The following is a 72,089-nucleotide window of genomic DNA, read 5'->3' on the forward strand; positions in this document are numbered from 1 at the left end:
TGCAATATGAACCTTCATAATATTTTCAAAGCATCGAAATTGAAAAGATTTTGCAATAATCAGAAAGTCCAGTTGGTACTTCATTTCATTCTCAACAAAAAAGAGGTCCGAGGCTCTCACCAAAACAAATTTGGATTATCAATGGATTCCTTTTGAATCCGAGAAACACTCTATTCTGGAAACATGGCCTTCTTAGATGTTACGCCCGTAGATCAGGGTTAGTCAATTTTGAGACAATGAGTGTCAAAAATGACTTTTTGATGGAATATTATTTAGAAGGAGTAATCTTAAATAAGTTTTAGTATATGTTACAAGGATTCTGTACATATAAAGAATACCAAAATCCGAGTTATAACGAAGAAGTTATGGCCCGTCGAAGTTTTACGGCAAAACCAACAAGGCACTGGGAGACGTAAATAGTGAATTTTTAATAAAGGAATTTTTAGACTTAGTGATCTAAACGAAAGTTTTAGTATACGTTAAACCGAGAACATACAAACAAAGAACGTCCAAATCTGACTTCGTATGAGGAAGTTATGATTTTTCTAAGATTTGGCATAGCAGTGCAACGCCCGAAACTCGAATTTTAGTTTGAGCGGTTTTTGGCCTACGCGACCTAAATGAGAGTTGAAGATCTCATTAATAGGAACTCAACGATAAAAAGACAAACAAAAACAGAATCCGTATGAAGGAGTTACGAATTCTTCGCGGTCATTTAACAGTCTAATCTCCTCCTACTGTTAAATTTAAGATCGGTCGAGAATTAGCCAACGGAGTCTAAATGAAAGTTGTAGATATTATTTTTACCTAAACTTTCATATAAATAACATCAAAAATGGAGCTCTTATGCGATGGATATGAATTTCTAAAGTTCATGCCGCGAACCCCGACGTTGCGTCAGAGATCACGACGTGAACACGGTGTTCACGACGTGAACTCAGTATTTATAACTTCTGGAGCCTGACAGATGCAAGTTGCGATGATGCACCTGATGACTACTGAATTCACGATGTGAATATTTGAGATTCACGACGTGAATCCAGAAAAATTATAAATAAAACCCGAAGGGCAGCCAACCATGGTTGCTAATTCATTCATCCTCTCACTTCCTACACCCTCTCTAGCCCTCTTGAAGTACCCCCCGAAGCTCCGGTATCATCCAGATACCTGAACCAAGTCCCTAATCCCCAAAGATCCCGAGAGAAAGAGTTTTCGAGCCGAAACTCTGTCCACGAGAAGTCCGGTTTATGAGAAAACATTCTGGTTTCACCGAAGAATACTAGTTGAAGAGCCGTAGTGATGTCCGACAATCATCTTAATAGGTGAGTGTATAGTTACTTTCTTCTAACACATAAATATGAAGTATTTTCTATGAAATACATGCTATGTGTTTATATATTGTTGTTTATTTGAGATGAGTGTGGAATGGATGTTTTATATAGTTTTTAAATGAGTTCAACGGTATATGTATTTTATATCAACAAACATGTTGGTTAGAATATGGGTAGATGCTGTCAATAAGCGAGAGAAAAACTTTGGTAGCTATGGATTAAGGCATACTTAATTGTCCCTAGTCTGAGAGTATGGATTGGGCATAGTTTTAGATCCGAGAGTATGGATTAGATCAAGAGGTTAGTTTTAGATCCGTGAGTAGGGATTAGGTAAAGAGGAAAATTTTAGATATGAGACGTTAGATCGTGTCATTGTGAAGATCGACGGGGTGGGATAAGGGTTGTTCTTATATGGTGAAATTATAAAAGTAATGATTGTAGGTCCCGATGTTTAAGATGATCTAGTCATCCAAGACAACGACTACAGGCTATACTAAATAGTCCATTGGAACGTTAATAGGCTCGTAGCCTTTAGGTGTTTTTGTACTCCTTGTTCATTAGGTGATTGTGTTCACCAGGTGTTTTTGTACTCCATTTTCATTAGGTGATTGGATTCACTAGTTGTTTTTGTACTCTGTGTTCATTAGGTTATCGGGTTCACCAGGTGTTTTTGTACTCTGTGTTCATTAGGTGATTGGGTTCACCAGGTGCTTTTGGACTCCGTGTTCATTAGGAGATCGTATCCATAGAGAAAATTTGGACTCTGTGTTCATTAGGTATTTTTGAACTCTATATGTGCACTTGGTGTATTTGAACTCTATGTGTTCGTTAGGTATTTTTGAACTAGATGTGTTCACTTGGTGTTGTTGAACTGAGTGTGTTCACTAAGTGTTTTAGAACTAAGTATTCACCAGATGTTTTGAATTAAGTGCTCACTAGGAGTGTTAGAACTAGGTGTTCGTTAAGTATGTTGAACTAAGTGTTTACCGGTTCAGATTTAAGGACCTTGGCAGTGGTGGACTTTGTGTCAATTCCTTAGGTAAATCCTTAGGAATAAATGAATAAAGGATAGGTTATTCTAAGGGTAAATCCTTAAGAAATAAAGGAGATAATGGGGATGGGTAATTTGGATTTATTGATTGATTGATTGATGATTAAATGTAATAATTATATTCTTGAGGGTCGAAAACCCTATATGCTCACCAGGCTCCCAAGCCTGACCCACTTAGCTTTCTTTGCATTACAGGTAGTGGCACAAGAGTATAAGTTGGTTGACTTGACGAGAGATTTTGGATTATAGACCAGTAGTTGTAAATAATTGTTGTAAGGTTAAATTGTCTCGTTTATGTTTTTTGGTCTGTATCGTAACATGACATCCCGGGGTTTTATTATTTAATGAAAAGTACATTCTCTTTAAGAAATTTTTTGATAAAGTTTTATCATATTTTGTTTGTGAAAAAATTCCGCAACTGTTTTCTTTAAAAGATTACTCTGATTTTAAAACAAAGCATAAACAAATTGGTCGTTTCTGGCTGTGAAAATGGGGATGTCACAGTCTTAGAAGCAAGAATTTCTTCAAAAAATTTCTTTTTAACATCTTCAGCATCAAACTTTTCTTTGAAAGCATTAAAAGCATCAAGCTCCTCGTCATGCTTATCTTGTTCCTTTAATTCTTTGTCAAACAAGTTTGGATTAAGATCAACATCTTCTTCTGAAACAATATTGACTTTTCCTTTTCCTGATTCAAAAGGTAGATTATCCTTCCATCCAGTCTTCATTTCTTAAAGGTTTTTAAACCTATCTTCCATGGTTTCCTTTTCGAGAACAATTTTTTCAACATTTTCCATCTTACTCGATTTAACAGTTTGATAAGGATTATTCAGATTGACCTTTAGAACTTCTTCTTCATTCACTTCTTTATCTCCCCCTTGTTGCATAGCAGCCATGCTACTCATAACATTCAAAATATCATTAAATTTTGAGAATATGTGGTTCGACTTCGCATGAATAAGATCCAAAATATAATCGGTATACAGGGCATTTTTGTTTTCAGCAATCCGAAAAAGACACTAATTGAGCTCAAAATTATATCCCTTCACCAAAATACGTTCTTCATTCATCTTCCCAAGCTTAATAGTCACATTCTTCAACTTTTCTTTGAGAACTTTCACCTTTTGAGTAGAATCAACAAGTGCATCTATAACTTTGTTCTCATGTGCAAGAGCATTTTGCAACCTCAAAATGGAATTTGAAATAGAAGTTGATGGTCTGCATTGTCCTTTTAAGACCGAATTGTAAACTTGAAAGAGCTTCCTTCTCAGTTTGAAGAGATTGATGAAATCCTTCAATCATCTTGTTGACTTCAGACACATTCTTGTCAGAAGAAGTTTAAAAATCAGACATGAACTTGCTCATGTTAGAATACATTTCCTTTACTTCCCAAACAACCTTATCAACCTTCTCACTTGCCTCTGCAATCTTCTTAAATGAATTTTGAACTAACTTCTTGTGAGCTTCAAAGTGTTTGCACTGTATTTAGTTAATATCTCTATAGTTTCTTGATGAGATGTAACCATATATTGGAAGTTGGTTGTTGAGAAAGAATTAGTATGCAGAACAATCTTATCCAATTTTTTTGTTTAACTCCCGATATTCACCACAAGTCATCGGAGCAGTTAAATCAACATCATCATCACTATCAATATGGAAATTAAAAGTAGGAATTGAGAAATCATCAATCGCGTTAGGTTCATCACCAATAAGAAAATCCTCATAACAACGTAGAGATGTTGGAGGAATAAAAATATATACATGCTCTGATGTGTTCACACCAATTTTGCATTTGATTTCACATGAGTTGTATTCTTAAGAATGCATGGAGTGTTATTGTCCTCCTTTTTGAATTCAAAAGTAGGAACTTTTGGTGTAGATTCAGTGGCTGTCGGAGTTTGAGATACAGAAGGATTTGTCGTAGAATATGTAAAGATTGGACTTTGAAATGGTGAAATGGTTTGTTCTTGAGATATCGATTCAGAACCAGTGACTCTCTACAGTAAACACTTAAATAAATTTGTGAATAAATCATTCGAAATCGAAGGAAAAGAGGATTTCTTAAACTTTGGTAATAGAGAAAGATTAGAATTATACCCTATTTGATGAAAAGAAGAAATAATAGTAGAAATGGCAATTTATTCTAGATGAATTGCATCGTTTGAAGAAGAAAGACCTATCACTTTGCAGAAATTTGCTTTTGATATTGAAGTTCGAGGAGCATGCACCTCAAAATTCATCACCTCTAGAGCGTTGTTGTAAATAGCAGTTTAATACGTCGTGGATAAATGAGAAAGGGGAACATTCTCAAACTGATGGGTTTTAGAGTTTAACATCCTATGTGCTCATACAAACCCTAATGCTTGGATCTAGGTTTCTCTATTGTATATGCAAGTTATCTAAGACTCTAAACCCTAGATCTAATATATGATAATCAATATAACATATAAATTAGGGTTTAGATCATACCTTGATTGTTATGTAGCAATAACAATCTCAATTCTCCTTGTAATGACTTTAGAAATCTTAGAGTCACAAATGTCACTGCTCTAATGGTTCACAAACACCAAGAGCAAGAGGATGAATAAAAGAAGAGAAGGAGGCTGCCCAAAACGTGTGGAAACCCTAATTAACAAGTTCACCACGTTTTTGGGGCATAAGGGTTCTTTAAATAGTGAGGCTATTAGGGTTATCTAACAAGGAAACCCTAATTTGGATGCTTAAGCCCTAAGCAACCCATGGACTCCTTTCCTTAAAGGCCTAGGACGATTTCTAATGGGTTTCCCCATAGAATTCGTCCACCCCTTTAATATGGAGTCCATTAGCTCAATATTCAACTATCATACAATTGACACTTCAAGTCCGTTAAGTTCAATTAATGTCTTTTAGTCACAAACTTAATTACCAATTAATTCTTGACTAATATTAATTAAACAATATGATTTCTCCTTTAATATATTATTCTCATAATATATTAATAAATGATATTTAATCCTTTCTCTCCATAATTCATCCTATCAGGTTGCTTTGGTGAAGGCAACCCAAAAGGACCGTGCACCATCGGGTCAAGTACATACCAAAATAGTTATGGACTTAGACACTAATCCAACAGTCTCCCACTTGGATAAGTCTAATAACTATTCTGCGTATGACCTCAGATCATGATCTGCAATCATAGCTTTCTAAAGACGCTGTCAACTCTGATCTTATCAGATACGTGTGTCCTTTACATAAGGGATCATATATTCCTCCATTCTAGAGATCGTATAGACTGAGACATGGATCTAAATCATTCTCTCTGTCTATGTGTTGTTTCCCGAATTCCAATTTATGATGACTGACAACAGACTACAATTGAACACATCAATTTAGTCTCGGCTTGGCCAAGCACTTAGGTGCCATCACTAAATCACTGAGGGGCCCACAAATATCGCTTTCACCCTACGTTGGACAAAAAGAACGGATGAACTTTGACTCAGTGATCGCTTGCACTCACTTACCGAATTACACACAACAATATGTTTTATAACACCAAGTTACTGGTGCGTTTACATATTATCAATGTGCAACCGACTCGCAAGATACAATACGCATCTCGGTTTTAAGAATATAAGATATTATCGTCTCACCAATCACTCGTGATCAAATCCATGAAGTGATCCAAGTGAGCGTGGGTTTAATCCAATGCTCAAATCATATTCATAAGCACTCATGAACGTTGCAGCAAACATTTGCTTATGTCTAATGTTCCACACACCAATTCACGACAGTCTTCATTCATATCTACTTCCAACATATGAACGACTGTGGCCCGTTCGAATAATTTGATTGTTCTAAACCAATTAAATTATTCAGGAAGTCAAAACATGCAAAGTGAAACACAAGAATAATACTAATCCCATATGGCCTCAAACCTTGAGTATAAATAAAACACATTTTATTTATCACCATATTGATTACTCGTTATTTGTTGTTTCGGGTAATCAACTTCTTACTTGAATTATTACTACACTTGTCCCATGCTCTTAGCATGCACACAATGTTTTACCTACGATTCTTACTTTGTGAAATAGATCAAATGAACACAATTCGAATCATACTCATTTCACAACTCCTAATCCTTTTCACAAGTGAAAGAATATCAAATTCTTGCCACTTATGGAATATGTTAGATTCTAACATTTTATGCAATGATCCTTTCGTAATATCAATGCACTAAAGTCACAATGACTATTGCCAATGAAATTACAAAGTCCTCTATCGGAGATTGTTACAATACAATTCCATAGATGTGATGCCTCTCACTCAAAGTGCATTCCTTTGAACATCCTTTTACATAAAATTTCTAATCTAGATATTGATTCTCAATATCCAACTCCCAATATGGAAACATTTCCATATTTTCCATATGACAACTCATTTTTAAAAAGAATCTTTTCTATTCATAATAATGTCGACATGGTCCATCCAATACTATACTTCCAACTACTCACAAGCGACCAATCCTCGGTGAACTTTGGATTGTCCTTTGATAGTTGTTTAATTATCTTAGTCAAAACCGATTCTTGTCCTTTTCCCTCTAAATGCGCTAGACATTTGGAAAATTTTAGAACGGTCAAACATTATAGCATTTGCAATCGATCCTATTACCCGAAGCGTATGGGACACGATGCATAATGTCTTACATGAAGATTTGATACTTTATCAATCTTCTGCCATAATATTTTATGTGCTACGTTCTCACAATTCGATCTATGAAGAGGAATGCCGTAATCATAATCGAAATTTAAGAATGCACTATGTATCATTGACTAGTTTATTAACATTCCACAACCTAAGCCTTTAGATTCCAAATGAAGCATAATATTCTCTCCCTTAATTATAGCAAAACAACTATTCAACCCTTACAACTTTGCAAAGTATGCCTCCTGTTTTTCTATAATTAATATTGCTAACTTGCAATACTTGCCTTAACAATCATATAATCATAACAGTTATGCTCCCACTATCACGATGATTATTATTATAAACATAACACTTATGCTCCCACTAGCTTTGACATGTATTCAGAAACCAGCTTAACTTTTAGAAAAACAATACTTATTGAATTTCTTAAGTTCATGTTTCTGATACCTAATGCTTTGATAATCTTTTATCAAGGCTTCTTGAACTTATACACCTTTGTCTTAGATAGCTCATATGTGTGTCTAAACAATTCAGACTAACTGCCAAATCTCACAATTTGAATCATGGAAAGGGATACCGTAACCATAATCGAATTCGAGATTCTAATTTTCACAATCACTATCTTCTTAAAATCTCTCTTAGTGAAAACATTTCCTCACAGTCATTTTCATGAAGGAGGGAATCTTATGACACTTAGATTTTAATGGTGTATGTGTTCCTATCCATGTGAATTTGTTAAAACTGAAGTTTATGATAAATTCAAACTCATATGGACCGAACTCTTAATCTTGATTTCTTGCCTTGTGGGAACACGACTGCCCACCATCTCTTCCAAGTAGTTAAGCAACTCAGCCTTTCCTATCAATGTACTTTTCATTGATCATGGTGCTTGTCATTTATGCGTTTAAATGAGAACTCATAGAACTAATATGCATAATTAATTCGATTGGAACGGCACAGAAACAAGATAGTGTCTACACGATTGGTTGTAAACCTTAACTCGTGTGCTAGTGATGATCGATAAGGTTTATTCTTGATTAGTTCTTAAAATTTTCAAGACCATTAAGACTCCCACTGACTCCTTGACATATAAGATTCTCTTGTCAATAAACATTTCTCGACAACCAAATATTCAAGAGTTAGTGTAGCTTTTATCAAGACAAAACATTTCACAAAATTGGTCCTAGTTGGTCTTTGTCTTATCCAAGACATCACAACTTACCAATTCCAAATGTGCGAGAATAAGAAAACCTTTTTCTAAATTCTACATTTGATGAATGTTATAAACCTTATTTAGACTTGTCACTCAAGGTCATAATCTTAACTTTAAGATTTGTTTTTGGAATGAAGTGTGATTGACTTTCTTATTTAACCATTTCTTCAATTCTTGATTCCTCTTCTTAGACATAAAATTGTACTAAGACTCACTTAGAGGATCAATCGAGATATGGTTCTTAATCATTAAGACATATCATTAAACATAAAAGTACTCTCCCTTCTTCTTAGAATAGAGAGACTTTTATCTTTCTGCCTACTTGATTCTTCTTATTTGTTCTGCTATTGATTTAAACTTTGTTAATCAATTCAGAATTACACTTAACCTTGTAAGTATAATCACATTTACTAAACTTTTAGTAAATCATGACGAATATCTTTGTCACTCTTGTGGTGGACTTGATCAACACACAACTTTATGTACTCGATCTCCTAGTCCTTCACTTGACACTTTGTCAACGAATTAGTCCAATTTCCAAATATGAAATTCCTCATTCATCGTGCAAACCAAGTTGCATGATTCCAAGTTTCTGTCCAATTGAACCTTGGGTGATGAGAAACTCTCCTTAATTGGTAAATTCTCGACATTTCCACTATTAACATAATTAAGAATCACATCCATTCCTTGTAGAAATATACGAATATCAATTTTTCATAATGATTTCATTGCAAGGAAATAAATAAATAAATAAATGAGTCAAAACAAAATTTATTTTATTCATAAAAGCAGCGGAAAACATTTGTCCTTACAATGCAAAATCAACTGAAAAACTATGCAGTAAAAAAAATTCTAACAATTCTATCATAACTTTCTAAGCTCAAAGTCTAATCTTTAAATCCATGCGATCGAGATCCATTTCTTCGTGACTAGACTCATCTTGCTCTTCCATCAAGCTTCCTCTCTTTTCACTGATCATGCAAAACATTTAAATGCAATCTTATCACATTATGTATTAAGAATCAATGAATAGGAACTTAATGGAGTTAGATAGTGGATTTTACTTGAAGCACAACCATACTCTTTGACTCTCCCATCTTCTGGGCTCTTCAGAATCTTAGGGCAGACTTGTGTCCAACGCCCTTTCTCTTGGCAGAAAATGCAGGTCGGTTCTCCTAGAACGTCCTCAGAAGCATGGTTGGTTGACTTTCCCAACAAATATGCTCCATCGCTTTGCCAAATCATTTCTGATTCAGCAGCAATGAGCATGTAAGTTAGGTCAATGAGGTTTTCGTCATGATCCATCATATAATACTTTCTTTTGAACTCATTATATGATTCAGGAAGTGACTGCAGAACCCAGTTCACAGCCAACTTATCAGTGAATGACGCACCCAACATTATCAACCTATCGATGTGTGATTTCATTCCTAGAACGTGGGCACGCACGGGTTTACCATCTTCATGTTTCATTTCCAATAGGGCTTTAGTGACATTGAACCTTTCAATTCTTCGATCTTGTGGGTTAAGAAGAATAATTGGAGGAGGTGGAAGAAGTGAAGCATGATATCTTGTTCCTCGATCGAATCGTGGAATATCATCTTCATGTGGAATGCTTGTTCCACGGGATTTGGGAAGACCATAGTTGTCGCACTTTGACATCTACAAAACGGGAGAAAAATAAATTCAAGTTAGTTGATTGATTGAGTCCTTAATAAATCACCCAAATGAGATATTAAGGCTAGGACCCAACACAATATGCTACAACCTAGAAAAGGGATGCCGTAATCTAGTTGCTGAATATCTGAAGGTAAGTGAATGACGATTCACTAATTTTCACCATTAAAAACGAAAAACCGATTAAGTTTTAAATGCTTTGAAAAACTCCTAGATACTTTGAGATTCATTGAACCTTTCAATGGCATGTTTAAATCTCGATATGCCCCTCTAGTTTGCGACTGGGATGCCGAGGATCACAAAGCGGGTGTGAATAACCATGCAAACTTACATGGTGCCCCCACATGTTACAGTCACCTATTAGATGTGCCGGTTAACCACACACGCTCCACCGAACTATGACAAACATTGATTCACCCTTTGCTACCTTTCCTTAGAACCATTTAGTGTGCCGGTAAACCACACACGCTCCACTAACTTCTTCGCAAGGGCACAAAGTGTAATTTCATGGAATTGCATCAATTCACTTTGCCTAAAGTAACTAAGATTGGGAATTTTGTAAAACATTTAGTTACTTATGTACTTCATTATACTTATAATGGAAAGTTTTGTCCTATCCTACCCGTTCGGCTAACGACCCTCCACTAGTCAAGAGTGCGGTGGGTAAGAGTGGATACCCATTCAATCGCCATTTTATAGGCAATTTCCTTAAACACCCCTTATAGACTAGCTTCGTGAATGAGGCCTACTAATGGTAAGACTGACATTTACTCATAAATATATATAATGTTAGACTTTTAATGTTATATATATATATATAGTATATGGTGTATTTTACACTTTTAAAATACTAGGTGGTCAAATTTAACAATTATACTTTTAATTCAATTAAATTGTGAACCAAAAACTATATGGATTTATTAAATCTCTTTTAATTATACACCTTAGTTAATTAACAAAACCATAAGGGTGTGATTTGAACTTTTAAAAATAATATTAGGGTTTTAGAATTTAACATTCCTTAATTAAACTTTTAATCAACTTTTAAATTCCAAAACTCGAGGGCAAGTTTTGAAACATTTCAAAACATTAGGGTTTAGAATTTAAATATACATCAAAATTAATCTTTTAATAAAAATTTAAATTCCAAAACTTGAGGGCAAGTTTTGAAACATTTCAAAACAATAGGGTTTCAACTATTTAAATTTCAAAATAAAACTTTTTGAGTTCAAATTTAAACTATAAAACCTAAAGGGGAAAATTGAAACTTTTCATAACACAAGGATCAAATAACAAATAATATAAATTAAACAATTAATTTCATCATTATCTATATTTGACCTAATTTCAATTTCTTGCAAAATAAGTTACCCAATTAATACAAATAATCAAACTTTATCATATAAGGAAGTTATTATCTAATCAATTGGTAATTATCTTTTGTTTAATCAAGGATATACTCATAAATATGTATAAAATTGGATTTTAATGATCTGAAGCAGATAAGGCAAGTATCCATGAGTAAAACAGCAAGAAATCCCGAAAATAGCTCCATCTGACGCTCGAACTCGCCGAGTACCACACTGGACTCGCCGAGTTGAGGCCTACTCGCCGAGTACACTGTGGTACTCGCCAAGTTCATCAGGCAGGGAGCTCAAAACTCAATTTTGCAACTTAAACAAACATACAAAGCATCAATACAATAGAAACCAATCAAGGCTCTGATACCACTGATGGGTTTTAGAATTTAACATCCTATGTGCTCATACAATCCCTAATGCTTGGATCTAGGTTTCTCTATTGTACATGCAAGTTATCCAAGACTATAAACCCTAGATCTAGTATATGATAATAAATATAACATATAAATTAGGGTTTAGATCATACCTTGATTGTTATGTAGCAATAACAATCTCAATTCTCCTTGTAATGACTTTAGAAAACTTAGAGTCACAAATGTCACTCCTCTAATGGTTCATAAACACCAAGAGTAAGAGGATGAATAAGAGAAGAGAAGGAGGCTGCCCAAAACGTGTGGAAACCCTAATTAACAAGTTCACCACGTTTTTAGGGCATAAGGGTTCTTTAAATAGTGAGGCTATTAGGGTTATCTAACAAGGACAACCTAATTTGGATGCTTAAGCCCTAAGCAACCCATGGACTCCTTTCCTTAAAGGCCTAGGACGATTTCTAATGGGTTTCCCCATAGAATTCGTCCACCCCTTTAATATGGAGTCCATTAGCTCAATATTCAACTATCATACAATTGACAGTTCAAGTCCCTTAAGTTCAATTAATGTCTTTTAGTCACAAACTTAATTACCAATTAATTCTTGACTAATATTAATTAAACAATATGATTTCTCCTTTAATATATTATTCTGATAATATATTAATAAATCATATTTAATCCTTTCTCTCCATAATTCATCCTATCAAGTTGCTTTGGTGAAGGCAACCCAAATGGACCATGCACCATCGGGTCAAGTAGATACCAAAATAGTTATGGACTTAGACACTAATCCAACACAAACATCATCAAAACCCTCATTAATGGTGAATAATTCAGACATTCAATCAAGGGTCGAATCGTAGGGTTATATTTCGAAGCATGCAAATCAGTCGTTAACTTTTTATTCACCATGATTTTTTAACATAGCAGTATATGCAAATTGATCCATGAAATGTATTTGCTCTGAAGATTCCATTTGAAGTAGATGAAAGCTTGAAGAAAATCGATGAACATTAGAGAATTTTGAGAATGTTGTAGAAAATGAACATTAGAGAATTTTGAGAATGAACATTAGAGAATTTTGAGAATTTTGGAACTCTTGAGCTTTATATAGTATTGGATACCCAAGTGGCTTATTTCGATCCATAAATGGAGATACAAAACCGTCGTTCATGCATTAAACGCATATCACCTCTCAAGTCAGCCAAAAATTCCCACATCCATCGTACCAAAAATGATGGTTTAATTAAAACATGTCAGCTCATCGCCATATGAATTTTCAAGAATGATGTTATTAAACTACAAAATATGCACCATGATTTTGAATCTTCATTACAAGAATCATGTCTCTTTGTTGTGCAACAATTTCGGAATCACTAATCTACCCTTTAGATTTGCATAAGCCAAAATACAATCCATTTGAATTACAACCTAGATTGATTTCTTAACCAATATAAGATATTGGAATCAAATCCACAATTTGCAAAATCACAAGGATTTTAGTGCAAGAGTGTACTAATAAAAAGATTAAGAATATATAATTATGAGGAATTAGTGATATCAAACATATTGATATGAAAGCAGTATGATCACGAGAAAAGATTATCATCCTTCATAGTCAAGAGAGACTAAGTGATTGTGTGGTTTCCCGTTGAATTATGATCGTTAACTAATTAAGAAGTTATGAATTGCATCTTTTCTCAGGTTAAATGGGTAAGCTTGTTTCTGATCGTAGATGTAACTTAAAATAAGTGCAAAAATACGAAAAGAAAACCTTAATTGACTAGTGTAGCAAAATTCAAGTAAGAAAAAAGCTTTAGCTAGGGAATAGTAACACCGAGATAAAAAAAAATGTTCAGACTGAAATCTCATCATTTGAAATATGAAAGCTAGATCTATAGGGAAGAAATGATTTAGATTCAATCAATTTCATTAAGATATCTCAAAAGCAAAATTATTATATTTTGAACATTAAATACAAGTTATGTGAATTCATTATTAAAAATCTAGAACAACAAGTTGTTCACTTGCAAATTCTTTAATGGTAATGATGTTTGGGTCTCACTCTTCATCATGATGATAATGACGAAAAGATCATAGACACATATATTTTGCACACCTACATTCTAGTTGTTTTTTAATAAAGATGTCTCGCGATATGCTTTATTGTGTGTGCAAAGTGAAAAACGTATAGGATAAGAGGAGGGAAATGAGTTTTTCACAATCTGAGGGTGATAATCAGAATGATCATAAAAACAAATTTTGAGAAACTATAGCTCTGAGATAGTACAATCTCGAAAGATCAAGTGTTAATCACAAACTATTGTTGAGTAAACCGTCAAATCCTTAAGGCTTAGAAACGGAACCCTATGTTTAGGTTTGTATATACCTAAGACATCATCGGTTTCCAATACTAGTTAAAAGAAACATAGTACCTCTTCTATGAAAAATGACCAAGAAGCAATCTCTAAACTCTGAAATGAATAGAGAAAGGTAGCTCGATGGTATTTTTTACTACAACCTATTGGGAATAAATTTTTAATAGAAAATTCATTAAGGATTTTTTTTCAAAAAAAAAAGAGTCTTCGAGACTTCAGACAACGTGCTGCGTCATTGTCACACCCCAAAACCGGAACGGCGGAAATGTTCGGGGGTGGAGGACGTCATGTCAAGTATCACGAGATATGTATATGGTAAGTAAGTAATAAACAACCATTTCATTTCAAATGAAAGTGTTTACAAAGTGTGTTCGCAAAACATAGAATTCATACACAAATAACAAAATAAGACTTGAAGTTGAAAAGCTTCATCTTCTAAATCCCCAGCACGAGCACCTGTCTAATAGTCTCCTGAGAATACAAGTTATTTGAAAGAGTTGATCAGCAATTAAGCTGGTGAGTTCATAAGATTTTAGTGATGTGAGTAAGCTGTAAAATGTTGTTGAAAATGTATATGTAAAAGTGATGTAAGCTGTAAGTTCTGTTTTGAAAAGTTCGCCTGTTCCTCTAGAAAATCATATATTTCCTACTTTAATGGAAGTTAAGTAAAATGACATTACAAGCCTTTCTATGCGTACTAAGTGGGTACAAGTTATATACTCAGAGTAAATAAACAATCGATTGTGCGCATCTGGCCTAACTCATAACCCAACGGGGAACAGTAAGTAGGGCGGATAGCACACATTCCATTGGTTATTAGATCGTTGTCATATATAACCTTGGTGTATTCACTTGTTACTCATGGAGTTCTTTGTAATTGTTCCTTTATATCCAATGGAGAGTTCTTTTAAGAAAACCTATATTTCTTATATTAAAATAATGACTACGGTGATTACTTTTATAATAGCTTTGTTTATACTGCTATATATAATCTGATATCGGGTAGATAGTTAATTGGGGGAATCTGCCCTAAGCCCACAATCCAACGAGAACAGGACGTCGGGGGAAACACACATTTAACTAGCTATTGGATATTAGTTTTATATATAAACAATGGTGTATAAACTAAGGTATTATAGAGTTAACTGACTTAAAGTCTTTTTAATACTGTACTGCTTAATAAAATGGATTAAGCACTTTCTGGGAAATCCCTAGTTTTATCTATCAAAACACTGACTTTGATAAGTAAGTTCTGTACTAGAAAAACTATGCTTTGACTCTGTGTTATAACCTGATCCATACTTGGTACCCTTATGATGACTTAATGTATACTAAGCATAAATATATATAGATTCGGGTAGATAATAGATTGTGGGAACTCGGTTCAAGACCCCAATCCAACAAGAACTGGGAATGAGGCGGAGAACACACATCCTATTAGCTGTCAGAATCAATTAGCATATATGTATCCTATAGTGTATACATTAAGGAATTATAAGATTAGCATTATGGTCCTAACTTTTAAAAGTAGCCTTCTACCAAGACTCGATTGTTTGAAAGCAGTCTTCTACCAAGACTCTACTGTTCCTTTGTCAACTGAAAAGTACATTCTCCCTAGTTTATAACCCATCTCGATTAGAGAATAGATCAACCTTCAAGTGTTACCGACACTTTATGAAAGTAATGGGAGAAATGATTACCCTGATGTCGTTTATAATGACATACGGAGGTACTAACAACCTAAAAACATATTTGTTTTATTAAGGTCATAATCTGATAAGAAATTCCCATACTAAACGTTCTCGCTACGAGAGATTCTGGGAATCAAGGTTGACTTTCGCAACGAGTTGGTAGGCCATGTTATCCACATTAAAGTTATGTGATCACGTATACCCAATATAACTACCACAATGTGTTGTGATTCATTGGTATAGTTAGATCCTGAAATTTGTTCCATGCTATAGCACCTTATTATGTTCTGTTCTGGTATTGTTCTGTTCTGTTCTGTTCTGTTCTGTGTGTGCTTCATTGTACTAGAATTAATAAATGGCATTCACTTAAACTATACCTATAATAGCTTACTAATGCACTAACTGGACTGTTACTGAAAAGACTCATTTAGCTAACAAGTTATGCTTATACTTTAAAAATGGAGTTTTGTATAACTATAAAGTAACATAACCTTTAAAAGTGTTTTGAAATGTTTTAACAACATATAAATAACATAAGTAACATTTTGAAAGATGTTTATAACAAACATTTACACAATTATCATTGTGTTCAACTTGTATTCCCCCCCCCCCCCCTTAAAATAATTAAAATAGTTAAAAGATTCATTACGGGGTATGAACTCACCTGATGTGGGTGATTCAAACGGGTATGCGTGTAAGGATGAGAAGTTCCACGAATGATGTCCTGAGACACAATAAGTCCTAAATGACATATAAGGATACATATTGACATAAATATAGTGTTTACAACAACTATATGAAAGGAAACACCTTCCGGGACTAGGAAACACCTTAACCAAGTGTTGGAATCACATGTGATTCAACATAGGAAGGTATAAAGGCACTTAAATGAGTTTACTACCATGAGTTCATGGCCCAAGGGAGTTTACGGCCGTAAACTCATGGTTACTCATGGGTTAGTGCAAGTTTGAGGTCTAAGGGGTGATTTAGGGACAATAGCTTTAACCTAGGATGAGAAAGACCACTTCTTTTGGCACTTTTGGGGTGTTCACGGCCTAAATGGGTTTACTACCGTAAACTCATGGCCAAATATTCTTATGAGGGTCCTAAAGGTCATAAAGAAGCATTCTAAATTCATGCCTAAGCCCTTGGAAGTGTTTGTGGCATCAAAACACCCCTAACTTGAGTTTTCAGCCTATAGACCATTTGGTCATGTGTTTGCGGCCGTAAACACTTGTGGGTGATGATATTTTAATTGTTTTGGGTCCTAGACACATCATGGTAAAGGGCTATGCTTGTCTCTTGGCTTATGGAAGGCATTTAGGGCATTTTGGCACCCTAAAATTGAGTTCACGGCCCAAGAACTTCCTTGGCCGTGAACTCACTTTTGATCCTTGATTTTTAATGTTTTGGGGGTCTAAAACAAGTAATGATAGTCCCTAGGTTTAGTCCCAAGACTTGGAGGGACATTGAGCACACTTTGGCCCTTATAGAGGAGTTAACTCTCCAAGCTGTTCTTGGGCGGTAAACTCCCAAATCTTGTTGTTTAGGCTTGATTTTCGTGTTATGAAGGCATATAACACACTTATATACACTCTAGGTTGAAGTACTCATAGTTGGGGGTGATCGGGTGAAGATCCTTGAGAGAGAAAATCGACTTTTCTCTAGCTATAAATGTAACAAATGAATCCAAATTGGCTAAATTTTCTTTATATAGCCTTGAGGGTTTTTTGGTCCGAATACCATTTTTGGACTGTAATATTCCAAACTGTTGAAGGTTTGGGCACTTATTGCAACATATTAAACCCTAGTGTATCCTCTCCCCTGATATCCTTTGGAGCACTAACCTTAAAACACTCAAACTTATCCCAAAAGTTTGATAGTTAGTTGATACAGATTTGACTTCAATTGTAGTGGATGGTTTTACCGAATGGAAATTTTTGGGTTGTCACATCATCCCCCCGTTAGAATGAATTTCGTCCCGAAATTAGCCCTCTTAGCATTACTACTGGGGTTGCGCTCTTCTGATTTGCAGAATACTCACTCGTAGACCTGGCAACTTGCCCTGGTGTTCTTAATAGGATTCATACTTGGTCTATCTATCATTACCTCGTGTATACAAGCCGTATATAATTAGGATTAGTAGGACTGTCGGACGTGTGACTCCGCCCCAGGTCCACAACTCAACGGAGAACAGGAGATCGGGCGGAAACACACATATTAAATCTGCGTAATCATACTCATATACCACCCTCGCGTATACACTAAATAATAATAGGCGGCCTGTATTCGTCCTTAGCCTCTGTGCTAGAACTTGGTCTGCTGGACGAGTGGTATGTCGTGACGGTCTACGGATATCTAGCGATAAGGATTCGGAGGACAAAGTACTCTTCGCACAAGTACTTCGAGGTTTAGAATGCGAAAGATAAAGTTTAGGTTTAGGTCGGACCTTTGATACGAATGACGAAAGTTTTGAGAACTTGCCGATCGAGGCGATAGAAACCTATGAACTCAGTATGGTGAGGACCACGCCAACTCATGACGAAAGGAAAGCAACAGACTCTATACTGAACAAATTTTTGGTTAAATGAAAGAAACGTCTGATAAACGACGATGTACCCCTAGTATGACTTGTATTGTACTCCTAGTATGTTCAACAATGTACTCCTTGTAACTGTTCTCTTGTTTCCTGTTTTCTACTTGAAGTTAACACTCCTATGTATCGTACCGCTATGTGCGCATACATACAAATGAAAGTGCTTTATTAACTGAAGGGATACTTTTATACCGTAATCCCCTGCGGTACCACCACCATCGCCCGTCATATACTAGCTGTGCATTTTTAAGATGTGCTAGACGGTCAATTGAGTATCTCTGCCTCAAATCCTAAACCAATTAACAAACGAGGACCTAAGCGGAGTCACTCACTATAAGTCTGCAACATCTTAGTAGTACACAACCCTAGGGTATACGGTGAGCCATAATAACTTCTCTAAAGGATCTTTTAGTTCTCTAAATATTACGACCTAATTTAACATGTGAGTTTGTTATAGTTACTTTTAAGTGTCATCCCCAATTATTAATCTTATATGAATATAAATTAATTTTAAAAGTAATTACTATTTTGAAAACGTACCAGTACTCGTCGACGACTCCGGGGTAGGTTTTCCTGATCATCAGAATACGTCCATCCGCGCCTGAGTTCCTGATTATTGGGCAGTCCCTCTGACGGTGTCCAGTCTCACCACAGCCATAGCAGGCATGGTTTTCTTCAGTTCCAAGGACTTGGGAGACCGGTTGAGCCGGTGCCCTGCAGTAACGGACTGTGTGTCCCTTTCTATGGCAGTTTAAACACTGCATTTCCCGGCACACTCCTGTGTGGTGAAAGTTGCATTTTCCACACTTCGGAAGGTTTCCAGCATAACGACTGGCAGGTGCTGAAGTAGTAGGCGTCGTTGCGGCGTACATAGTACTCATTTGTTGCTCTTGCGGGGTGTCTTGTGTTGTTCGCTTCTTCTTTCTCTTGTTCGTCGACTTCTGGTTATAGTCCTCTTCCCTCGATGACTCAGGAATAGGGACTTTTACACTGTGGCGGACTCCATGATCAATGAGTCGCCGAGCCAATCGTTTAGCACTATCGAACGTGGCTGGGTTAGAAGAGAGTACATTTCCTTGGGTCGGAGCAGTCAGACCCCAAATGTACCTTTCTATCTTCTTGCTCTCCGAGGTAATCATCTCGGGGCATAGAGCTGCTAGTTCGATGAACCGGTCCGTGTAGGTCACTATGTCTGAGCCGACCATAGTGAGATCCCACAACTCTTGTTCCAGTTTTTGAATCTCGCCTAACGGGGAGTATTCCTCCCGCATTAACTCCTTTAGGTTTTCCCAACCTATGGAGTTAGCCACTGATAAGGTCAGTGACTTAACATGGCTGTTCCACCATGTTAGGGCCTTGCCATCGAAGGTACAGGCAGCAAACTTCACTTTGCTTCCTTCTGGGCATAATCAGATTTCGAAAACCTACTCTGTCTTCTCGAACCATTGCATAAGGGCGATGACTCCTTCAGTCCCTTTAAAGGACAATGGTTGGCATCTGGTGAAATCTTTGTAGCAGCATTCTCCTTGGCGTATAGGAACTTCACCTTGTGTAGAATTGGTAGGCGCTTCGCCTCCACCTGTACTGGTGGAGTGATATTCTGCCAAGGCTATTGCCACAGCCGCGGCCACTGCAGCGTTCAGAGTTGTTGCATCGATTGTGGAGAAGGTATTGGAGTTATCGGAGTGGCATGTCTGGGTGATCTGTGATGAGGCATCTTGGCTAAAAGAAAACAAAGATGAGATGGAATAAGTCTATAGCAACGGACACAAGCCGAAAGCTGAAAAGACAAGGTTATCCTAGTTCTGGATGTATCGGGTCCTGACTTCCACATGGTTCTAGGAAAAATTCATAAATGCGTCTATACCTAATAAACTCTATGAATTTGAAATAACTATCCTCGAATGAATATCTGTTTCCTAAATAACTGTTACCAGCTATATGTATGAAAATAATTCTAACACATGAAAAGTGAGCAGTGTTTCCACTCGCTCGATAAATTAACCTAATTAATATTTATTAGTGTGACGCATAAGACGTTTTGGTTACTTTGGTTGATCTTTCCTTGAAAACTTATCATGGACTTGTCCTTGTTCCTCCTGGACTCTTCTGTTGTCTACTCTGAGGAAGTGGTTACGTTTATCTGGGCTTGTCGTGCGAGAATGAAAGTGACTAAAGAACCTATGAGCTTTAAGGTAATTTTATGGGGTGATCCTTACAGAATCTTCCTATAATTATACTTAGTATACCAGTTGGTATTGTATATATTTGAAGATCAAATAGACCTTCGAACTATTGATCCCACCTCAACACTACTTCCTTAAAAGGAATGGATAGCGAAGCGTCGGTCACAGATTCTATGTCTATGAGATCTTGATTATATATAAAACTTGAAGAATATACTCCGCAAGATTATAGACCTATCCGTAAGGGTCTTTTAAGTTATCACATAAGTTATGTATCTGGACCAAAATACTCCTGTAGTATTCTAACATAATGTACTTGGTATGATCGAAAATCGTTATCGCGTTATAGTATCATAGAATACTCCCATAGTACTCTAATTCTAACTGTACTTGTTCTGACGTTTTCTTGACTGGTGATAAGGTAAGTTTTAACCCTGTTGCAACACCACATCATTCCTAAACACATGTTGGTCACATCTCGAATGAATATATTTGATCAGGCTATATTGATCCTAGCTATGATTACATAACTGTTCGGGTTGACGATAGTGCCCAACCATGAAATACTTTTAGTTATGTTCTCCTCGTGATCCTAGTTCTAGTATGTACATGTATGAGCAAGTAGGTATATTTTTATAACTTGTAGTTATATTCTAAAATATATCATTATCCAGACCACTTAAGCCCCATTGTATTTATAGTTATATATCTTTTATCAGTTGATATACTTAGTTCACTATAAACACTGCTCTAATACCAATCTGTCACACCCCAAAACCGGAACGGCGGAAACATTCGGGGGTGGAGGACGTCATGTCAAGTAACACGAGATATTTATGTGGTAAGTAAGTAATAAACGACCATTTCATTTCAAATGAAAGTGTTTACAAAGTGTGTTCGCAAAACATAGAATTCATACACAAATAACAAAATAAGACTTGAAGTTGAAAAGCTTCATCTTCTAAATCCCCAGCACGAGCACCTGTCTAATAGTCTCCTGAGAATACAAGTTATTTGAAAGAGTTGATCAGCAATTAAGCTGGTGAGTTCATAAGATTTTAGTGATGTGAGTAAGCTGTAAAATGTTGTTGAAAATGTATATGTAAAAGTGATGTAAGCTGTAAGTTCTGTTTTGAAAAGTTCGCCTGTTCCTCTAGAAAATCATATATTTCCTACTTTAATGGAAGTTAAGTAAAATGACATTACAAGCCTTTCTATGCCTACTAAGTGGGTACAAGTTATATACTCAGAGTAAATAAACAATCGATTGTGCGCATCTGGCCTAACTCACAACCCAATGGGGAACAGTAAGTAGGGTGGATAGCACACATTCCATTGGTTATTAGATCGTTGTCATATATAACCTTGGTGTATTCACTTGTTACTCATGGAGTTATTTGTAATTGTTCCTTTATATCTAATGGAGAGTTCTTTTAAGAAAACCTATATTTCTTATATTAAAATAATGACTACGGTGATTACTTTTATAATAGCTTTGTTTATACTGCTATATATAATCTGATATCGGGTAGATAGTTAATTGGGGGAATCTGCCCTAAGCCCACAATCCAACGAGAACAGGACGTCGGGGGAAAACACACATTTAACTAGCTATTGGATATTAGTTTTATATATAAACATGGTGTATAAACTAAGGTATTATAGAGTTAACTCACTTAAAGTCTTTTTAATATTGTACTGCTTAATAAAATGGATTAAGCCCTTTATGGGAAATCCCTAGTTTTATCTATCAAAACACTGACTTTGATAAGTAAGTTCTGTACTAGAAAACCTATGCTTTGACTCTGTGTTATAACCTGATCCATACTTGGTACCCTTATGATGACTTAATGTATACTAAGCATAAATATATATAGATTCGGGTAGATAATAGATTGTGGGAACTCGGTTCAAGACCCCAATCCAACGAGAACTGGCAATGAGGCGGAGAACACACATCCTATTAGCTGTCGGAATCTATTAGCATATATGTATCCTATAGTGTATACATTAAGGAATCCTAAGATTAGCATTATGGTCCTAACTTTTAAAAGTAGCCTTCTACCAAGACTCGATTGTTTGAAAGCAGTCTTCTACCAAGACTCTACTGTTCCTTTGTCAACTGAAAAGTACATTCTCCTTAGTTTATAACCCATCTCGATTAGAGAATAGATCAACCTTCAAGTGTTACCGACACTTTATGAAAGTAATGGGAGAAATGATTACCCTGATGTCGTTTATAATGACATACGGAGGTACTAACAACCTAAAAACATATGTATTTTATTAAGGTCATAATGTGATAAGAAATTCCCATACTAAACGTTCTCCCTACGAGAGATTCTGGGAATCAAGGTTGACTTTCGCAATGAGTTTCTAGGCCACGTTATCCACATCAAATTTATGTGATCACGTATACCCAATATAACTACCACAATGTGTTGTGATTCATTGGTATAGTTAGATCCTGAAATTTGTTCCATGCTATAGCACCTTATTATGTTCTGTTCTGGTATTGTTCTGTTCTGTTCTGTTCTGTGTGTGCTTCATTGTACTAGAATTAATAAATGGCATTCGCTTAAACTATACCTATAATAGCTTACTAATGCTCTAACTGGACTGTTATTGAAAAGACTCATTTATCTAACAAGTTATGCTTATACTTTAAAAATGGAGTTTTGTATAACTATAAAGTAACATAACCTTTAAAAGAGTTTTGAAATGTTTTAACAACATATAAATAACATAAGTAACATTTTGAAAGATGTTTATAACAAACATTTACACAATTATCATTGTGTTCAACTTCTATTCCCCCCTTAAAACAATTAAAATAGTTAAAAGATTCATTACGGGGTATGAACTCACCTGATGTGGGTGATTCAAACGGGTATGCGTGTAAGGATGAGAAGTTCTACGAATGATGTCCCGTGACACAATAAGTCCTAAATGACATATAAGGATACATATTGACATAAATATAGGGTTTACAACAACTATATGAAAGGAAACACCTTCCGGGACTAGGAAACACCTTAACCAAGTGTTGGAATCACATGTGATTCAACATAGGAAGGTATAAAGGCACTTAAATGAGTTTACTACCATGAGCTCACGGCCCAAGGGAGTTTACGGCCGTAAACTCATGGTTACTAATGGGTTAGTGCAAGTTTGAGGACTAAGGAGTGATTTAGGGACATTAGCTTTAACCTAGGATGAGAAAGACCACTTCTTTTGGCACTTTTGGGGTGTTCACGGCCCAAATGGATTTACTACCATAAACTCATGGCCAAATATTCTTATGAGGGTCCTAAAGGTCATAAAGAAGCATTCTAAATTCATGCCTAATCCCTTGGAAGTGTTTGTGGCATCAAAACACCCCTAACTTGAGTTTTCGGTCCATAGACCATTTGGTCATGTGTTTGCGGCCGTAAACACTTGTGGATGATGATATTTTAATTGTTTTGGGTCCTAGACACATCATGGTAAAGGGATATGCTTGTCTCTTGGCTTATGGAAGGCATTTAGGGCATTTTGGCACCCTAAAATGGAGTTCACGGCCCAAGAACTTCCTTGGCCATGAACTCACTTTTGATCCTTGATTTTTAATGTTTTGGGGGTCTAAAACAAGTAATGGTAGTCCCTAGGTTTAGTCCCAACGCTTGGAGGGACATTGAGCACACTTTGGCCCTTATAGAGGAGTTTACTCTCCAAGCTGTTCTTGGGCGGTAACAAATGGATCCTAATTGGCTAAATTTTCTTTATATAGCCTTGAGGGGTTTTTGGTCCGAATACCATTTTTGGACTGTAATATTCCAAACTGTTGAAGGTTTGGGCACTTATTGCAACATATTAAACCCTAGTGTATCCTCTCTCCTGATATCATTTGGAGCACTAACCTTAAAACACTCAAACTTATACCAAAAGTTTGATAGTTAGTTGATACAGATTTGACTTCAATTGTAGTGGATGGTTTTACCGAATGGAAATTTTTGGGTTGTCACAGTCATGCTTCTAGGAACGCTTAGCTAGTTAATGAGTTGTGAATATTAATTGATCCATGTTGATATTTGCTTGTGCACACTTGATATAACATGTGTAACAATAAATAACCAACCATTATACCAGAATAAAGAAAGACAAAAATAAAGAAAATATTCTTGAGTTTTATATTTTTAGAAATTTAAAGAATTTGTTTTTGGTTTTTTTAATATATTAAAATAAATAAATAAAATAGTTACATGGTGCACCGGCCTACGAACAAATGTACCCTCTCGCAACTATGAAGTAACTACAAAGTGAACAGTGAAATTTTGATAAGTTCTGAATATTGGAAGAGTTCATAAGTGAACAGTAACATTCCAACAGCATCCGAAGAGGTGAACTAATCAAAACCGAACAATAATGTTGTTTGCAACTGAAAAGACGATTTCGAAAACGAATCATAAGCCCTTGTAAGAGTTTGTTAAACGTAACTTTCGGTAAGGCTTTTGTGAAAATATCTACCAATTCATCTACTAATCTAATGAAATGAACTTTAATGTTTCCATCTTCAACATTATCTTTGATGAATTGGTATCTAAAAGCAATATGTTTCGTCTTTGAATGATGTACTGGATTGTGACATATTATTATTGCAGTTTCTGAATCATAGTACATTGGAATCTTCTTCATGCTTATCCCATAATATCGCAGTTGACTTTGAGTCTAAATAATTTGCAAAGTGCAAGAAGCAGCAACAATATATTTAGCTTCAACAGTTGATAAAGATACACAAGTTTGTTTCTTCGATTGCCAACTAGCAAGTTTTCAATCAAGATATTGACATCCACTAGTTGTACTTTTCCAATCAAGACCACAACCTCATAAATCAACATCTAAATAAGCTTGCACAAAGAAACTGGAATTAGATGGACACCACAAACCGAGGGAAGTTGTTTTGCAAAGATATCTAAAATATCCTTCAAAGCGATCATATCTAGTTTTCGAGGATTTACTTGAAACCTAGCACAATAACACACAATAAACATTATATCAGGAGGACTAGATGTTAATTACAATAATAAACCAATCACATGATGATATAAAGTGAGATCTAATGTCGGTTTATCTAGTGAAGGTGTAAGCGTTTTTCTGAACGCCATAGGCACCTTGACCTTTGAGTCACCATTCATGCCAAATTTGGTTAATAAAGTCTTCTTGAAAGATTCTTGATTGGTGAATATACCATCCATACTTTGTTTTATATTTAATCCAAGAAATAAATTAATGGGACCCATCGAACTCATTTCAAACTTATTTTCCATCAATTTTTGGAATTCATCACTCAACTGAGGATTTGTGGATCCGAAAATCATATCATCAACGTAAATTTGAACAATCATAAGATTTTCACCTTCCTTCTTTCAAAAGAAAGTGGGTCAACAAAACCTTGTTTAAACTTTGATTATTTAATAAATCGAGTCAGAGTTACAAACCATGCACGAGGTGCTTGTTTTAATCCATAAACTACCTTATCAAGAATATAGCAATGATTTGGATATTTTCATTTATGAAACCTGGTAGTTGTTCTATGTGTACAATATCTTCAAGTTCTCCATTGAGAAATGCACTCTTCAAATCCATTTGAAAAACTTCAAAGTTTTTGTGAGCATCATATGCTAAGAATATTTGAACTGATTCCAAACATGCTACAGGTGCAGTAGCCTTTAACTATGAGAAGTGCTTTCTTACGAACCACGTTTCCTTCTTTATCCATATTTTTTTTGAAATAACCACTTAAGACCAATAACTAATTTGATTTTCGGAGTAGGAATCAATCTCCAAACTTTACTTCTCTCAAACTCACGCAACTTGTCATGCACTGCTTTTACCCAATTTGCATGATCAAGAGCAACTTCAACAGTTTTAGGTTCAATTTTAGAAATTAATTAATTAAACATGTAAAATTACATTTTTCACATATTGTCACACCCCCAAACCTGAACGGCGGAAACGTTCGGGGGCGGATGACTTCATGTGGTAACGTAACAAATGAATACATAGTAAAGAAAGCAATACAATCATCATATATATAATTGAAAGTTTACATTTGTCAAAAGTTACATGTTCAAAACCAATTGCAATATGATGTCAAAATACGAGATTAAACTGGCGCCGCAGCACCCCTTCATCAAAAGCAAAATGAATACCTGAAATTTACTGATTTTCTGGGACATACAAGTAATTTTGAAAGAGTAGATCAGCATTTAAGCTGGTGAGTTTCATAAGTATTTAAATGACAATGTTTGAATGAAATGAAATGTTTTGTCCTTGTTTGTTTGTGTTTAGAAAATCCCATATTTTCTACTAGTATGATAGTAGCCTTCACTCAAGACCAATGTTTGTTTCTAAAATGTATGTAAGTGTAAAATAACCAATGAGTTTGAAAACCTTGTAAATCAATGCATTTTTAATACCCCTTGTGAGTTTTATAACCATACTATCGACTCGGAATGCCTATACACAACGTTCTTCAGGCGTTGGAATGTTATGACGTTTGTCACCCCAAACGGTGGACTGCAGCTAACAGTCAGGGTGCGGGTTTTCAAGCCCGTATAGATCTATACACAAACACCACGCTCCCCCTCCAACGGATTCTGGTATATAATACAGGACTTGAAATGTGTACTCGAACGTACATGAAGTTAGTGTCTCACGAAACCGTGGTATAAAAACAGATCTACTTGTTAAAATGTTACGTTTGTTCTTGTATACGAAAGTAAACTTCTTGAAATTCATGTTTCTAGTACATAAGAGTTAGAAATTTGTTCGTAAAACCATACCTATTATAGTTTTCTAAAAGTGTGTCTTGTTTGTTTAGAAATACCTAGAAAAGGAATCACTTGTTTATGAAAGCATAGATTTTTGGTGTAGAGTCCAAGATAGACAAGAATAATCTAAGAAAAGTTTAGTTCATTCATGCATTTCAACAAATTTATATTTCAAAAGATAGAATGCCATTTTAACATATGTTATATATATGAAAGTTCCTTAAAGGTTTATAAATCGCATGTGATTTGGATATATAATAGCATATAAAAGAGTTTCTTTATGTAACACACGATAATACTCGTGTGTTTTAATTGTAATCCCCCCCTTGAAAGCATATAAAAGAATTTATAAAATATTTAAAAGGTAAATTAAGGGGTATGAACTCACTTGAAAGTTTGAAGATAGCGAGATGGAAAACCGGGCAGAGTTTCGTCTCGGGAAACGGATTTTCCTCGGGATTCTCGGGAATCTCGGGAGTAAAATCGACCCTCGGGACTTGAGCAAAAAGACCAGAGCTTCGGGTTTGAACGGGCACGGAAAACGAGGCAAGATTGTGAGAGAGAGGAGAGAAATGAGCCCTTTTCCCGGAAGCCCTCGCATCCTATTTATAGGAAGGCTGAACTGCCTCGGTACGCGGGGCGTACGCTCGTACGCAGCGCGTACGCGTACGTCATGCATGACCGAAGCCTCGACTGCCTCGGCTTCGGATGGGACGGGTTGCTAGGGAGGCGGGTCGGATGGGACGGTGGGTTGGACGGGTCGGACGCTTCGGACGGGTCGGACGCCTCGGATAGGGCGACGTGGACGATCAGAGGCCAAGTCTCTCGGGTACGCAGGGCGTACAGGGGTACGCAGCGCGTACCTCGGATGAGGACGCTGACTCCTCTTCGGATAAGGTCCGATTTTGAATTAAATAAATATATAATTTATTTAATAAACTTCAAAAATTCATATCTTCTTCATACGAACTCCGTTTTCGATGGTCTTTATATCCACGCGTAAGTGAGACTACGCTCTACAACTTTCGTTTAGACTCCGTCGGCAAATTCCAAAATTATTTTTTTATTATTTATTTTAAACTCATCGTGTTTAAGGAGTTTCTTTGAAAATTCATAACTTCTTTATCTGATGTTGGTTTTTGCCAGACTTTTTACCGCTGGAATACCATTGTCGAGACCTTCGATTCTCGTTTAGGTCATTCCGGCCAAAAGTCGCTCGATCTCCGATTCGAGTTTTTAGATGTCTGTTGCTAAGCCGAATTTGGAAAAATCATAACTTCGCTATATGAAGTCGGATTTGGGCGTTCTTTTCACGTACGATCATGGTTCAAAGACATTTAAACATAGAAGGAAATTAAATAGAACTATTTGTACATTTTATTACTCAAAAGTGGTTACAATACTTGACCCTTTTTGGTCATTACAAAGAGTTGAAATATCGGGTTGTCACATCATCCCCCCGTTAGAGAGAATTTCGTCCTGAAATTTAAAGTAGTAAAGATACTAGTGAACATGAAAGAGATGAGGGTACTTTTGTTTCATCTGATCTTCGTGTTCCCATGTGAATTCAGGTCCCCGCTTGGCGTTCCAGCGAACCTTCACGATGGGTATGCGACTTTGTTTTGTTTGTTTGACCTCTCGGTCCATGATTTCTACTGGTTCTTCCATAAAGTTGAGGCTCTCGTTGATCGCGATCTCGTCGAGTGGAATAACAAGAGTCTCGTCGGACAGACACTTTTTCAAGTTTGACACGTGGAAGGTTGGATGGATGTTACTAAGTTCACGCGGTAGGTTAAGTTAGTAAGCCATAGGGCCGATTCTGGCAAGGATCTCGAAAGGCCCTATGTATCTTGGATTTAGTTTCCCATGCTTTCCAAATCATATTAAACCCTTCCACGGTGAGACCTTTAATAAGACGTGGTCTCCTACATGGAATTCCAAAGGTTTCCTCCTTTGGTCAGCGTAGCTTTTCTGTCGGTCTCTAGAGGCTTTCAATCATTCACGAATCTGAACGATCTTCTCTGTCGTTTCTCGTATGATTTCCAGACCGGTGAGAGTGCTTTCAGGAACTCTTCCTCTAGCTAACTGGGTATCGCCAACTTCAGTCCAGCACAGAGGGGATCTGCACTTTCGACCATAGAGGGCTTCAAACGGAGCAGCCTTTATGCTTGTATGATAACTATTGATGTATGAAAATTCGACAAGGGGTAAATGAATATCCCATGCCTTTCCAAAGTCAATCACACATGCTCTCAGCATATCTTCTAAAGTTTGTATTGTTCTCTCACTTTGTCCGTCTGTTTGCGGGTGGTAGGCTGTACTCATGTCTAGCCTAGTTCCCAGGGAACTTTGTAGTGACTGCCAGAATCTTGAAGTGAATCTACTATCTCGATCGGAGATAATGGATATCGGAACACCATGCAGTCGCACTACTTCCCTTAAGTAAGTTCTTGTAAGCTTCTCCATTTTGTCAGTCTCCTTGATGGGTAGGAAATGCGCGGATTTGGTCAATCTGTCGACAATGACCCATATGGTATCGAGTCCACTTTTCGTCTTGGGTAACTTGGTTATGAAGTCCATAGTAATCCGCTCCCACTTCCATTCTGGTATCTCTGGTTGTTGTAGTAATTCTGACGGTTTCTGATACTCGACCTTAACCTTAGCGCAAGTAAGACATTTACTCACGAAGGTAGCAATTTCTGCTTTCATGTTAGGCCACCAGTACGGCTTCTTAAGATCCAGATACATTTTATCTGAACCTAGGTGAACGGAATATCTTGAGTTGTGAGCCTCGGTCATGACTACGTTTTTGAAACCACCATGTTTCGGGGTCCAGATTCGGTCCATGAGATAGTAGGCTCCGCCACCCTTGACTTCTAGATTCTTCTCCATTCCTCGCAGGGATTCACCTGCCACATTTTCAGGTTGCAAAGCTTCCATTTGTGCCTCCTTAATTTGTGTGGATAAGTAGGAATGGATAGTCATGGTCAGAGATTTGACCCTCCGACCAGTGTATTCCTTTCGACTGAGGGCGTCAGCTACTACGTTGGCCTTGCCAGGATGATAACGAATTTCGCATTCGTAGTCATTCAGTAACACAACCCATCGTCGTTGTCGCATGTTGAGTTCCTTTTGATCGAAAATGTGTTGAAGGCTCTTGTGATCGGTGAAAATAGTACTCTTTGTCCCGTATAAGTAGTGCCTCCAGATCTTCAGAGCAAATACCACTGCTCCTAACTCGAGATCGTGTGTCGTATAGTTCACTTCGTGTGTCTTAAGCTGTCGGGAGGCATAAGCAATAACCTTCCCTCTCTGCATAAGAACACAACCAAGTCCTTGATTTGACGCATCGCAATACACTACGAAGTCTTCTATCCCTTCGGGGAGGGATAGTATCGGTGCGGTGCACAAGGCCTGCTTTAGTGTCTGGAATGCCTTCTCTTGGTTCGCTTCCCAGTCAAAGGCCACACCTTTCTGGGTTAATGTAGTAAGAGGTTTCGCAATGCTCGAAAAGTTCTTTATGAATCTGTGATAGTAGCCAGCTAGACCTAGAAATTGACGAATTTCTGTAGGTGTCTTTGGTGCCGACCAGTTCTCAATAGCCTTAATTTTGGAGGGGTCCACGTGTATACCTTTCTCGCTAACAAAGTGGCCTCAAAATTCGACTCTTCGAATCCAAAATTCGCATTTAGAGAACTTCGCATAGAGTTTCTCCGTTCGTAGTGTTTCTAGGACTTTTCGTAGGTGCTGACTATGCTCTCCCTCACTTCGAGAGTAGATAAGTATATCATCGATAAAGACGATGACGAACTGATCCAAGTAAGGGCGTCATACCCTATTCATTAGGTCCATAAATACCGCTGGTGCATTGGTTAATCCGAACGCCATCACTACAAATTCGTAGTGTCCATAACGAGTTCGGAAAGCTGTCTTTGGAATGTCCCCCTCTAGAACTCGTAATTGGTGATATCCGGATCGTAGGTCTATCTTTGAGAAGTAGTTCGCTCCTTGAAGTTGATCGAATAGGTCGTCAATGCGGGGTAGAGGATAGCGGTTCTTGACAGTAAGTTTGTTCAGCTCTCTGTAGTCGATGCACATACGGAACGATCCGTCTTTCTTCTTTACAAACAAGACCGGTGCTCCCCAAGGTGAGAAACTTGGTCTTATGAATCCTTTTTGAAGGAGTTCATTAAGTTGACTGGAAAGTTCCTGCATCTCTGCTGGTGCGAGACGGTAAGGCGACTTCGCTACTGGGGTAGCTCCTGGAACTAAGTCGATTCTGAACTCGACTTGGCGTTGCGGTGGTAATCCTGGTAGTTCTTCTGGAAAGATATCGGGAAAGTCGCGTACTATCGAGAAGCTCTTAATGTCCTTCAGTTCTTGACTTGTATCCACGATGTGTGCTAAGAATGCTCGACAATCCTTCCGCAAGCACTTTCGAGCTTGGATGCACGAAACGATGCGAAGATTTGTACTAGATTTGTCGCCGTAGATAACTAAGGTTTCGTTGTTAGGGAGATTAAGACGGACTGCTTTCTCAAAGCACATGATGTCGGCGCGAAGAAGACTCAACCAATCCATGCCGACTATGACGTCGAAACTTTTAATTTGGACCGGCATGAGATTGATTGGGAAAGAATGGCCGTCCAAAGTTAACGTACAGCCCATGTATATGCAACTAGTGTTTTCAGTTTTTCCATTGGCCATCTCTACAGTGAATGATTTTTCTAACTTGCTAGGTTTAGGTTTAAGTAAATGAATAAAGTTTTGACTCACGAAGCTTCTCTCCGCCCCACTATCGAATAATATGCATGCGTATGAATTATCGAGAAGGAACGTACCAGCAACTATAGTTGGGTCAGCTACAGCTTCGTCGTGGCCTATTGCCAAAACTCGTCCCACACCTCCGGTGCCTGCTGCCTTAGGATAGTTCCTCTTGTAGTGGCCCACCTCGCCACAACCGTAGCAAGTCTGCCATACACCCGCACCGGGAACTTGAGTGATAGGTTTTGCAGGGTCTTTGCAGAAACGGGCTGTGTGTCCCTTCCTGTTGCAGTTGGCGCATTGCATTTCCCAACAAGGTCCATGGTGGTGGTAATTGCATTTGGTACACTTTGGGAGGTTACCTACATAAGGCTTTGTTGGGTAGGTATTTGTAGGAGCTGCAGTAGGTACAGTGGCAGCATTCACTGAAACCAGTTGTTTCTTTGCGGATTCTTGGGAAGACCCACCCTTCCCTTTATTCCACACTCTCTTTCTGCCATTGTTGTTGTTGTTGTTGTTGTTGTTGTAGTTGTTGTTGTTGTTGTTGTTGTTGTTGTTTCCTTTCTGTGGTGCTGGTGTAGAAGTGGTTGAGTTCTGATGACCTCCGTAGTCAATCAGAGATTGTGCCAGTTCTTTAGCACTTTCAAAGGTGTCAGGTTTAGAAGCTAACACGCTTGATCGCATTTGGGGCGTCAGTCCCCAGATGTACCTTTCTATTTTCTTGCTCTCGGGAGCAATCATATCTTGACAAAGGATTGCCAGCTCGCAGAATCTGTTGGTATAAGTAGCGATGTCGGTACCAACCATTCTGAGAGTCCATAGCTCGTGTTCAAGCTTTTGAATCTCTCCCTGTGGGCAGTATTCTCTCATCATCATGGCCTTCAGGCTCTCCCAGCTTATGGAGTTTGCCACGATTAGGGTAAGTACTTTAACGTGGCCATTCCACCATGTTAAAGCTTTATCAATAAGGGTGAAAGTTGCAAATTTGACTTTGCTGTGCTCGGGACAGGAGCAGATTTCAAAGACTGCCTCCGTCCTTTCAATCCACTGCCTCAGGGCCATCACACCACCAGTTCCATAAAACATCCGGGGCTTGGCATTGGTGAAGTCCTTATAGGTGCATTCTCGAGGTGGTCCATGACTCTCGCCATGGTTGGATGGGTGTGTGCCAGATCCCGAGCCATTAGTACTCGAGTTATTGATCTGTGACATGGCATGTGCCACCGCTGTGGTGACTGCTGCTTGGAACATAACAGCATCAAATTGAGGTGGTGGAGGTGGTGGTGGTACAGGTGCTTCCTCACCGTTGTTTCGCCTTGGATTCCTACGTGGAGGCATCCTTCAACTATAGGTTGAAAAGACAAGGATAAGAATTTTATAGAATAGAAAATGTATGTGTCTCATGAACTAAATCGCTATAGATCAACAACAGATGATAGTATGAGTCTTAAAATAGAAGAATGAAAGTTATTTGTAAGACTGAAGGTATGCAACAAGTATTTGGCTTCCCAAAGGCCATTCAAGGTTTGAACGAAATACTTAACATAGTAGTAATAGTGTCACTTATATTAATATAAAAGTTGTTACAACGATCATGCAAATTTGACCCCTATAAGGGTCTCCGGTTACAAAGTTCGAGAAATTTAAAGACTTTTAGCCGAGGTCCTAAACTATAACAAAATTTGAGTCCTTGACAAGCACTACTTGCATCGTAGGTTGCGCTTGGAGCTTGACTCCGCATCTGATTGCTTCGACTCCATTAGACGCCTATCAAAAGCGGCTTGTTGTTCCCTCAGTTCAGCGAGGGCTGCAATCATTTGCGCTTGAAATGCATCGGTTTGGAGTTGAGCATTGTCTTGTATCTTGTCCAGCCTACGGATGTCAGAAGTGTGAACCTGCACTTCCACGTTGACATCCCGGAGTCGACTAGCTTGAACTCCAGAATGATAGGACTGATTGGCTAACTTACCCACCATTACCGGGGGTGCTCGATCAGCTGAACCTCCGCCTCGGACATCGTAGAAGTCCCGGCACATGCCGTAGGGAGGGCGTAGGTTTTGCTGTTGGCTCCAATGGTGGAGGTGACTTCCCCAGACGGGAGTCGATCCTTGAAAGTTCCTTACGAAGACGGGAGGTTGAATGGGTGGTGGATCGATAACTTCCGGCTCTGAGTCGGTACCGGAGTCATCACCCACTTCTATGGGTTCCTCGTCCTCTTCGGGATCATCTTCGATCCATCCTCCGTTGCCTTGGTTGGGAAAGTAGGGGTCTCCAGGGTGGTGAAATCCAGCCATTTGACTGTACGAGAAATAGGGTTATAAGAATGGAATAAAGTTGAAATGTGCAAAACATGTAAGTTAAACTAGTTTAGATAGCAAATACTCCTATAGTATTTAAATTCTTGTGTTTGATTCTAGTAGTGGTTTGGTAAGGTTTGACTTGTTGCTTACTACGATCATTCCTCGATATACGTTGGTCCAATCTAGGGCAAATATAGTTGATCACGCTATATTTGTCCAAAATCTGATTACATATATCGAGTCTTAATCGTAGTATCAAATTGTCTATATACTTGTATAGTTTTATAACATGAAAATAATTTGTGGTATGCATGTAATTGTACTTAAATGAACTATCAATTTAAGTTGAACGCAAAGCTGCTTACGCGTAAAAAGAAAATTTGTTTTGTCAGAGAGTATTAGTCCCTTAAGCATTTATAGTTTGTATATCTTATGTGGTTCGATATACTTAGTTCACTATAAACATTGCTCTGATACCAATCTGTCACACCCCCAAACCTGAACGGCGGAAACGTTCGGGGGCGGATGACTTCATGTGGTAACGTAACAAATGAATACATAGTAAAGAAAGCAATACAACCATCATATATATAATTGAAAGTTTACATTTGTCAAAAGTTACATGTTCAAAACCAATTGCAATATGATGTCAAAATACGAGATTAAACTGGCGCCGCAGCACCCCTTCATCAAAAGCAAAATGAATACCTGAAATTTACTGATTTTCTGGGACATACAAGTAATTTTGAAAGAGTAGATCAGCATTTAAGCTGGTGAGTTTCATAAGTATTTAAATGACAATGTTTGAATGAAATGAAATGTTTTTTCCTTGTTTGTTTGTGTTTAGAAAATCCCATATTTTCTACTAGTATAATAGTAGCCTTCACTCAAGACCAATGTTTGTTTCTAAAATGTATGTAAGTGTAAAATAACCAATGAGTTTGAAAACCTTGTAAATCAATGCATTTTTAATACCCCTTGTGAGTTTTATAACCATACTATCGACTCGGAATGCCTATACACAACGTTCTTCAGGCGTTGGAATGTTATGACGTTAGTCACCCCAAACGGTGGACTGCAGCTAACAGTCAGGGCGCGGGTTGTCAAGCCCGTATAGATCTATACACAAACACCATGCTCCCCCTCCAAGGGATTCTGGTATATAATACAGGACTTGAAATGTGTACTGGAACGTACATGAAGTTAGTGTCTCACGAAACCGTGGTATAAAAACAGATCTACTTGTTAAAATGTTACGTTTGTTCTTGTATACGAAAGTAAACTTCTTGAAATTCATGTTTCTAGTACATAAGAGTTAGAAATTTGTTCGTAAAACCATACCTATTATAGTTTTCTAAAAGTGTGTCTTGTTTGTTTAGAAATACCTAGAAAAGGAATCACTTGTTTATGAAAGCATAGATTTTTGGTGTAGAGTCCAAGATAGACAAGAATAATCTAAGAAAAGTTTAGTTTATACATGCATTACAACAAATTTATATTTCAAAAGATAGAATGCCATTTTAACATATGTTATATATATGAAAGTTCCTTAAAGGTTTAAAAATCGCATGTGATTTGGATATATAACAACATATAAAAGAGTTTCTTTATGTAACACACTATAATACTCGTGTGTTTTACTTGTAATCCCCCCCTTGAAAGCATATAAAAGAATTTATAAAATATTTAAAAGGTAAATTAAGGGGTATGAACTCACTTGAAAGTTTGAAGATAGCGAGATGGAAAACCGGGCAGAGTTTCGTCTCGGGAAACGGATTTTCCTCGGGATTCTCGGGAATCTCGGGAGTAAAATCGACCCTCGGGACTTGAGCAAAAAGACCAGAGCTTCGGGTTTGAACGGGCACGGAAAATGAGGCAAGATTGTGAGAGAGAGGAGAGAAATGAGCCCTTTTTTCGGAAGCCCTCGCATCCTATTTATAGGAAGGCTGAACTGCCTCGGTACGCGGGGCGTACGCTCGTACACAGCGCGTACGTGTACGTCATGCATGACCGAAGCCTCGACTGCCTCGGCTTCGGATGGGACGGGTTGCTGGGGAGGCGGGTCGGATGGGACGGCGGGTCGGACGGGTCGGACGCTTCGGACGGGTCGGACGGGTTGGACGCCTCAGATAGGGCGACGTGGACGATCAGAGGCCAAGTCTCTCGGGTACGCAGGGCGTACAGGGGTACGCAGCGCGTACCTCGGATGAGGACGCTGACTCCTCTTCGGATAAGGTCCGATTTTGAATTAAATAAATATATAATTTATTTAATAAACTTCAAAAATTCATATCTTCTTCATATGAACTCCGTTTTCGAAGATCTTTATATCCACGCGTAGGTGAGACTACGCTCTACAACTTTCGTTTAGACTCCGTCGGCAAATTTCAAAATTATTTTTTTATTATTTATTTTAAACTCATCGTGTTTAAGGAATTTCTTTGAAAATTCATAACTTCTTTATCTGATGTCGGTTTTTGCCAGACTTTTTACCGCTGGAATACCATTGTCGAGACCTTCGATTCTCGTTTAGGTCATTCCGGCCAAAAGTCGCTCGATCTCCGATTCGAGTTTTTAGATGTCTGTTGCTAAGCCGAATTTGGAAAAATCATAACTTCGCTATATGAAGTCGGATTTGGGCGTTCTTTTCACGTACGATCATGGTTCAAAGACATTTAAACATAGAAGGAAATTAAATAGAACTATTTGTACATTTTATTACTCAAAAGTGGTTACAATACTTGACCCTTTTTGGTCATTACAAAGAGTTGAAATATCGGGTTGTCACACATATAAAGAAGCTTGTTTCTCTTTTTTTAGAACTAGTCAAAACACCAGAGAAAGTATCTCCAATAATTTGAGTTTGTGGATGATCTTTTGTCCATTTTGTCAAAGGTGGATATTTCAGATGAATTCAGGATTAATTTCAACATAGACTACTTCAACTTTCAGTTTCTCATCAATATCTTCTTGTAAAATGCTCTCATCCTAGATATTTGCATTCGAAGTTAAATTATGCACCTGGAAATGATCATGAAGAGTTAAATTCTCCCCTACACAAGATCATTAACATTCGAGTCAAATTCATGAATAATGGAATTCAGAATTTAACTAAAAACTCTATCATTGGATTACACAACAAAATTTTCTTCATTCTTCCCTGAATTGGATTAGATGGAGAACTTGATGTGTTAAGAATTTCCATGAATCTCAACATTCTCAATTGCTTCGTTGATCAATTTTAGCAATTCCTCAGTTTGATTATCAACTGCCCTTGATTTTGAAGATATAACTTTTTCTTGTTCATCAAAGAAATCTAGAAAATCCTCATATAAATATATAAGAGGAATTTTTGTTGTTTTTGTTGATGGAGAGATTTCTTCAGTTGGAGAATATTGTTTCTAATATGATTTAATATATTTGTCATCAAAAGTTACATAGTAACTTTCTTCTATTTTATTTGATTTCTTGTTGAGAACACGATAATCTCTTGAAGTAAATGAGTATCCCGAAGAGATTGATTCATCAACTTTTGCATCAAACTTGTTACGACGCTCTTTGGAATTATAGATAAAACACCTGGAACCAAAAAACATGAAAAAATTTAACGTTAGGTTTTCGATTGCTCAACATTTTATAATGTATAATAAGAAAACACTTATTAATATATTATCAGTTTTGAGTAAAAGAAGCACCCACAATAGCATCAACCTAGAAATATAGTGGTAGGTTTGCGAATGAAAACATGGTCCTCACATCTTCATAGAGAGAGGGATTTCATCTTTCAACTACACCATTTTGCTGTGGAGTGTAAGACAATGAGAAATTATGAGCGATTCTTTTGTTTGTCATAAACTCCTCAAAAAAATGATTTTTGAACTCCGTTCGATTAAAATTCCTGATATTCCGTTCGATTAAGTTGTTTTTTGATTTCTATTTAAGAAAGAACACCTAAGTAAATCGTGAAATATCATTAACAATAACCAAAATATATTTGTTACTACTAATTCTTTCAATAGATGAAGTACCACAAAGAACAATATGAACTAATTAAAGTGGATCGATTATCTTGGTATTCATTATTGAAGAATGGCTCTTCCTGCTTTGTTTCCCCCACTCACATGCAAAAAACAAATCATCCTTTTCAAATTTGAGAATCCGAAGACCTCACACAAGATCACCAAGAATAAGCTTGTTGATATCCTTGAAATTAAGATGTGAGAACATCCTGTACCAACTATCATCTGAAGAAGCTTTTGTAAGCAAACAAAAAGAAGGTTTTCTCTCAATAAGATTTACGTTGAGTGGATACATTTCTCCTTTTCTCTTTGACTTCAGAATGACTTTCTCAAATTCCTTGTGAATGATTTCTGATCCTTCTGCATTAAATGACACTTTAAAACCAGTACCTAGAACAAGTTGAGAAACACATATTATATTATGTTGCAATCCTTCCACATATGATAACTTCCGAGTTGTGAATTCGCCATTTGTGATCATGCCATAGCCTTTGATTTTGCTAGTTACATTGTTTCCATAATTCACTCTCTCGCCATCTTTTAAACTCTGACACTCTCTTAATTTTGATTTCATTTCAGTCATATGACGAGAACAACAACTATCAATGTACCATTTCAAATCAAACTGCTTGTCACACATCACCTATAAAATTTAGACCAATTTAGGAACCCAATCCATTTTGGGACCTCAAAAGATTTTTTTATTTTGAAATTAAAACTAGAAACATCTTAGTTTTCAGAATTCAAAATGATTTCTTAATCAAAGTATTATCCACCCCTTTTTCCATTTTGACAACTTGAGTTTTTTCATCACAAAGATTATTTTCAACAAATTGAGATTTTCGTTGAATAGATTCTTTCATCTTTGGTGCCATCTTTTTTAAAAATTCTTTTTCTGCTTGTTTGAAATTTTTTCATATGCTTTAAGAATAACATCTTGATCCAAAACTTTCTTCTTTGACACTTCAGCATGTATTGAATTTACACCTTTGGATTTACCTCTTTTTGAGTAGTAAGAATTTGGTGAAAATTTTGATTTTCATTTTATATAAGGTGATGAATTAATATTTTTATTAAAAGACCATGATGTATCAATAAACTTTTGATTAGTATTATATGATTGAAAATCAATTTTCTTATCATGAGACTTATTTTCCTTTTTCTTCCAAAATTGTTTCCTTTTCAATCAAATTCTTTTTATATCTAATATTCATTGCCCTTTTATTTGCTTTGATTTCTTCAATTGGCTTTTGATTATTTTCCTTTGATTTTCCTTTGATTTTCCTTTGGAGTTGTTTCTCACACTATTGTTCTTTAAAACAAAATTTGGAACATATTTTATGTCACTTGGTCTAGCACCATTATGTGTACCATTCACATTGTTCGGAGGTATATTTTCCTTTTATTTTCCATGTAGTATTTTCCGAAAGACCTTTTGTTTCATCACCATTGTCAATTGGTACATACCAAAAATGATCTTCACAAGCTTTTACATTATCAAGATTAACAATTGATGTTAATATCGATGTATCATTCTTGTCCAGTCCCTTTTTCACAAAAGTTTGATTAGGTGTTTTCTGAACTTTTAGAAAAACAATTGCTTCCTCTTTAGATTTGCAAAACTGTGATTCACAACACGATGTTCAAATTCGATTGAATCTTCAAAAATCAAATTCTTATTCGGTTCATCAATATTTTTACAAAAGAAGAACAATCGATTTCATCTTCAACTGATATTTTACTCATTTCTCTTTCATCAAAATCGGAATCATTCTGAGAATTGTGTTTTTCTTTCGATTTCAATTTCTGACATGAATACTTATATCTCTCAATTGAATTTTGTTTGATTTGTTTTTTGTCTTCTTCTGTTAAAATACTATTTATCATGATTTTATTTTCTTTTGACTTAAAAAATTCATCAGTTGTTTCCATTCCAACTTTTTATGATTCACTTAAAGATTCATCTTATGAAATCATAGATTCGCATTTATAACATTCAACATCAATTTCTTCTTCTTCTTTCAATTCTAAGAAAGGAAATATCATCTTATGTAAGCTTTTACCTATTTCACAATCAAGATGAAGCTGAGTTATATTATAGTACAAATGTTTTTCAATTAAACAAAAAATATTTTGTTGTTTCTAAATTACTCTAATATCTCTCTTCAGCACAATAACATCATCTCTACTCCTAACCAATTCTACTTCCAATTACTCTATCCTCATTTGTCTTTCTTCATTCTTAAAAGTTATCCTTCTAAGTTTATCATCAAGATCAGAATTTCTAATACAAGTACTATTTAAACTATCGCTAAAATCGGTAATCATATAATGCAAATCAGTTAATTAAGAATCATAATGAGAAACACAAATATTAAGAGATTTAAGGATAGAATGTACCTTGTCGATTACATTTTCACTCTCAGCAATGTGCTCCTTCACAATTTTTGTTGAGAAGCCGACATCGAAAACTATGCCTTCATCAGTGAAGTAACCCTAACTCTCCATGTGTAGGCTTCCGAACTTCATCGTCTTCAGAATCAGTTGACCAAACATGGACATTTCCATCATCGTTGTCATCTTCTTCGACCATTGATGTGTGTTTTTATGTATATATTTTATTGCTCAAGTTTTAAATTTATAAATTTGATTTTATCATAACCTGACAAATAAACATACTATGAAATGTACATAATCGTGCAACAATATACTTGTGGTAAGATCAGGTATCGAACACAAGGAAAATGGTGGTGAATTAATTTGGAGATTTTGATTATAGGTTACGCTAAACACTCAAAAACAGTAAATAAGGGTTTTATGGAATTAAATCTCAAATAAATAGCAAACATCAATAAACTGACTAAAGACAAATATCTTTAGGTACTTTGGTTCAGACTGGACAACATCTCAAAATATCGGAGCGGAAAGAATCGAGACCAGACCCGGACTAAACCGGATATTCATATTATTGGTTCGGTTTTCGAGTTTTGTTTTTACTAATAATCATGTTTCGGGTTTGGACCATACAATACCCGAAATTCGGGGTTAATCCGGACCGGGCCGGAAAACATTTTCGCCATAATTACTTCTATAGATATCAACATAAATTTAAAATATATATAGATAATGATATTGAATTATTAAAATATGCGTTTTTCGAATATGAAATGAAAGGTACAAATATTTTTTTGTTGTTTTTTTATACATAAAAGTATATTTTTCTTATTAATAGTCTTTTTTTTTGTTTAAAAACTACAGTTTAAAATAAATAAAATAAAATAAAAAACCCTATAGTTTTTGTTATAAATGGGTGCAGTTTTTTATAAATAAAAACAGTCTAATGCAGTTTTTTTTATTAATAGTGCTGTTTTTTTATAAAAACATGTAGTTTTTAGAAAAATTATAGTTTTCTTTTAAATGGTGCATTTTTTTGTTGTTTTTTACAAATAAAAGTTGTTAAAGTGCACTTTTGTATTAATAGTGTTGTTTGTTTATTTAAAAATGCATTTTTATTATAAAATGTTCAGTTTTTTTTTTGTTATAAAGTGCATTTTTTATGTTTTCTAAATGTTAATTCTGTCCAAAACTCTAAACCCGGTTTTGTACCCGTAACCGGACTGGACCGAAACCAGATTCTATACACAAAAAAACGGTCCGATTTTCAGGTAAGGTCAGTCTTTGGCTTTTCGGTCTTCGGGTTAGTCCAGTCGAGGTTCGGCCCGTTGCTCATCCCCAGTTTTATGTAATTGAGTGCATGATTTATGATTAGGTTCAGATTATGTATCTGTAATCACATTGTTTATTAACTTGTCCAAGCTGAAAAACTTAGTCAAGAGCGTAGGTAGTAGTGACTAGTGGAAAGCTATGTCTTAGGTTAAATATAAAAAAATTTAAGATTATTATTTGTGATTGATCTAATAATTAGGAGAATTTGAGAAGTTTCCACTAACCTTGGGAATGATTATACCAATTGAGTTTTCAAATTATGAATTAATAGAATGAGTCTAGAATAGTTATCCTTGCAGGTAGATAGCTTAGATATAAGATTAATGTAATCAGCATGGAGTTAATCAATTTCAAAATGAGTGGGTAACTTATCAATACCATTTAAAGCATATTAATTAATTGAACTCGGATGGATTGAATACAAGTATGAGTACCTTCAGGTAGTGTTATATAAGCAGTTATTTATTGTTGATAAGATTAGTTGTTATTAAATTATTTTTTTTCTTATTTGTTTGCTAGTTTATCAGAGTGATAATTATTCCCCTTTTATTGATTTTCTTTGGAGATTGATTAATAAGTTTAACATCTTGGTTTTCAGGTATTTTTCAATTCATCCCTTGGGTTTTAATTACGACATTTTAGTCCCTAAGTCCATGAGAATGAGCCTGTAACATCCGGATTTTCAGGTACATTATTTAATTATTATTTTTGGAGATTTTGCGGGAGACTCGGCAAGTTGGTGCTTAGACTCGCCGAGTAGGGTAGCGGATTCTCATCCGGGTTCATGACTGGACTCGGTGAGTCCATGCTGTTTAATGAAACCCTAATTTCCCGGGTTTGGGACCTATTTAAATGCCCTTAGGGCCGTCATTTGTGGCTACCAAACCCCAGAGAGAAACCCTAAAAGATCTAGAGCGATTGTGAGAGGAAAGGAGCCATTTCTTGATCTTTGTGGTTGATTCATGCAAGAAGGAAATGTTTCCAGCTTAGAGGAGACCAAGGAGGTGGTGCATCTGTGGATTTCGAGCAAAAGACTTCATCTTTGAGGTACTATATCTCCCCTTTATCTGTTTTGTTGAAGGAATCCATAGATGTAGAGTTTTCATGTCCTTTAATGGAAGAAATTGTGAGAATATGGCCCCTATTCGTTTTGGGACTTCGGATCTGGACCCATAGTGGTCTAAAGAGCTTATCTCAGCTTTCTTTATGTTGAGCTATGGAGGTGTTGAGCTTAGGATGTTATTTTTAGGGCTAAATCACCAAGTGAAACCTCCTAGACATCCCATGAGTGTCAAGATTTGAGCTTTACGTGTTTATCAGGCTTGGGAAGGTCAGATCTATGGATCAAAGGAACATATCTGACCTCAGGAGGTCAATTGAGTTTGTGCATGGCATGAACTCGTCGAGTCCAAGGGCAGACTTGGTGAGTAGGGCTAGGGTTTCTCGTAAATCACTCAGTGAGTAGACTTGCCGAGTTGGGGGAATAACTCAGTGAGTCAGAGAGGGATTAGAGGACTGGAGTTCAAGGTAGAACTCGTCGAGTTGATTTGAGACTTAGAGAGTTGAGTCGGGGTGGCCCCACGATTCATGCCAAGTGTGTATCGTCGAGAAAGGGGAAGGGATCGACGTGCCAAATGAGACTAGAGAGTTAGTGGACACGTTTAGACTCGCCGAGTAGCCTAAGTGCACTCGATGAGTCGGGTCAAAGCTTGACCGTTGACTTTGTTGACTTTTAGGGTTTAGTCAACAATGGGGTCTTTGTGTCAAGAGAGGGGTAAAACGGTCTTTTACCCTTCTGAGGATGCCAAGAGAGAGTTGAGTCTAGTCTCGAGAGTTATATTTATGAGAGTATTTACTTTATGTGATCAGGCGGAGGCTAGGCCATATTTCTACCGAGTCAGAGATTTACTGAAATATGTGAGGTGAGTCTTCTCACTATACCTTAACTTGAGTGGTAACAGAGTTATGTGACGGAGTTATTGTAAGCTATTTATGTGATGTGTTGCACTGCATTATTTCTATGTGATTTATGTCGTTTGTATATCAGAGTATATCAGAGTTAGAACCGGAAGGTTCACAGAGCTAGGACCAGAGGGTCCACAGAGTTAGATGTGCCAGTGTATTTGTATGCTATTTATGTGTTGGGATTTATTATTTCTATGTGATTTATGCCATGTGTATATCAGAGTATATCAGAGTTAGAACCGGAAGGTTCACAGAGCTAGGACCAGAGGGTCTACAGAGTTAGGGCTCAAGGGCCCGTAGAGTTATAGCCTCGAGTGGCTAGTACGTGTTATGCGTGGTATTTTGGGGAACTCACTAAGCTTCGTGCTTACAGTGTTTTGTGTTATATGTTTCAGGTTTTCTCAAGATCACGGGACGACACCGACTCGATTGTACACACCAGAGGAAGAGTTTGTTTTGAGGATCCTGGTTTATTATTTGATTGAACAAAAGAGTCATGTACTGTAGTTAAAAAAAAGGATATTTTTATGAAAAGTGTTAAAGAGATAAACTATTTTAAATGAAAATTTTGTTTTGAAAATTTCAGTGTTACAAGTTGGTATCAGAGCCTTGGTTTGAGGGATTCGGATGCACCTTCGGGTAATCTGGACTCAAACTGAGGAAGTAAGAAGAGTTTTCAAGGAAATGATTTTCTAAAAGTGAATAAGAGTTCAAAGAGAAAGCAAGAAAGAGCAATGTGTACAATCAGCCAGACCCCGAACGGTGATTTCCCAAAATACCCCTACCTTTGTGTTATGAGATATTTATGGTACATTTTAAGAGATATTATGCATGCTAGAGACAGGCTAGGTATTTCATATCTTTACGACTAGAGTGGCCTGATTTGTGATGCCTTAGCCTAGGAGTTGCTGTTATAAGTGATGCGCTTTTGAGTATGAGTGAGAGTATTCAGTTGGAATCCTTCTAGGGGATTTGAGTAGAGGAGTAATCTAGGAGAGATGCCTAGATGAGTATTGTGGTGCTTATCGAGAGAATAGTTAGAACCCGCAAGGGGTAGAGTTTCAGAGTTCGGTGGTACTTTGGGTGAATGAGCAGAGCAAGCGGAGCTATCACCCAGAGTGAGTTCTATGTATTCTTCGATGCCCGAATGCTGCTTGCTTCGTGCTTTGTGGAACTCTCGATGATGGGAGTCAGCTAGCGAGTGAATATGACGATATTCAGGAGGTAGATGGCTGGCATCATTAGGAGCTCTTCAGCAGCTGATGGCAGAGAAGTGGGAGGACCAAGGAAGAGCCTAGGGAGTAACCTTAGCCAGATGAGTACGTTGGCAGAGTAGAGCATTTCGCTGAGGAGCGAGCACGCGTGACGGAATTGGTGAATGAGAAGGTTGAGCAGCTACTTAGGAGCTCTAGGATGGTCTGTGTGGAAAGTATGGGTAGATGTGGCAGGTAGTATGGGCCCGTACTACCGAAAGCAGAGGACCCATACTCGATACAGGGAGTATTCTGAAGGTTCTAAGTAGCATATTAAGGAGTGATGTTATGGTTTGAGTACCATACATCGGAGCAGATTGAGGAGTGATGTTATGGTTCAAGTACCATATATCGGAACATATTGAGGAGTGATGTTATGGTTCGGGTACCATACATCACGGTAGATTGAGGAATAATGTTATGGTTCGAGAGCAGATTGAGTAGTGATGTTAAGGTTCGAGTACCATACATCGGAGCAGATTGGGAAGTGATGCCATGGTTCGAGTACCATGCATCTTAGCAGATCGTGGGGAGATCATTGGGCGTTGTGTGGCACCTTCCAAGCGTAGGTGCAATGTTTCTGACGTAAACCGTCTGTGGGGTAGATTGTTGATGCGTCAATTGGTGATGGTTCGAACCCTAAGTAGGGGAGAACCTGGTATTTTATTGGGGAAACCTGAGATTTGTGCAAGAGCGGTTAGGGGTTGGATATAGAGTCGAGAGGCTCGAATTCATGGGACCAGGGTCACTGTGATCAAGGAGAGGTGCAGAGCGAGATAATGCATGTGGTGCGTGTCTGAAAAAGGATGAGTGTCTCCACGGCAGGTGGCCGATGGTCAGGAATCTGGTGGTGGTCAGGGCCGTTTCGAGTGGAAGGCTCGTAATGATGGTATGGGCAGTTGAGAACTTCTGGGTCGAAGAATGGATAGAAGATTATCGAGCAGCCAACTCCCGGACCGGTATGTGTATTTTTGCTTGGATTTTGAGTAGTAGGGAAAAGGGTTTCGGTGGATCATCAGCGTGTTCTGAAGCATTAGCGCTTTCTTTGTATTCCAATTGAGTGTTTGGATACACTGAAGTTGCGCATTGGGTAAAATGAAGAATTATTTATGGGGTTCAGAGGAAATGTATTATTGTTTCTGTATGGTGCTGGGAGCAGGAGATCAGTGGTTGAGGCAGGACATTGTGATGTTCTGTAATGGTGATCCGTAATACCCAGGTATAATGTTCTGATTTCGGAGTTATTTGGAATCTTGAGTTTGAGACGACTAGTGGTGTATCATGTATCTACTGTTCCAGTAGGAGCCCTTCGAGTATTGGCATCAAGAGGGATTAATTAAGAAAGTGGATCTCCGCAGAGGTGGATATTTTGTTATAGCGGTTACCGCCAGAGTGTGTGATGCATATATGGGACAAGGGTGTGTAGCTATCTATGATAGTCTACGGAGCATGGGTTAGTGGACGTAGAGTGGCGTTGTGATGAGAATGAGAGTATGGGGTGAAGCTACGGGGAGCCGTAGTATTCACTAGTCAGAGGGTGTTGTAATGCTACGGTGAGCTGTAGTACTCACAAGTCAGAGAGAGGGAGTCGTGGTACTGCGAGGAGCCGTAGTACTCACTAGTCAGTTGGTGTTGTGGTGCTACGGGGAGCCGTAGTACTCACTAGTCAGAGGCTGTCGTGGTGCTGCGGGGAGCCATAGTACTCACTGGACGGCAAGAGAGTGTGATGATGGAGTGTTCTCCGATCAGTGTATGGTGCAGAAGAGTTTTAGGCTTGAGTAGCCCTAGTATTGTGTTTTTGGAGCCTGGTGGTTGAACTAGGGGTGAGACTGGGGTCTCCGTCTCTGTCGGGAATCATTATATTTTGTTTTGAGTTGTGATTGTCGCAACATGAGGAAGTTGGAAAAGTGGTATTGCACGAGGCACAGGCCGAGTTATGAGAAGAGTATCTTATTGGGTAGCGAGGTTCCAACTTTGGGTCGGACCAAACTCTCGAGTTGAGTTTGGCATTGATGATGCATGGGTAAACGAGATGAAATTCTGGAAATATAAGGTGAATTCTTGGATGAGGGTATTGTTGTCGTCCGATGTCTAAAACCTGTATAGGTCAGTAATCGGGTACGGGAGATACCTCGAGATGCACATGAGATGTGCGCAGCATACATCAGAGGTCGGGGTTGAGTCGATCTTCGGTTGGATTGTAGTTTTCGTATGAGGTAAAGAGAATTTTGTGACTTGTGTTTCACTGGGCCGAGATAGTTGACACGAGAAGGAAGTTAGTGAGACATTCTGAATCATGTCATGGGTAACCATGGAAGTTCAACTATGGGGTTGAGGTTCTATGAGTATTCCTATTACAACAGCCATCATTCGAGCATCAGTATGCCACCCATTGAGCTGTTGTATGGGAGGTGGTGTCGGACCCTCATTTGCTGGGCAGAGGTAGGGCAATGTGTGATGGGTAGTACAAAGATTGCGCTTCTCACCACTGAGCAGATTCAGCAGGTCAAACAGAGGTTTTTGACCGCTCTTAGTTGCCAGAAGAGTTATGCGGACAGGCACCGGTCCAAGCTCGAATTTTAGGACGGCAATTTCGTGCTCCTGAAGGTCTCTCCTTGGAAAGGAGTGATCCGATTCGGGAAGAGGGGCAAGCTGGGGCCCCGATATATTGGGCCTTTCCGGGTGATTGCAAGAGTAGGCAAGGTAGCCTACCGTTTGGAGCTACCTGCAGAGTTGGGTCAGATACATGACACCTTCCACATGTCGTAGCTGAGAAAGTTGATAGCCGACGAGTCAGCAGTGGTACCATTAGAGGATATTCAGGTGGATGCGAGCCTGAACTATGTTGAGAGACCGATTGCGATTAGGGATTGGAAGATCAAGGTTCTGAGAAACAAGGAAGTGCCTCTGGTGCAGGTCCAATGGCAGCATCGGAAAGGGTTCGAGCTGGCTTGGGAGCCGGAGCGTGAGATGCGTGAGCAGTACCCAGATCTATTTACAGAGTAAGACTTCGAGGACGAAGTCTGATTCTAGTGGGGGAGAATTTTAACATCCAGATTTTCAGGTACATTATTTAATTATTATTTTTGGAGATTTTGTGGGAGACTCGGCGAGTTGGTGCTTAGACTCGCCGAGTAGGGTCGCGGATTCTCATCCGGGTTCATGACTGGACTCGGCGAGTCCATGCTATTTAATGAAACCCTAATTTCCCGAGTTTGGGACCTATTTAAAGGCCCTTAGGGCCGTCATTTGCGGCTACCAAACCCCAGAGAGAAACCCTAAAAGAGCTAGAGCGATTGTGAGAGGAAAGGAGCCATTTCTTGATCTTTGTGGTTGATCCTTGCAAGAAGGAAGTGTTTCCAGCATAGAGGATACCAAGGAGGTGGTGCATCTATGGATTTCGAGAAAAGACTTCATCTTTGAGGTATTATATCGCCCCTTTATCTGTTTTGTTGAAGGAATCCATAGATGTACAGTTTTCATGTCCTTTAATGGAAGAAATTGTGAGAATATGGCCCCTATTCGTTTTGGGACTTCGGATCTGGACCCATAGTGGTCTAAAGAGCTTATCTCAGCTTTCTTTATGTTGAGCTATGGAGGTGTTGAGCTTAGGATGTTATTTTTGGGGCTAAATCACCAAGTGAAACCTCCTAGACGTCCCATGAGTGTTAAGATTCGAGCTTTACGTGTTTATCAGGCTTGGGAAGGTCAGATCTATGGATCAAAGGAATAGATCTGACCTCAGGAGGTCAATTGAGTTTGTGCATGTGTCACACCCAAAAACTAGAACGGCAGAAACGTTCTGGGGTGGATGACGTCATATTAAGTATCACAACACATGCATTATAGTAATCGAAGTACAACAAAACATTGCATTAATAGTAATAGTTTTACATGGTTTACTTTAGAATACATAAAGGTAATACAGGTGAATATAATAAATACAACATAGTACTAAGCTATCTTCATCAACAGCTCCGGGGATGTACCTGTCTAATGCTGACCTGAGAATACAAGTTATTTGAAAAGTGAGTATCAGCATTTTTACAAATGCTGGTGAGTTCATAAGCATTTAGTGGCATTTTATTCAAATAACTTTCATAAAAGTGGTAGTTTTCAAGTATACAGTGAAATAGAGTCCTTTCCAGAAAATCCTATATTTTCTATTTAAAAAGCAGTCTTCTACCAAGACTGGTCAGAGTTATGTGGTAAAAAGGTAGTTTTTCCCTTAATCGCTATCATTATCAAAATATAGAATTTGATTATTAAGAAAGCAGGAGAATTCAGGGATATAACTGATAAGATTAAAACTTAATCTTGAAGATCGATTAGATCTTAAACAGGTAAAATAAAGATTAGACAGCAAGAACACGAAAACAATAAACAACTCAAGAATGAATCAAACGTGTCGAATGATTATAAAACAACCCTTAGAAGAGCTCGATCAAGAACATCAACTGTAGAGGGTTAAAAGGTTTACAGGAACGATGAAGAAAATCAAAGCTATCGTAATTCTCTCTATTGTATTCTAGATCGTTAACCTAATATGCATGCAAGCATATTGTTATAAAGTAAACCTAACAGGCTCACGGTTGCACAGGCCCAAACCGGAGTACAAAATAATTGGACTTTTAACTGAGCCCAATGACGCAATACTAAACGAATCTGCAACCCAACAATAACGTATGCCTCAGCAGTGAGGACTGCTGACTAAGGCAAAGGAATCATAGACTCCATGAGAGTATCAAATGAATGACACGCCTGGCTCAGTCTAACAGGAAGAGACACAGACCCCAGACAGTACCAAATGAAAGGTACATCTAGTAAGGTCTAAAACAGTGAACGCAGACCCCAGACAATATCAACTGAATGATTACGTCTGGTAAGGTCTAAAACAGAGAAATACAGACCGCACATAGTATCAAATGAAAGATACAACTTGCAAGGTCAAAAACAGTGTGACTCTGTGAATGGGTTTCCAGCATACATTGTAAATTGCTGGTGAAATACCATTACCTTAAGGCCATGAATTATAAGGTAACCTGGGATACTCGTAACAATACTAACCGACACTAGAGTACCAGACGCCCTACAAGCGTCTGTAAAATATGACATTTGTCACCCCTTGGCTTGGTGGGCCGTGGACTGTAGCTAGCAGTCAGGGTGCGGGGGTGTCAACCCCGTATAGATCTATACACACAATGTCCGCTCTCCCTACAGGAGACTCTGGTTACCAACTAGACGACGGAGAAGGCCGTGTCCCGAAGATGCATCCCAATTAGTGGGCAGTGGGTTTCATATGTAAGTACTGAACTAGAGGTAGAGATGATGGGTTTTGGTCCTAAGAACATCCTATGTGCTCATACAAACCCTAATGCTTGAATCTAGGTTTCTCTATTGTACATGCAAGTTATCCAAGACTATAAACCCTAGATCTAGAATATGATAACCAATATAACATATAATTAGGGTTTAAGATATTACCTTGATTGTTATGTAGCAATAACAATCCCAAATATCCTTGTATTGACTTTGGAAGGCTTAGAGTCACAAGTGTCACTCCTCTAATGGTTCACAAACACCATAAGCAAGAGGATGAAGAGGAGAGAGTATGGAGGCTACCCAAAAACGTCTACAAACCCTAGAGAAGTCTTAGCCACGTTTTTAGGTCATAAGGGATCTATATATATAGGAGGCTATTAGGGTTATCTAACAAGGAAACCCTAATTTGGATGCTTAAGCCCTAAGCAACCCATGGAGCCCTTTCCTTAAGGCCTTGGACGATTTCATATAGGCTTCCCCATAGAATTCGTCCACCTTATAATAAAAGGCAATCCATGGCCCAAATTGCAATTATCTTATAATTACAATTCCAGTCCCTTAAGTTTAATTAATCTCTTTTAGTCACAAAACCAGTTACCAATTAATTATTGACTAATATTAATTAAACAATATGATTTCTCCTTTAATATATTATTCTCATAATATATTAATAAATCATATTTAATCCTTTCTATCCATAATTCATCCTATCAAGTTGCTTTGGTGAAGGAAACACAAAAGGACCATGCACCATCGGGTCAAGTACATACCAAAATAGTTATGGACTTAGACACTAATCCAACAGTCTCCCACTTGGATAAGTCAAATAACTATTATGCGTATGACTTCAGATCCTGATCTGCAAACGTAGCTTTCCAAAGCCGCTGTCAACTCTGATCCTATTAGATACGCATGTCCTTAGATAAGGGATCATATATTCCTCCATTCTAGATATCATATGAGATATGATTTCAAATCATTCTCTTTGTACTATATCTCGATTCCCGATTTATGACGACTGACTAATTGAACAAATCAAATTAGCCCCAGCCCGGCCGAGCATTTACGTTTGTCATCACTAAATCATCGAGGGGCCCAAAGATATCGCTTTTATCCTGCTTTGGATAAGAGGAACAGATAAACTTTGATTCAATGCTCGCTTGCACTCACTCACCAAATCACACACAACAATATGTTTTATAACACCAAGTTACTAGTGCATTTACATATTATCAATGTACAACCTATTTGCAAGATACAACTCACACATCTCGGTTTCAAGAATATAAGATGTTATCGTCTCGCCAATCACCCGTGACACAATTCATGGAGTGATCCAAGTGAGCGTGTGTTTAATCCAATGCTCTAATCATATTCATAAGCACTCATGAACGTTGTAGCAAACATTTGCTTATGTCTAATACTTTTTTAGACAATCCACACACCAATTCACGACAGTCTTCATTCACATCTACTTCCAACATATGAACGACTGTGGTCCGTTTAAATAATTCGATTATTCTTAATAAATTCAATTATTAATGTGAAACACAAGAATAATACTAATCACATATGGCCTCAAACCTTTGAGTATAAATAAAACTCCTTTTATTTATCACCATATTGATTACTCATTATTTGTCGTTTCAGGTAATCAACTTCTTACTTGAATTACAACACTTGTCCCATGCTCCTAGCATACACACAATGTTTACCTATGGTACTTACTTTGTGAAATAGATCAAATTGAACACATTTCCAATCTTTCTCATTTCACAACTCCAAATCCTTTTTCATAAGTGTAAGAATAGCAAATTCTTGCTACTTATAGAATATGCTAGATTCTAACATTCTATGCAATGATCCTTTTGTAATGTCACTGCACCAAAGTCACAAAGACTATTGCCAATAATATTACAAAGTCCTCTGTCGGAGATTGTTACAAGACAATTCCTTAGATATGATGTCTCTCACTCAAAGTACTTTCCTTTGAACATCCTTTTGCATAAAAGTTTCTAATCTAGTCATAGATTTTCAATATTCAATTCCCAATATGGAAACGTTTCCATAATTTCCATATGACAACTCACTCTTGATAGAATCTTATCTATTCATAATAATGTCGATATGGTCCATCCAATACCTTGCTTCCAACTACTCACAACCAACCAATCCTCGTCGAACTTTGGATTGTCCTTTGATAGTTGTTTAATTATTTTAGTCAAAACCAATTCTTGTCCTTTTTCCCTCTAAATGCGCTAGACATTTAGAAAATTTTAGAATGGTCAAATATTATAGCATTTGCAATCGATCCTATACCCGAAGTGTATGAGACACAATGCATAATGTCTTACATAAATATTTTATTTGCTATGTTCTCAAAATTCGAATTGTGAATAGAAATTCCGTAATCATAATCGAAATTTTAAGAACACACTATGTACCCTTGACTAAATTTATTAACATTTCTCAACCTAATCCTTTAGATTTGAAATGAAGCATAATATTTTCTCCCTTAATTATAGCAAAACAACTTTACAACCCTTACGACTTTGCAAGGTATAACTCTTGTTTTCTATAATTAATATTGTCAACTTGCAATATGTGCCTTAATAATCATACAATCATAACTTTTATGCTCCCACTATCATGATGATTATTATAAACATAACACTTATGCTCCCACTAGCTTTGACATGTGTTCAGAAACCAGCTTAACTTCTAGAAAATCAATACTTATTGAATTTCTTAAATTCATGTTTCTAATACTTACTGCTTTGATAATCTTTTATCAAGGCTTCTTGAACTTATACACCTTTGCCTTAGATAGTTCATATGTGTGTGTAAACAATTGCCAAACCTCACAATTTAAATTATGGAAAGGGATACCATAACCATAATCGAATTCGAGAATGCAATTTTACAATCACTATCTTCTTAAAATCTTTCTTATTGAAAACATTTCCTCACAATCATTTTCATGAAGGAGGAAATCTTATGACACTTAGATTTAAATGGCGTATTTGTTCCTCTCCATGTGAATTTGTTAAAACCAAAGTTTACGACAAATTCAAACTCATATGGATCGAACTTTCTTGATCTCGATTTCTTGCGTTTATGGTAGCACAGCTGCCCACCATGTCTTCCAAGTAGTTAAGCAGCTCACCTTTTCTTATCAATGTACTTTCCATTGATCAAGGTCCTTGCCTTTTATGCATTCAAATGAGAACTCATAGGACTCATATGCATAATTAACTGTCACACCCCCAAACCAGACGGCGGAAACGTCCGGGGGTGGTGGACTTCATTTGTAGTATCATAACACATGTATCATAGTAATCAAAGCACAAACAACCATTGTATTTAAAAGTATAATATTTACATGTGCTCAGTCATTGTATATTGAAACCAAAATAGTTATACAAAAAGAAGAAGATAAGACTCCTAATGTCTCCATCTTCTCAAAAAGCTCGGGGAGTACCTATTATTATTTCCCTAATAATACAAGTAATTTGAAAAGAGAGTATCAACAATAAGTTGAGTGAGTACATAAGTCTTTATGTTTGAAAGGGTGTATTTGTATTTTGAATATGAAAACACTTTTAGAAAATCCCATATTTTCTCTGGTATGTGAAAAGTAGTTTTATTCCCATAAAACCGTCTTATTTGTAAACCATTGTATTTGTAGAACTTGTATTTGAGAGTGTGCTTAGCTTCGCCAGCTGTTATTGAAAACTATAGTATAGCATTGTACTTTGCTTTTTGTAAACTGGTACTTTGAAGATATACTTACGTTTAGTTGTTTATACACTAACGTGTTGTTAATATCTTTTTAATGAGTTATTATAACCATACTAAGACATGAACGCCTAAAACAAACGCCTAATGAGCGCTTAAACTGTTGATAACAATTGCCACTCATTGGCGTGTATGCCTGACTGTAGCTAGCAGCCTGAGTGCGGGGTTGTCAATCCCGATATAGATCTACACACAACTTGTTTCGATCCCTGGACTGGAGATTCTGGTTATAATGTCAGGGCTTTACTTTGGTTGTCTAAACTGAATTAAACAACCTGAATTGAATGTCTCATAAAAAGCATATAAACGTTACATGTATATTAGTTATGAAAACCCAATCATTTTGAAATAAATGATTGACAGTATGTTCTTGACTTAGTATCCCGAACATGTATTTGATAAGTGTAATCCCTTGATTTGTTTTGAATTAAAACTCTTGTAGCATGTAAAACAGTGTATTTATATGAATTATAGCTCTATGTATCATAAATTATACCTATTATAATTTATAAGTACTTTAGGAACTGGTAAATAACTATTTTTGCATGTAATCCTTTGCTCAACGTATTACAAAGGTTAATTAAATTGATGAAATAACTTTTACATTTATATATACAATTTTATATAAAGGTAAAATTTAAACAACCTTCGGACAAATAATCGGTACTATAAGTCCACATCCAAACGAGGAAAAGGACCTAGAATGAATTATTAGTCCTAAGCCTTTTAAATCTTATTTATATTAAATTATATACACAAGTATGTATATTTGCGAAAAATATAAGTTTATAAAAGAGTTCAAAATTTGAAGTATTTTTGATGCTTTAAAATCATTTTATCGTGATTTGAAATCATTTATTTATAACACAAAGTTGTTGTGTTATACTTGTATTTCCCCCCTTAAAACAGTAAAAATTATGAAATTACGGGGGTATGAACTCACTTGATAGGCGGTAATTCGGACAGGGTTTCATTTCACGAAAAGGAGTTTATTTGTCGAGAAACCGGCTCAAATCGGGCAGAGTTTTTACAGGAGAGAGGATGAATTCTCGAGAATTTCGGGGCTTCACGGCTTACTTCGGGCTCGAGTCTTGATACCGGGGCTTTAGGGGTTGTGTATGAGCTTAAGGGAGTGGAAAATGTGAAAGATTGTGAAATTTAGGGTGAAAAAGTGTAATTTCTTCGGAAACCTCGCATGCCTTATATAGGCCGAAGCCTCGGATCCGAAGCATATACGAGGCTATGCGAGGCTGACACTCTGCGAAGGGAAGCAGCTTCGGTTCAGAGGTGGTAGGCTCGGATTGGTCTAGCCCTCGGTCCAATGAAAAGAAGCCACGTGCGAAGGGGGTGTCCGAGGATGGTGCGAGGGGCGTGCGAGGAGTGTCTCCGGTGTGTCTCATGCGAGGCTGTCCGGTTCTAAGTGGACCTCGGACCTGGACAAATCAGAAGGTGACACGCGAGGCTACGGTCCAATCAGAAGATGCCACGTGGAGGCTCGCATGCGAGGGTGACGTGGCAATCACTGTTCATGCGCATTTTCCCGGTTTTTCTATTTTTCTTTATTTTTTTGCCAAAACTTGTAAAATTCATAACTTTTGCATACAAACTCCGTTTTTGACGTTCTTTATATGCACGCGTACCTAAAATTATACTCTACGACTTTCGTTTAGACTTCGTCGACTAACTTTGACTTTATTTTTAATATTATTATTTTAAACAGACCGGGACGTGAATCCGTTATAAATTCATAACTTCTTCATACGGCGTCCGTTTTTGTCTGTCTTTTTACCGTTGTACTACTAATGACGAGACCTTCAATTCTCGTCTAGGTTGTGTCGGCTAAAAACCATTCGATCTTTATTTTGAGTTTTTAGCTGTACACTGCTATACTGAAACTTAGAAAAATCATAACTTCCTCATACGAAGTCAGATTTTGGCGTTCTTTGTCGCGGATTTTCGATTGGTCATAACTTCTTCGTTATAACTCGGATTTTAGTGTTCTTTATATTTTTGGAAACCTTGTTACAATCTCTATCACTTGGTTCAACCCAATTGAGATTATTTAATAATTTATTTTTGAGGGTCAATTATGTAAATATATATTGTATGCCAAAATTTCTCTTTATTTAATTAAAAAGAAGAACAATTTGACCTACACTATTACATAAGTTTAAAATAACGGTTTGTTATATTATCTCCCCGTTAGAGAGAATTTCGTCCCGAAATTTACTTTACAGATAGACTTGGGAAAAAGATGTGGGTATTTTTGTTGCATTTGATCCTCCCGCTCCCAAGTGAATTCAGGTCCCCGTCTTGCATTCCAGCGAACCTTCACTATTGGGATGCGGCTTTGTTTGGTTTTCTTAACTTCCCTGTCTAGTATCTCTACGAGTTCTTCCACAAAATTGAGGCTCTCGTTTAACTCGATTTCCTCGAGTGGTATCACAAGAGTCTCGTCGGAAAGACACTTTTTCAAGTTCGAAACGTGGAAGGTAGAATGAATGTTACTTAGTTCTTCGGGTAATCGAAGTTTGTAAGCTACAGGGCCGATTCGGTCAAGAATATCGAATGGTCCTATATACCTTAGGTTCAGTTTGTCACGCTTTCCAAAGCGTATCATGCCTTTCCAGGGTGAGACCTTTAGCAAAACTCGGTCGCCAACCTAGAATTCCAAGGGTTTTCTCCTTTTGTCTGCGTAGCTTTTCTGTCTATCTCTGGAAGCTTTAAGTCGTTCCCGAATTTGTATGATCTTTTCGGTAGTTTCTCGAATAATTTATGGACCAGTGAGAGCACTGTCAGGAGTTTGACCTCTAGCTAGCTACGTGTCACCCACTTCAGCCCAGCACAGAAGGGATCTGCACTTGCGGCCATAGAGGGCTTCGAATGGAGTAGCTTTTATGCTAGTGTGATAGCTGTTGTTATAAGAGAACTCAACAAGGGGTAAGTGAATATCCCATGCCTTTCCAAAGTCTATCACGCAAGCTCGTAACATATCTTCTAACGTTTGAATCGTCCTCTGACTTTGTCCATCGGTTTGCGGATGGTAGGTTGTACTCATGTCTAGCTTAGTTCCGAGAGAGTGTTGTAAAGACTGCCAAAAACGAGAGGTGAGTCTACTATCTTAGTCTGAAATAATAGATATTGGTACACTGTGTAGTCTAACAATCTCCTTGAGGTATGTTCTGGTTAGCTTTTCCATCTTGTCAGTCTCCTTGATTGGTAAGAAGTGTGCGGATTTGATTAATCTATCGACGATTACCCAAATAGTATCATAACCACTTGAAGTCTTGGGTAACTTGGTTATGCAATCCATTGTAATCTGCTCCCACTTCCATTCAGGGATTTCAGGTTGTTGTAATGAGCCTGAAGGTAGGGATGAGCGTAGGCGGGTACCCGCCTCATTTGGCGAGAACCGGAACCGGAACCGGCGGTTCCTAGAAAGTTAGAATCGGAACCGGAACCGCTCTAGTCGGTTCTTAAATGTTTGGAACCAGTCCCGGAACCGGCGGTTCCGGTTCCGGGAGCGGGTAACCCGGTCACATTAATTTTGTTAACTTTTTTCGACAAAACCGTAATTTAGTTCGATACAAATTAAATCAATTCGGACCAAAGACAGACAAAACCGGTCTAAGTAACACACCTTTATATATATATATATATATATATATATATATATATATATATATATATATATATATATATAAACCGGTTCCGGCGGGTACCCAGCGGGTAGCGGTTCCGAAAAAAAGAGAACCGGAACCGGAACCCCCTAAAGCGGTTCCAGTTCCAAAACCGCCAGTTCCGAGGCGGTTCCGGTTCCAAAAGCGGGTACCCGGTTCCGATGCTTATCCCTACCTGAAGGTTTCTGGTATTGTACGTTAAGTTTGGCGCAAGTAAGGCACTTGCCCACAAAGGTAGCGATCTCGGCCTTCATGTTAGGCCACCAATATAACTTCTTAAGGTCCAGATACATCTTGGCTGAACCTGGGTGGATGGAGTATCGGGTTTTGTGTGCTTCATTCATAACCACATATCTGTAACCACCGAACTTTGGTGTCCAGATCCGGTTCATATAACTTTACGAATCGGAACCGGAACCGCCTAAAGCGGTTCCAGTTCCAAAACCGGCAGTTCCGAGGCGGTTCCGGTTCCAAAAGCGGGTACCTGGTTCCGATGCTCATCCCTACCTGAAGGTTTCTGGTAATCTACCTTAATTTTGGCGCAAGTAAGGCACTTGCCAACAAAGGTAGCGATCTCGGCCTTCATGTTAGGCCACCAATATAGCTTCTTAAGGTCCAGATACATCTTGTCTGAACCTGGGTGGATGGAGTATCGGGTTTTGTGAGCTTCATTCATAACCACATCTCTGTAACCACCGAACTTTGGTGTCCAGATCCGGTTCATGAAGTAATAGACTCCATCATCCCTGACTTCGAAGTTCTTATCCATTCCTCTTAGAGTTTCACCTGCTATGTTTTCAGGTTTCAAGGCTTCAAGTTGAGCTTCCTTGATCTGCGTGGATAGATGCGAATGGATTGTCATGGTCAACGACTTTACCCGTAGTCCCGAGTATTCTTTTCTACTAAGGGCTTCAGCTACTACGTTTGCTTTACCAGGGTGATAAAGAATTTCACACTCGTAATCGTTCAGTAGCTCCACCCATCGTCGTTGTCTCATATTTAGCTCGGCGTTGTCTCATATTTAGCTCTTTCTGATCGAAGATGTGTTGGAGACTTTTATGGTCCGTGAATATTGTGCATTTCGTGCCATATAAGTAATGTCTCCAGATCTTCAGAGCAAACACCACTTCTCCTAGTTCAAGGTCACGTGTTGTATAATTGACTTCATGTGTCTTTAGCTGTCTTGAGGCATAGGATATAACCTTTCCTCTTTGCATAAGAACACATCCAAGCGCTTGATTAGAAGCATCACAGTACACTACGAAATCCTCTGTCCCTTCAGGGAGAGACATGATCGGTGCACTACACAAGGCTGGCTTTAGCATTTGAAATGTTGTTTCTTGCTTTTCTCCCCAGCTAAAAGTTACACACTTTTGGGTCAGAGTAGTAAGAGGCTTAGCTATTTGAGAGAAATTTTGAATGAATATGCGATAATAGCCAACAAGACCTAAGAATTGATGGATTTCTGTAGGTGTTTTAGGTGCTGACCAGTTTTTAATTGCCTTTATTTTGGAAGGGTCGACGTGTATTCCTTCTGAACTGACCATGTGACCTAGGAAATCTACCTTCCTGATCCAAAATTCACACTTTGAAAACTTCGTATAGAGCTTCTCTGATCTAAGAGTTTGTAATATTTGATGAAGATGTTGGCCATGTTCCTCTTTGCTCTTTGAGTAGATAAGGATATCGTCAATGAAGACTATAACGAATTTGTCCAAGAATGGACAACACACTCTATTCATTAGGTCCATGAACACTACAGGTGCATTCGTCAATCTGAATGGCATCACTATAAACTCGTAATGACCATAACGAGTTCTGAACGCGGTTTTGGGAACGTCTTCCTCCAAAATTCGTAACTGGTAATACCCGGATCTTAAGTCTATCTTCGAGAAGTAGTTCGCCCCTTGAAGTTGGTCGAACAGATCGTCAATGCGAGGCAGAGGGTATCGATTCTTAATGGTAAGTTTATTCAGCTCGCGGTAGTCTATACACATGCGGAATGATCCATCCTTCTTCTTTACGAACAAAATCAGTGCTCCCCAAGGTGAAAAGCTCGGTCTTATGAAACCTTTGCTTAGGAGTTCGTTAAGTTGGCTGGATAATTCCTGCATTTCAGAAGGTTCAAGACGATAGGGGATTTGGCTACAGGGGTAGCTCCAGGGATTAAGTCGATTCGGAATTCGACTTGTCATTCGGGAGGCACTCCTGGAAGATCATCGAGAAATACATCGGGAAAGTTGCAGACTTCAGGAATGCTTGCGACGTCTTTTACTTCTTGCTTTTTATCTACCACATGAGCTATGAATGCACAATACTCCTTGCGAAGGTATTTCTATGCCTTGATGCATGAAATGATCTGAAGATTCGTTTCGGGTTTGTCGCCATAGATAATAAGAGTTTCGTTAGTTGGTAAGTTCAAACGAATAGCTCTTTCATAGCATAGGATGTCGGCATGGTTGGGGCACAACCAAACCACACCTATTATGATGTCAAAACTTTTGATAGAGACCGGCATAAGGTCTATTGGGAAAGACAAGTCATTTAACGTAAAGGGTACATCCTATGTATATATCATTGGTGGATTCGGATTTCCCGTTAGCCATTTCTACTGTGAAGGTTTTATTTAGTGGTTGGGAGTTCTGATTTAGTAGATGTTTAAAGTTATGGCTCACGAAGCTCCTCTCGGCACCACAATCAAAAAGAATTCATGCAGAAGTATTGTTGAGAAGGAACGTACCCGTGACCACAGCAGGGTCTGCCACCGCTTCTTCGTGACCTAGTGCTAGAATTCTCCCAACCCCACCGACATTTCCAGCTTTTGGACAATCTTTCTTGAAATGCCCCACATCACCGCATTGGTAGCATGCTCGACTTACTCCAGTGGCATGTACTTGGTTAAGGGGTTGAGGTGGTGTTCTACAAAATCGGGCAGTGTGCCCTTTCCTGTTGCAGTTACGACACTGCATTTCAGGGCAATTTCTGGTGTGGTGAAAATTGCACTTGTTGCATTTAGGGAGGCTACCGACATAGGTCTTAGTTGGTGCTGAGTAGTTAGGGGTAACAGCAGGTGCAGTAGTAGGTATGGTAGCAGGCACAGTAGTAGCATGGACTGCCACTATTTGTTGCTTCTTTGAACGTTCCAGAGGAGATTTTCCATTCCTTTTGTTCCAACCCTTCTTCTTGCTGTTGTTGTTGTTCTCCCTAGGTTGTTCTGGGGCAGTAACCACAGAGTTTTGATGTTTTTTGTGGTCAATTAGTGACTGTTCCATTTCCTTGGCACTGTCAAAAGTGGCAGGTTTAGATGCAATGACACTTGCTTGTATCTGGGGCGACAATCCCCAAATATACATTTCAATCTTTTTGCTGTCTGGAGCAATCATCTCCGGACACAGAATCGCCAAGTCACATAACCGATTCGTGTAAGTTGTTATGTCAGCACCGACATAGTAATATCCTAGAGTTCTTGTTCCAATTTCTGAATTTCCCCTCGTGGGCAGTATTCCCGCATCAACATGGTTTTTAGGTTCTCCCAGCTTATAGCATTAGCCACTACCAAAGTTAGTGACTTAACATGGCCATTCCACCATGTTAGGGCCCTATCTAAGAAAGTAAAGGCAGCAAATTTAACTTTGCTACCCTCTGGACAAGAGCAGATTTCAAAGACTACTTCTATCTTCTCAATCCACTGCCTTAAAACCATTACTCCTCCAGTTCCACTAAAGGTCCTGGGTTTGGCATTCGAGAAGTCTTTATAAGTGCACTCTCTCAAGTGCTCATGACCCTCGGCAAGGTTAGAAGGACGTGGAACCGCTCCCGACCCACTAGCACCAGGAGTATTGATATGAGATAAGGCAGCCGCTACAACTGCCGTGACTGCCGCTTGGAGCATGGCAGCATCGAATTGAGGGGGTGGTGGTGGAGGTGGTGGAGGTGCTTCCGTTTCATTGTTACGTCTTGGATTCCTACGAGGAGGCATCTTTTTTTATAAAAGTCAATAGATAAAAAGATAGTGAGATATCAAGAATGAATATGAATTTGATATCTCTGAACTTAAACACTTAACTCAACAAGAATATTGTAAAGAATTGAAAATGGATGTCCATTGCAAGTACAACTTGCAACTGGATAGATTAAAATGAAGTGGTTATTTTTCAAAGAGTATGAAAGTACATGTCGATTGTATTGGTATATTAAGTATATGTAATTTGGATACTTAACCCTAAGTAGGTCTTTAATAAACCACAATATTGTAAAAGTCTCGACATCAAACCGGCCTACCGAAAAATAAAAATTTTCGCGGTCGTATTTGAAAACTATGAAAAATAACACTGAAACATATCCAATATCCCAATACTTTGGAAATGGAATGTTTATGTAACTTGCAATAACTCTTGTTGAAGTAAAGTGCTTATTATTTTATTGATACTTGATTTATACATCTCCTGAAAGTAGTCTATACATTCAGTATATTAAACTAGAAAGTAGTGTAACACTACTTGCGGCGGTTGCTACGACGGTTACTGGGTTCTGCTTCGTCTTGTGATTTCCAGCGCCTTTCTTGGGCAGCTTGATGCTCCCTCAGTCCTCTGATCTTTGATTCGGCAACATTAAGTTGCCTTTGAAGGGCTTCAGTATGGTGTTGGGTATCATCTTGCATCTCGTCAAGACGAAGGATATCAGCAGCGTTAGCCTATGCAACCGTATTCACTTCTAGGATACGATTGATTGACATCCTTGATTGATCGAATTGTCGGGCAATTCGGTTCACTATAACTGGAAGAGCTTTGTTGGCTATTCCTCCTTCTGAGACGTTATAGAAACCCCGTGCCATTCCATAGGGAGGGCGTTGGCCGTCTTGTCGACTCCAATGGTTTATGTATTGGCCCCACTCGGGTATGGGTATTGCTTCCTCTTGTCTCGGGGGACGTATCCCCGGGTTGCAAACTTGTGGCTCTATATCTGTACCACTTGATTCGCTGTCCTCAAATGGTTCTTCATCTGAGTCTTCTTCTAGACCCTCCTCCGGATCTTCCACTATCCATCCTTGATTGCCATGATTTGGAAAATAAGGGTCCCCTGGTAGATGATGTCCTACCATTGTGTCTGTACGAGAATAAGGTTATGAGAAATGCCTGAAAAGAAAACTAAAGCATATCGATGTTTATTAATTTTATGTTCTGTTCTTAGTGTTTCTTCGGTAGTTGGTAAGTTTTAGACATGTTACAACACTACTATTACTCCCAAACACATGTGGGTCATATCTGAAATCCATATAGTTGATCAGGCTATATTAATTCTAGATATGATTACATAACTGCCCGGGTTTAACTGTAATGTTCAGCATCCAAATACTTTTATGTTCTTATGACTATGTACTTGTAGGTATTAGGGTTAGTATACTTCTTTTAAAAATACTTAGAATTCTTAAAAGTATACTTGTAGTCAGAGCTCTCAACCCCAATGTATTTATAGTTTGTATATCTTTTATAGATTGATATACTGAGTTCACTATAAACAATGCTCTGATACCAATCTGTCACACCCCCAAACCAGACGGTGGAAACGTCCGGGGGTGGAGGACTTCATTTGTAGTATCACAACACATGTATCATAGTAATCAAAGCACAAACAACCATTGTATTTAAAAGTATAATATTTACATGTGTTCAATCATTGTATATTGAAACCAAAATAGTTATACAAAAAGAAGAAGATAAGACTCCTAATGGCTCCATCTTCTCAAAAAGCTCGGGGAGTACCTGTTATTAATTCCCTAATAATACAAGTAATTTGAAAAGAGAGTATCAACAATAAGTTGAGTGAGTACATAAGTCTTTATGTTTGAATGGGTGTATTTGTATTTTGAATATGAAAACACTTTTAGAAAATCCCATATTTTTTGTGGTATGTGAAAAGTAGTTTTATTCCCATAAAACCCTCTTATTTGTAAACCATTGTATTTGTAAAACTTGTATTTGAGAGTGTGCCTGGCTTCGCCATCTGTTATTGAAAACTATAGTATACCATTGTACTTTGCTTTTTGTAAACTGGTACTTTGAAGATATACTTACGTTTAGTTGTTTATACACTAACGTGTTGTTAATATCTATTTAATGAGTTATTATAACCATACTAAGACATGAACGCCTGAAAAAAACGCCTGATGAGTGCTTAAACTGTTGATAACAATTGCCACTCATTGGCGTGTATGCGTGACTGTAGCTAGCAGCCTGAGTGCGGGGTTGTCAATCCCGACATAGATCTACAGACAACTTACAATGCAATTCATTGAAAAACTATGCTAATACAACAATCTAATTCTAACTCTAAGTAGTAGCTCAAGAATCTAATCTTCGAGAAATGCGATCGAAATCCATTCCTTCATGGTTAGATTCTGCTCACTTCTTCCCTTAAGCTTTCTTTCCTTTCTTCGATCCTACAAAACATCAATTGTAATCTTATCACATTATGTATTAAGAATCTAGAATAGAAGCTTTAAAATAGTTAGTTAATGGATTTTACCTATATTAGAGCCATACGTTTCAACTCTCCCATCTCTTAGGTAAATGGGGCAGCTTCGTCTCCAATGCCCTTTCTCTAGGCAATAAAAGCAAATTGACTCTTTTGGAACATGACATGGAACTACTTCAGGCATTTCCTTTCTCTTATGATCAAACTTTTCGATCATAACATGTCTTTCGTTGCCATTGTCCATATCCATAGAGGTCTTGAAGGCAGATTCACCAATCAACTTTGCTTTTCTATTGCGCCAAAACATTGCTGATTCAGCAGCAATAAGCATATAGGTGAGATCTATAAGGGTCACGTCATGGTTCATCATATAGTACTCTCTTACGAACTCACTATATGAGTTAGGAAGTGACTGAAGAACCCAATCAACAGCCATTTCCTCACAGATGACGGATCCCAACATTCTTAACCTATCAATGTGTGACTTCATCCCTAGGACGTGTGTACACACCGACTTTCCTTCTTTATGTTTACTTGCCAAAAGAGCTTGAGTGAGTTTGAACTTTTCAAGCCTTCAAACTTGTGGGTTAGGGAGAATAATTTGAGGAGGAGGAGGAGGAAGTGAAGTATGATTTCTTGTTCCTCGATCGAATCATGGAATATCATCTTCATGTGGAATGCTTGTTCCACGGGATTTGGGAAAACCATAGTTGTCGAACTTTGACATCTACAATACGGGAGAAAACGAATTCAAGTTAGTTGATTGAATGAGTCCTTAGAAAATCACCCAAATGAGATACTAAGGCTAGGACCCAACACAATATTCTACAACTCGGGAGAGGGATGCCGTAACCCTAATTGCAGAATATTTGAAGGTACGTGAATGACGATTCACTAATTTCCACCACGAAAAACGAAAAAGAATTTAAGTTTTAAATCTATGAAAACTCCTAGATCCTTTGAGATTCACTGAACATTTCAATGGCATGTTTAAATCTCGATATGCCCCTCTTGTTTGTGACTGGGATGCCGAGGATCACAAAGCGGGTGTGAATAACCATGCAAACTACATGGTGCCCTCACATGTTACAGTCACCTATTCGATGTGCTGGTAAACCACACACGCTCCACCGAACTATGACAAACATTGAGTCACCCTTTGCTACCGTTGCTTAGAACCATTTAGTGTGCCGGTAAACCACACACGCTCCACTAACGTCTTCGCAAGGGCACAAAGTGTAATTTCATGGAATTGCATCAATTCACTTTTTCCTAAGTAACTAAGATTGGGAATTTGTAAAACATTTAGTTACTTTTATAATTCATTATACTTATAATGGAAGGTATTGTCCCATCCTACCCGTTCGGCTAACGACCCTCCACTAGTCAAGAGTGCGGTGGGTAAGAGTGGATACCCATTCAATCGCCATTTTATAGGCAATTTCCTTAAACACCGACCAGCTTCGTGAATGAGGCCTACTAACGGTAAGATTGACTTTTACTCATACATGTATATAATGTTAGACTTTTAATGTTATATATAGTATAGGGTGTATTTTACACTTTTAAAATACTAGGTGGTCTAATTTAATAATTATACTTTTAATTTAATTAAATTGTATACCTAAACTTTTATGGATTTATTAAACTTCTTTTAATTATACACCTTAATTAATTAATAAAACCATAAGGGAGTGATTCGAACTTTTCAAAACATTACTAGGGTTTTAGAATTTAACATTCCTAATTAAACTTTTAATCAACTTTTAAATTCCAAAACTTGAGGGCAAGTTTTGAAACATTTCAAAACATTAGGGTTTAGAATTTAAATATACATCAAAATTAAACTATTAATCAAAATTTAAATTCCAAAACTTGAGGGCAAGTTTTGAAACCTTTTTCAAAACATTAGGGTTTTAACTATTTAAATTTCAAAACAACAAAACTTTTGGGTTCAAATTTAAACTATAAAACCTAAAGGGGAAAATATGAGACTTTTCATAACAACAAGGATCAAATAACAAATAATCTAAGTTAACATTTAATGACATAATTATCCATATTTGATTTATTTAATGATTTCTTGCAAAACAATTTATCAATTTAATCAAAATAATTAATCAATTATCACATAAGGAAACAAATATTTTATTAATTGATAAATATCTTCAATTAGATCAAGAATATAGTCAAATATATCATAAAATCGGATTTATATTGATCTAATGTGATAAGGTAACTATCCCAAAGCAAAAACAGCAAGAAATCCCGAGATATGCTCCATCTGACGAGTTGACTCGTCGAGTCAGGCTTGGACTCGTCGAGTCTGCATGGACTCGGCGAGTTCAACTATGGACTCGGCGAGTCCAGCCTCCAGAAACCAAAAAATCGAAATTTTCAACCATATCGAGCATCAATACAATGGAAACCAGTCTAGGCTCTGATACCACTGATGGGTTTTGGTCCTAAGAACATCCTATGTGCTCATATAAACCCTAATGCTTGGATCTAGGTTTCTCTATTGTACATGCAAGCTTTCCAAGACTATAAACCCTAGATCTAGAATATGACAACCAATATAACATATAATTAGGGTTTAAGATATTACCTTGATTGTTATGTAGCAATAACAATCCCAAATCTCCTTGTATTGACTTTGGAAGGCTTAGAGTCACAAGTGTCACTCCTCTAATGGTTCACAAACACCATAAGTAAGAGGATGAAGAGGAGAGAGTATGGAGGCTGCCCAAAAACGTCTACAAACCCTAGAGAAGTCTTAGCCACGTTTTTAGGTCATAAGGGATCTATATATATAGGACGCTATTAGGGTTATCTAACAAGGAAACCCTAATTTGGATGCTTAAGCTCTAAGCAACCCATGGAGCCCTTTCCTTAAGGCCTTGGACGATTTCATATGGGTTTCCCCATAGAATTCGTCCACCTTATAATAAAAGGCAATCCATGGCCCAAATTGCAATTATCTTATAATTACAATTCCAGTCCCTTAAGTTTAATTAATCTCTTTTAGTCACAAAACTAATTACCAATTAATTATTGACTTATATTAATTAAACAATATGATTTCTCCATTAATATATTATTCTCATAATGTATTAATAAATCATATTTAATCCTTTCTCTCCATAATTCATCCTATCAAGTTGCTTTGGTGAAGGCAACCCAAAAGGACCATGCACCATCGGGTCAAGTACATACCAAAATAGTTATGGACTTAGACACCAATCCAACAAGAGACCCATAACTGGACGGACTAGAGTAAACATATATGTCTATGCTCATATACATAACATATATCTAATGAACCAAACGACCTTCGGACGGTCATCCGATCCCACCAGACCACATCTCAACGAAGAAAAGGTAATAGGGCGGACAAGCCTTCCTAAGTCCTTCAATCACTACTTATATGAATCTAGACAAGCACAGACATACATCTAACTACGCTTGAATGTGTAACGAGTGGATTCATATCGTGAAGTATAAGAGTATAGTGTGGAATGACCGAATCGTGAAGTATAAGCGTGCAAAATGTAAGTGTATCACGAAGTAGAAGCAACAACAAGTGAAGTAGGAGCGTATTGAGTATAAGTGAAGTAGAAGCGGTACCAAGTATAAATGAAGTAGAAGCGATATCAAGTATAAGTGAAATAGAAACGTATCACTAAGTAAGAGTGTGACCAAGTATAAGCGTCTAGCAGGTATAAGTGTATCACGAAGTGGAAGCAACAACAAGTGAAGTAAGAGCGTCTATTAGGCATAAGCGACTACAAGTATAAGCGAAATAGAGGCAATAACAGGTATAAATGCATCACGAAGTGAAAGCATTATCATGTAGGAGTTTAACTAAGAAAGAGTATCAAAATATGGAAGAAAACCTTTATTCTTGAGAAAATCCCAATTTGGTGTCCTTTGGTAAAATAAGTTTGAAAACCTTGAGAAATTCTTTAGAAAATTTTCATAAACTAGTTTAAATTGTCTTTTGATAAAACAGTATAAGTAAGAGTTTGAACAAGTGAAAACCTTTTTGAAAGCCATTTATAGTATCCTACATGGTAAAATAGTTTACATTGTGGTAAATCTTTGTGCATGCGGGTTATCAATCACATGTGATTGATATGATAACTGGCATGTTTAACTTGTATCCCCCCTATAAAACATGTAAAAACATTTAAAAGGTTCATTCAGGGGTATGAACTCACCTGGTGTAAGTGGATCCGACGAAGGCGCCGGTTGGGTGCTCGGTGTCAAGTAAAGATGTGGACACACTTACTGACCTATTTAACATATGATAACATATGTTCACATACAATTAGTACATTATATACTAATTTAACAAGTATACGCACTCTAAGGAGCGGAAAACACTTTGGTTAAGTGTTTGGGGTGTCCCGGGTAACAGCTAATGGCTCAAATTGCTTAGGAATGGAGTTTACTCTCCAAGAGTAAACTCTATACTTAGAGTTTACGGCCCAGGGACAACTCCCGATGATTTTACAGCCGTAAATTCGTGGTCAGGGGTTCTAGGGTGTTTTAAGGGCTCATTCTTGTTCGTGGAATTTTGCTAGGTCCAAATCCTAAAGATATGAATGGGTTTAGGGTCTTTAAAGGCACCATTAGGGAGTTTACGGCCCATGCACCACCCCTAAACGAGTTCACGGTCGTGAACTCCTACACCTTAGGTTTATTGAAGTTTAAAGCCCCAATATCACTATATAATGAGGTATGAGGCCATTTGGGGGAATTAAAACCATCATTTTGGCATGTTTGGGGGTGTTTACGGACTTTACATATGTCTGGGCCGTAAACTCCTTTTAACCCCTTAAATCTTTGTGTTTGAATGATCTAAACCCGAAATAGCAAGTCCCTAAATTATGTATTAAGCCTAAGCGTGGTTTGGGAGTGTGTTTGGGACATTTTGACAAGGTTTAGTGGTGTTTACGGCCTAAGCATGTGCTTGGGCCGTAAACTCTCTTTTATGCCCTAAATTGATTGTTTTAGATGAGCAAACACTCCTAGGGTAAATCCTCAATTGGTTCCTAGGCTCAATGGGACAAGTTCGGGTCTTTTTGGCCTCATTTAAGGTGTTTACGGCCTAAGGAGGATCTTAGGCCGTGAACTCCTTTTCAACAGCTTAAATGGTCAAATTCTAAGCTATAATCATGAGTCATAATGTTTAGAACAAGCTAGGCTAAGTGGACTTACGATTTGGAAGCGTTTGGTTGCGGATTCGAGTCGAAAACGAGTCTAGAGAGGGAGTATAGAGGGAGAGGGTGGAAAAGGTTCAAATGGGGTTTACTCCCCCCTTATATGTGGGTGGGAGTTGGAGCTCAGTGGGAATCTACCCGATACTGTCGTTATACGGGGCTTTTGGTCGCACCCGATTTAGTGGTCGTTATAATAAAAACTAACTTTTTCTAAATTACTATGGAAATGTAATTTAAGTGTTTTCTTTTACTTTATTATGACTATCACAACATAAAACATAAATAAATAAAACACTTATTTATTTGACGACCTCTTATTAACGGAACATTTATACAGTGGAATATTCCGTTAACGGTAAAGGGTAATGTAACAGAATAACTTTGGGTTGTCACATCATTCCCCCGTTAGATGGAATTTCGTACCGAAATTCAGGTCTAGGCAAGGAAGTAGGTATGAATGGCCAAGTAGAGGTAAGAGGGTACTTCCTATTCTGTTTGTCCTAGTATTCCCATGTGAACTCTGGTCTGTGTTTGTCATTCCAACAAACTTTCACGTACGGGATGCGGATTTCGTCTCGTGTAGCTAGTGGGTTCCGACTGGTGTATCTACGAGGTTAGGGCTCTCAATGGTTTCTATCACGATGAGTGGGATACGAAGAGTGACGTCGGGTAAACACTTATCAAGTCTAAGAGGTGGATCGATCTGGTGTGAAGCTTGTGGAATATCCGGAAGTAGTAGTGGTCTGACGAGGGTTGGACCAAACCTCCGTGAGGATTCTCAGATGGTCCTGAGCTCTCGGAAGGGTATAGCTTTTCAGTACATAGAACATAGTGTACTTCTATGGCAAGATCATTACTGGCGTGATCGCCATTCCCAAGTTCCTAACGTTCTCTCTCATACTGGTAGTGTAGTCCTTTAGTTTGGTTCTTAGGAAGCTCGGGTTGTCTTTGGTTTTGTGTTTTCCCGTCAATTGGATTTTAGAGGCTTTCTAGGTCATCGAGTGGGTTGTGCGACTATGGTTATCTGTTTGTTGAAGAGTTTCTATCTCAAGCTTGTGCAAAATGAACCTGCACTAACGAATCTTGAGATACGGAAACCCTCAGGGTCGGGGAGATAGTGTTTTCCCCCGACGAGTGTTGGACTATCTCGGGAGGTGGTTCTACTATTTCTGCGCGAGATAGTATTCGTGGAACACCTAATAGTCCAATGAACCTCTAAGTCTTTGGTTTATTCTAGTGCGGAAAGTGCATGCTCCTGCATAATCCCTCGACTAACACCAAGGCTGGTGTCAAGTCTATAATCTCTTCGGGATCTGGGTCCTGAGGCTTAACACAATTACTTTCGCACTTTGATCAAGGATTGTTGGCTGCGGAGGTTATCCTGTGGTTCTCGGTATTCCAGTGTTTACTTCGGAGAATGAAGTCTATCGTCTACGGGCGACGACGATTTCCTTCATGCGAGAGGGTGGAGGGTTATAGGCACTACTTGTCTGTAACAGGGCGGACGAAGTGCCTGAGTAGTGCGGGCATCTACTGCAACTACTCTTCCGAAGGTTCTGATTTTTCTCGGTCTAGGTCAAACCTAGTGAGTATAGGGTTCCATCACTCAGAACTTTAATCTCTTACTAACCGAGGGTGTTACCTACTATGTGGGCTTAACCGACACGACAACACATTCGGATTTTGTGGTCATTATAGTAGCTCAACCCGTAGTGGTTATCTTGACTCCAGTTCCTATTTTATGGAATAGGATGAAGGGCTCTGCTATAAGGTTCGTGGTAGAGCTCATACTTGGCTCAACCACTAACACTTGGTGTATGCGAGCCGTATATAATTGAGGTCGGCAGAATGTTCAGCTGTGCGACTCCACCCCAGACCTACAACCCAATGAGGAACAGGTAGCAGGGAGGAAGCACACATCTTAAATCTTTTTGATCTCAACTATATACCACCTTAATGCATATACTTGGTTATAGTGGTTAGTACCATGAGTTCTATCCTCTGGGTTCACGAACCTGATGTGCGAGGTGTGAAGGGTCTTTCTGGGGGATCTACGAAGTGTGCTTCGGATGGTTATTGTCTTTTGGAGTATCTTGCAGAGTCTTTCGCTTCGGATTCCATATGACTAAGAGAGGTCGGTCAACAGCGCGTCGTACCCTTCTCTGGGTACTTCAGAAAGTTTGAGGTAAGAGGGACGACTGACGGATCGCA

This window comes from Lactuca serriola, chromosome 1 (genome assembly GCF_051521515.1).
Source record: "Lactuca serriola cultivar US96UC23 chromosome 1, Lser_US96UC23_V15, whole genome shotgun sequence".
Taxonomy (NCBI): domain Eukaryota; kingdom Viridiplantae; phylum Streptophyta; class Magnoliopsida; order Asterales; family Asteraceae; genus Lactuca; species Lactuca serriola.